The 56,573-nt window shown below is 57.1% G+C and overlaps 1 protein-coding gene across 10 annotated transcripts; it reads right to left on the reverse strand.

The window, feature by feature from the left end:
- Positions 1-3,336: 3,336 nt before the first annotated feature.
- Positions 3,337-40,265, reverse strand: ADGRB2 (adhesion G protein-coupled receptor B2). Of its 10 annotated transcripts, XM_009203653.3 has the most exons (31): positions 40,091-40,265; positions 32,222-33,038; positions 20,911-20,994; positions 20,456-20,620; positions 19,108-19,272; positions 18,341-18,505; positions 18,090-18,257; positions 17,914-18,015; positions 17,661-17,767; positions 16,634-16,828; positions 16,397-16,465; positions 16,213-16,321; positions 15,592-15,919; positions 15,117-15,222; positions 14,872-14,915; positions 14,485-14,611; positions 13,909-14,012; positions 13,687-13,789; positions 12,841-12,991; positions 12,589-12,658; positions 12,095-12,161; positions 11,848-11,933; positions 11,450-11,548; positions 9,236-9,407; positions 8,780-8,875; positions 8,380-8,419; positions 7,067-7,686; positions 4,824-4,859; positions 4,410-4,508; positions 4,253-4,309; positions 3,337-3,828 (listed from the first exon to the last, which is right to left on the reverse strand). In XM_009203653.3, the coding sequence occupies exons 2-31, from the start codon at positions 33,021-33,023 to the stop codon at positions 3,643-3,645; spliced, it is 4,722 nt and encodes a 1,573-aa protein (XP_009201917.1). In that variant the 5' UTR covers positions 33,024-33,038; positions 40,091-40,265; the 3' UTR covers positions 3,337-3,642. The 10 variants fall into 10 exon arrangements, with proteins under 10 accessions (XP_009201917.1, XP_017814648.1, XP_009201951.1 ...); XM_009203687.3 differs by lacking the exon at positions 20,456-20,620 and having other exon boundaries at positions 3,340-3,828; XM_017959161.2 differs by lacking the exon at positions 11,450-11,548 and having other exon boundaries at positions 3,340-3,828.
- Between the last annotated feature and the right edge of the window lie 16,308 nt (positions 40,266-56,573).

Below are 56,573 nucleotides of genomic sequence, written 5' to 3' on the forward strand. Positions count from 1 at the left end.
TGTCGTTTACATTGTATTTTTATTGGACATCTCGCAGGGTATTTTCTCACGAAGGTAGGGACGGTCTGCTCACCCTTGACCCTGCCAGTCAGGAAAGCAAGGAAAGGCTGCAGCTGAGCTTGTGTGGGCCTCTCAGTCTTGTCTCCTCATCCTTTGGGAGAAGACACGTCCCTTTCAGCACCCTGGACAGCATCCAGGGCTGGCTTCCCACTTGGGGTTGAGGAAGGAATAACTGTGGGAGGAGTAGATTAACACCTACAAAATGCTTCCCATGAATCATCTTAAGTCATGCTCCGGATATCCAGTGAGGAAGACTGGGTAGGGATTGTCATTATCCCAATTTTGCAGATGAGGAAATCAATGCTCAGGAAGATTTGTGTATTCCACCCTTCACCCACTAAAGATCCACTGATGCCTGCTTCATGTGGGCCTCTGAGTGCATAAACTGCAGTAAGGTCAACACAGATGACAGCAGTTCTGTGTGATCAGTGCAGCAGTGACAGTGCTGCCAAGGCCTGTGGGGGCCTAGAGAGTGCTGATTGCTGGGCCAGGCAGTTCACGGACAGCATCACACAGCGGGCTACTTGGGCTGGGTCTGGAAGGCTGAAGGAGAGTTTTCCCTCTGTGAGAAGGAGGGATTTTCAGGCAGAAGGAATGGTACATGCATAGGCATGGAGGTCAGAGAGATGGGCCAGAGGAGGGAGGCAAGGGCCACATTGCCAAGGGCCTTGAACTCTAGGCTAATTCCAGGATCCACAGAAGGCGTCTGAGCAGTGGCCTGGCCAGATCTGCATTTTGGAAAGATCACTTGGGCCACGTGGATGAAGGGCTGGAGACTGGAGGCAGAGAAAATGAGGGCAATGATGTGAGAAATTTGAGTCCAGAAAAGAAATGACAGGTTGTTAGATATTAGCTCAAATGGAAGGGATATTGGACCAACTCATTTTGCAGATAGGGAAACCCAAGTCAGACAGGATCCAGTGACCTGTCCAAGGTCACACAGCAAGTCAGTGCCTGGGGGAGCAGGGACTGAGGGCTAGGAAGGGACAAAGCCCCCAACCCAGGAATGCTAAGTGGCTGGTCCCAAAACCAGCAGAGGCCTCTGCTGGCAGCTGTGGTTTGTGTTGGAGCAGAATCAACAAGGTAAATACTAAACTTCCTCTTCAACCAGATGCAAAGCAGGAATGGACAGGAGGGCAGGGATGTGCACATTGCACCTCAGCCCCAGAGGGCCCCAGAGGTGGTGACCAGCGGAGCCCAAGACCACGAAGGAGGGAGGTGAGAGCACAGGACAAGGCACTAAGAGGGCCTTTAGGTGATGGTCAAAGGAAGGAATGGCCCAGGATGTGGAGCAGGGTCTGCTGGTACACGGTCCGGGATGGGGGCTTTGTTTGTGCAAACCCCCTTCTACAAACAGGCCCCCCCTTTCTCCCCCCTCTCCCTCTCCCCCAAGGTTCCTGATGGGACCGCCAATCACAGTGCCCCAGCCTCCTGCCTGGGGCCAGCCCGAGCTCTTCCTTCCTTGAGGGTTTTCTAATTGGGATTCAAGAGAGAAAGTTCCTTCCCCTCTAGGGGCAATGCTGAGTGATGGAACTGGGAGGAGGAAGCCTGGCGGGCCCTGGGGGAAGAGGCTTTAAGGAATGAAGCTGACACACATTCCAGAGAATGCCAGGAAAGGATGAAACATGCGGTGGCTCTCCTGATCCCAGGTCCTATCACCAAGGCCGGCCGCACTTGCCCACTGCTGTCCTTGCCACAGCATGCTCCTGCATGAACAAAGCTCCCAGGTGCCTACGCTGGCTGGTATCAGATTCTGCCACTCCCAGCCACAAGTCCCAGTCACAAGCTGTGGGAACTTGGGAAAGTCATGTCCCCTCTCTGAGCCTCGATTTACTCCTCTCTAAAATGGGGCAGTCACAATACCTACCTTGAAGAATCAAATGAGGTAGTGCTTGAGTGAGCTCTGTGTACACTTAAGTGCTGGGGCTGCCCGAAGGGAGGGAGGCAGAGGAGTGACTCGCAGGAGCTCCGAGGGTCTAGGAGCACAGTCCTGAGTGGACTCTGCCTGCACAGCTCCTCTGACCAGGTCTCACAGCAGGCAGGATTGGAATGAGACTGAGAGCAAGCCTGTGCCATCAAGGCCTGCAAAACTCTGAAGAGGCCTCCACCCCTCCTCCAGCCCCCCTGGGCAGGCCAGTATCTGTGATACCCCCTACCCCAGCAGCCAGTCACTTCTGTCACTCCCACCCAGGCTGCCGCAGCACCTAGCCCTCCCTCAGCTCTCCAGGGACCTGTGTCTGTGTCTCTGAGTCCGTGGGAAGGGGCCCAGAGGCGCCCATGTTGCTAAATGACCAGGCGAGCAAGGACCTTTGACTCTGTTAACTGTGCCTCCGCTCCATCTGCTGCCTGACTCGAGAAGATGTTCCCACATGTCATCCTGTGCCCCCTCTTTCCGGGGGCCTGAGAACTGAGCAAGGATCTGCTCACTCAGGCATGTAACGAATGCAACTCAGCACAAGCCTCCTGCCCCCGGCACCAAGCCAGCCTGGCTCCCGCACCCCACCCCACCCTAGCCCTGGCCTGGCCCAACACCTGCAGCTCCACCACAACCCAGCGCCTGAGGCCCCCCTTGCAGCCATGGTCAAGTTCCAGGAAGCTGAACTGAAGCCCCACCTCCACCAAGCATGGGTTTGAAGTCCCAGCTCTGCCTGACTGTGGCCTTGAGCAGGGCACTTCCCATCTCTGGCCTCATTTTCCTATCCACAAAATGGGCCAACAACAGGGTTGTTATGAGGGGCCAGGGGACGTGTGTGAAGCTCCTAGCTTAGAGCACTGCATGAGACTGGTGCCATGTGGTAACAGCTAATCCTTCAAGAGCTTATCCTGTCCCAGGTATTTGCTGAGCACGTTATACATAGGAATTTGTTTCATCCCCGTAACAACCCTGTGAGGTGGGCATTGTTACCATCCCCACTTCACAGATGTGGAACCGAGGTCACTAAGCTCTGTCTTGGCTCTAGCCCAGGCAGTCTGGCCTCTGAGCCCCAGTGAATGGCAGCCATGACCATCACAGCCACCAGGGAAGGCCAGCCATAAGAGGTCCTCTCCCACACTCCCAATCTGCTTTCCCCAACCCAGATCGGGGAAAGGATGAGTCACCCAGAGAGTCAGGGACAAAGATGGGGTCAGAGCCTAGGCCGCGCCCTCCCAGGCAGGGCTGGCCCAACCTCATCACATAATCTGATGAGATCAAGTGAGTTCAACCCAGGAGACAGGAACAAAGTCAGGGTCCCAGAGCTGGGCCTTTACCTGAGGGAAGCAAACAGCTCAGCAGCAAAATCCACAGAGTGAAGTTTATTCCCAACAAAGTTCCCCTCCCCCCTCCCCAGCCCGGGACAGGGACGGACAGGCTGGGCTGAAGATGGGGTTCCAGTGGCTGAGGGGCCTCTGAGAAACAAGGAAGGGCCCTGGGCCCCTAGGCCAAGCCGTGTCTGGCTCCCCAAGCCTGGCTGAGTCCACGGCGCCTCCCTGCCCAGCCCTCGGGAGAGGGGAGAGGGTGCTGGCTCCTGGGTAGTTCCAAAGTGGAGTGTGAAAATAGAGAGATATATATATTTATATGCAGTGGGCAGTCCAGCGTGGCACTCACACCTCTGTCTGGAAGTCACCATCCGGTGGTTCTGTGGGCTCCCAGGCTGCTGTCCGATGCAGAGTCAGCCGTTCTCGGGGCTTGGGGGGCAGCGAGCCCAGTGTCATAGATTTGAAGGTGCTCCAGCTCTGATGGCGCCGATGTTGGGACAAGCTGGGGCGCTCCCCGGGGCTGGGCTTATCCTGTGGAGGGAGCGGGAGGGGCCGTGGAGATGGTCCAGTATCCTCACCCATTGTACAGAAGAACAAACTGAGGAGGCCCAGAGAGGGCTGGTAATGCCCAAAATTATGGAGCAATCAGGTGTCAAAGCAGAGTTCAAATACAGACCTGCCTGGTTCCAGGGTGGGGCTCCTGACCCCTGCCTGTTCTCAGTGGCCCCCGGGACATGTCTCCTGCTGACCACTCTCCCTCCCAATCCTGGAGGACCTCCACCCCTGTTCGCCATCTGCGGCACCTTCCCCACCCCCAGACGGCCCCAGACTGTTGCCCATGCCATGGGGGAGGCCCTTGGTGAGACAGGCTGGGGTTGCCTGGGAGGGGCAGGAGGGCAGGGAGGGCACGGGTCCCTCAGGCCCACCTCACCACACCCAGCCCGGGGGGACTCACGGTGCACACGCTCCGCTCGGCCGCCCCACCCGAGGACACACTCCACCGCTTCTCCCTCTGCAACGGGGGCCACCGGTCAGGCTCCAACCCCAGGGGCTGCTGCACCAGGTCAGGCCCTGAGCTTCGGGGCAGGGGCAGCCATGGGAGGAGCCCTCACCTTGGCCGTGGACTGGCTGCGGTAGCGGTCAAAAGTGTGGAACTTCTGGTTGAGCTCGTGGTAGAGTTCTGAATGCCGTTTCCGGGTGTGCATCACCTTCTAGGGGCCACAGGGCATCAGAGGGTTGCTCCCTGAGGCAGAACCATGATCCCCCCTACCCAGGGCACTCAGCACCCCGGGCCCCCCACATCCCTCCCTGCTGCCAGCCCCTCTGGGACAAGCCCTGGTTCTCTTCACGTCGGTGCTATGGGCTTGGGCAGGGAGGGAATCATGGGAAGATCCCACAGAACCCACAGGCTTGGGCTCCTGGGGTCAGGCTCTGCAACAGAGCTTGGACTACTTTTAGGAGTGGGCCCTCCAGGGACAGACACCGCAGCCAGATGTCCCACCGCCCAGCACACACACGGCCCTTACCTCAAAGTCCAGGTCTGAATACCGTAATTTCTTTCGCTGGGAAGGAGCAACAAGGAGGCGGTGGAGGAGAAGAAAGCTTTTTACCACATGCAGGGGCTTTAGAGACAGGAAGCCTGGCACCCCAGGGGTCTGCCCGCTGCAACTCCCCCAGCCCAGGCCCAGAAGTTAGGGACCCTCATGGGGCAGCTTTTTAGGCCTCACTGAACATACACAGACACACATACACGGGTCAAATGGCATGGTGCGAACTTCCAACATGGCAGGCTGCGATGCCCACATGGAATCAGAGCCGATGCTCATTCTCTGTGCCCTAGAGCCCACCCTGCATCCTTCCCCATCTTGCCCCATTCTCTCTGCCAGCCATAGCTACCCCTCCCCTTGGAATCTTCCACTTGTCCTGCAAACACAGGGATTCAGGCTTTCAGAAACCTTCCTTTGACCTCACACTGCCCCTTTTCCTGCCAAACCAGGCACTGCCTCCCTGGCCTCTCTGCTCCCTCATGCCTCTCCTGGCTCTCCTTGCCCCAGACCACTTTCAAGGCCCCAGTAAGCTGTACCGCACCCAGTGCTACTCAAGAAAGAGGCCTGAGAGTCTTAAAATGTTGGCACAGGAAGACCCATGAAGCCAAGGCCAACTTTCCCAGGTTACAGATGGGGAAACTGAGACCCAGGGAGGTGAAGGGAATCACTCCCAGGCCTTCGAAGGTGGTACTAGGACCACCATCTGGATCTCCCAGGCCTGTGGACGTGCTGACCACCATGGGCCCATGGCACCCACTCTCCTGGTGTTCCTCTTCTCTCCCTACCTGCTTTCTCCCCGCTGCTCACCCTGGCTTCTCTAATACTAGGCACTCACGCTCTGCCCTGGCACCTTATCTTGCCTTTACCACACATCATCCTGTGTATCCTCCTCATCCTGGCCGCATCTCTCTTTCTGGGGGCAACAGGGCACCTCTCCCTGTCTGACGCCCCACACGCACTGCACGTGCAGCTCACACCAATGGAATGCACTTGTAATTCCCTGCCCAAACCTGCTCCTCCGCGCATCACAGTTGCCCACGCCAGAATTCTGGATGTCATCCTTGACCCCTCAAAGTGCTGCTGCATTTACTGCTGCCTCCCACACAAGGAGCCTGACGTCCGCCCTCATCAGTGGCCAGCAGGCAGGTGTCCACAGAACAAAACCCGCCATGACGCCAAGCGCGCCCTTCTCCGACGCTGGTGTTGTGTTTTGTCTTTGTTACGCCTTCCTGTTTTTGCCATCTGTGGCAGGAGCAGGCACCAAATGTTCCAGAAACATTTGGGGAGAAAAACCAAACTTGCGAGCCCCCTAGCTACTAACTTAATTTTCACTGTGTGGAGGATGGGGAGTGGGTTTCTGAGGCCGAGCAGGAACAGTCAATTGTGGCTAAGCCATGACTCTGGCCTCTTTCCTTAACCACACCCACTTCATGACTCCAATAAAGTTGTAGAATGTTCTAGAGTTCCACAGCAGGTCACTACTGTCTGTTCCCAGGGATCCTCTGCAGGGAGCAGACCTGAGGAGGCCAGCGGAAGGTGGAGCATTCACAGAACACACACAGGCAGGGACCCAGAGGGGTTTGCTTTTCCCAGGAAGAGATGGTCAGTTATCACAGGCCTGTGGGCGGCGCCTGCAGCTGATTTCAGGGACGCTAACAGCAGCAATCCCCAATTATCTAGCACTTTCTACTTGCTCCACACGAAGATAAATGCTTTGCATCACTCAATCCTCAAAACTACTCTACGAAGAGACTGCTACATTATCCCCACTTTGCACACAAGAAAACTAAGGCTCACTGATCTCACTGCCAATCACAGAGTCCAGACTGGAACTCAGACCTGCGTGATGCAGAAGCCCAGGCCCACACCCTATGATGTGGCTTCCCCAACAGCATAGCACACTGCCTGAGCCACAGTCTCCTGAAACGAGGACTCATCCCAACCAGTCACCCCAAAGTAGGCCGTAAAGCAAGTACGAACGAGTCGAGAAGCGCACTTCCAGTGCATGAAGTCCCAGCGTGTCTGAGGGATTCACAGACCCCACAGAGCTGCCATGAGCAGAAACAGAGGGAGAAATGCTCCGTGTACCCACCCCCAGTGACTTTTACAAAAGGCTGCTCTGGGGAGGTTGAGGCTGTCCCTTCCTGGCTGCAGCCTGTGATTGACACACAGTCTCTGACACAGAGTCTCAGACACACACCCCATTCCCTACAGCCCCTCACCTCCAGGGAGCCCATCTTCATGGTAGAGCCAGGCACGGTGCGAGGCATGGTCCGGCTGCGCTCCCCTGGCTCGGGCACTTGGCGGGCGCTGGGTGTCGGTGGTGGCGGTTGGAAGGTCATTCCATAGGGATTCTGGAGAGACCCATAGGCAGGGCCCAGCCCCAGGCCCGAGTGGTCCACGGACAGGAAGCTGGGGTAGCCTTCAGTGTGGGCCACTGTCTTGGCAGCCCGCCGGGGGGTCCCCTCTGGCCGAGCCCTGGGGGCATCCTCGCCGCCTCCACCCCCACCGCCAGGCTGCAGGCTCAAAGTCCGCCGAGGCAGCACCATGTAGTCCCCCTCAGAGCCCGGCTCAGTGGGCCGCAGCCATGTGAGGTCCAGCTGCCGCAGGCCGCCCTCCCCACACATGTACACAGGGTTGGCCTCCTGCGGGGGCGGCGGCTCCCCCAGCCCTGGTGAGGCTGCCATGGGCACCAGGATATTCCCAGGCAGTGGTGAGAAGCTGAGGCTGCCCTCAGGGCCCACGAGGCAGGACTTGGGCTCCTCATCCTCATCCAGGGACAGGCGGGATAGTGTGCCCGTGATGGTGGACGGGTTGCAAGTGTTGACCTCCTTGAACAGAACTGGGGGCAGGAGTGGGAGGGAGGGGGTGAGTCCTGAGGAGAAGGAACCTCCAGATGTCCTTGCCCAGGCTGGGGAGGTACCAAGCCTCTGCGCTTGGACAGGAAAGGAAACTGGGTTCTGGAGAGATGGCTGGGTGGTTGGTAATCTCTCACATACAAGAGGGGTTAAGAAGACAATGGCCCCAAAGTCCCCACAGTGAGACAGGGCAAAAAACAAAGGCAAGGCCCAGCTCCCAATGTCCTGGTGCAGGTCCCGACTTTGACCCCATAGCCCCAGGGCTGTCAAAGGGCTTTGTCTTCCCACCTCCCTGTGCAGCAGTTCCCCAGGAGACAGAAATGGAAAGCGATTCTGGTAAGAATCTGGAAATCATATAATAACGTAACACTCTGTACCGGGGTCCTGCTAAGGACTCGATGTTCCGTGATTCAGGCATGCCCCTGAGCCTCCAACCTGCCCTGGGAGGACAGTATTCTCTCCTTTACAGGTGTGTTCACTGAGGCTGAGAGATGCAGGTGGTTTGCCCAGGGTCATACAGAAAGGGACATTCGCAGCCTTGTATCCAACTCAGGGCTGTCTAACTTCGAAGCTGGACTCCAGCAGCCAGAACTCCATCAGGGCCTCCCATGATGGGGCTCGGGGCCTCCCATTCTCCAACCCCAGGGCCATTCTCAGCTCTGTCACGGCACACTCACCTGTTTGACAAGCCAGATCCACATCCTTTTCAAAGTCTGACTATAGGCGGAAAGGGAGGGGCAGGTGGGCAGAGGGAGGATTAATGTAACAGGGTGGGAGGAGGCTCAGGCTCTCCCCAGCCAGCTTTGCCCAGTCTGCCTGCCTGAGGGTTGCCCATGGCCCAGTCCACAGCCCAGCAGAGCCCAGGCATGGTCTACCCCAGCCCTACCTGATGGCTGGGAAAACTGAATGGGGGAAGGATTTCCCAATGCCACCCATGCATTAGTGGCTGAGCCTGAATCAAACCCAATCCCTATCCCAACCCTGCCATGGATGGGGAAGGTAAATGGTCTAGGGCAGGAAGACTGGGGTGTGGGGTGCCCAGAATCTGCCCAGGCCCTGCCCAGGCCCCTAACTCACCAGGATCTGCAGCTGCCCGTTCTTACATGAGTCAGGGGAGTCTTCACTCTCATCAGCCCGGCACACCCCCATCTGGCACTTCACCACATCCTGGACCTGGGGACAGAGGGCGCCTGCTAGGCCTGCGGCCACTGCAGGGCCCCCGACCACAGCTGGCTGTGCTTCCCACCCCAGATGCCCAGGCAAGTGTGGAAAGCAGGCAACACATCCAGCCTTGGGGAAGGTGATGACACCTGGGTGGGGTGCAAGGGGAGGAGGAGACCCAGGATGCCAAGGATAAGCATAGGGGACAGTTGTGGGTACCCCGGGCTATCAGCTTCCACACTAAGGGCTGCCCAGATGGGGCCTGGAACACCCTGGTCAGAGCCTTGACCCTCCCGGTCTGCACAGTGGGGAAGAAGCCAGGGGCCTGGCAGGTGTGGTGGGTACACAGGGGCGGGAGAGGCCCAGCCCCACCTCTCGGCGCAGGAAGCAGTGCACAGCAGTGATGACAAAGCCCTGCGCAGAGTTGAAGACAGCAAAGAGGGCCTGGAAGAGGACGGAACGGCGGTCTGTCATAGCCAGGACGGCAGACATCCAGGTGAGCGCCAGCAGGGGCAGCACCACGCAGGAGCTCCAGAGTGAGGCCCTGAGGGGACAGTGGCAGAGCCCATCAGAGTGATACTCCAGGGGACAGGATGGCTTGAGCCTAGGCCTCCACTCAGCTGGAGCCCTTCAGCTGCCCAAGACTGGGAGGGCCCCAAACCCCAGGGCCTCAGTAATGTCCCCAAGCAGAGAGGGGCTGAGGAGCCGGAGCCAGAGAAACAGAACAGAGACCGAAAGCAGCGAACTACAGGGTCAGAGCAGGGACCAGGAAGGTGGGGAGGGACACACAGACACAGTGGGACCGAGCCACAGACAGTGGAAAGGGACGGGGAGAAAGAAGAGGAGGTAGACAGAAGCAGATGCTGTTTCAGCCCCAACTTGCACAGAATCACCTGAGAAGCTTTTTTAAAATGCAAAGGGCCTGGATGGCATCCCCAGAGCCTAAATGGGTAGGCTAGGGAGGAGGACTGGAAGAGGGACAAAAAGACAATAACCAGTGAGAGAACGCATGCGACAGAGACACCCAGACAGAAAGATTAAAGAGGCAGAGCACGCCGGGGACATCCAGAGCATGAATCCTCAGGGAGAAGACCGGGGGCCAGGACCAGTGAAGCAGAACTCCCCACACACACAGAGAAGGTGCCAGGCTCCCAGGGACTGCTCAGAGCCTTGGGCAGAAGGATCAGAGCTGGGGCTGAAAGCTGGGGTTGGGGCCTCCCTGCCAGGGGAAGGCAGAAAAAAAGCAGATGGGGCCTGGCGTCCGAGCCATTCCCACCCCTCCCTAACCTGCTACAGCACATGAGGGACAGCGGGGCCACCATACCCTCCCGGGCCAGGTGCCACACTCAGCCCACTCTCCTTTGCAAACACCCCCAGTGGGAGAGTCAGGCACAGCTCTGGGCAAGGCAGAGGGTGGCACCATTCCACAGAGACAGCCGGGGGAGGCCAAGGCAGAGAGATGGGCAGGGGGCCAAGACTTGCCCTAGGAAGAGCAGTTCAGGGCTGTTCAGCCTGGCAGGGGGCGGGCACAATGGGCTCTGAAGCCCCTGGAGGTGGAGCCAAGACCAAGAGAGGGTCTAATCACAGTAATAAGAGCTACGCTGATTAACCACCAATTCTCTACCAGGCCCTACACTGAACACTTTACATATATTACTTCAAATCGTGATCAAAATAACTCCAATTAACAGGCATGGGATTATTATCCCAATTTATAGATGAGGAAACTGGAGTGTGCCCAGCTGGGCAGGGAGAAGCACAGTTGGGATACAAACACAGCTTGACCGACTCCAAAGCCCAAGCATTGAAACAGCTAGTGCAGACAGGGTGAGGGAGGCAGACGGCAGCCCAAGACAGAGGGAGCTTCGCAGTGACGGTGCCAGCCGCCTCCAGAGGCTCTGAGCTCCCTGACCCTGCAGGTGTGCAAGATAAAGCTGGACCTCACTAAGCAGGGAGGCTCGGATGGATTTCAGGCCCTGGGTGGGAGGCTGGGCCTACGGTCTTTGTGGATTCGTCTCACCCTCGCATAACTGGGATTTTAAGATTCTCAGATGCTAGGGCGGGGGTCTCAGTGAATTAATTCTCTACCTCCATGATTCTCTGTCTCCAATTGAGGGTGAGATTCAATGCCTCTGAAATGCTAAGTCTCAGATTCTATGACAGATGATAAGACTCAATGATTCACTCATTCTAACATGCTTAGCTTCTGATTGTCTTATTCTAAGATTCTATCATTCTAATTCTAAGGTTCTATAGCTCAAAAATTCTAAGGCTTAAGATTGTCTGAGTCTCTGTAGGTTGGGGGTGTGGGGCTGTGCAGGATAGAACATTAGCTGGGAGTGAGGGCAGGGGTGGGATCCAAGGGTGGGCGAAGGAACTGGGCACCTGTGGGAAGCACAGACATCCACTCCTCATCGCCTTGGCCACCTCTTGCCGAGCCCTTGAGAGTGTGTGGCGGCTGGCAGGAAAGGGTAAGCTTTCCAGGGCACTGGGCTGATATCCCTCCTCCTCCCCCCACCATGGGCACTGCCCCCCCAATTCCTTTGCCCCACCCACCCCCACCGCCCCCCAGGGGGCACGACTAACATGGCGTTCCTGGCCGAGGCTGAGCTGAGCAGGGGGCTGGGGACCGCTCCACACGCTGAGCAGGGGAGGAGCAGGCTGGCCCAGGGGCACCGCTCCGACCTCGGGGGCGGCACAGACATGGGAGAAGGAGGGGAAACACATGGGAAGCCGGGAGATGGGGCAGAGTGAGCCCCGAGTGGGGTGGGAGGGGAGGGCAGACGAGAGAGAAAGAGCTGGGTTAGGGTGGGTGAGGGGCTGCGGCTGAGCACTCCAGGTGCCCACCTTGCCTGCAACCTTGATGCAACCAAGGTTGGGGAGCCCCGGTCGCATCATCGAGCCCTGAGTCTCCAAGAGCACCCATGTCCCTCCCTCCCTGCACCATTTCCAGAAAGGCCAAGTCTCAGAGGCCCTCCCCTTACCCGGCCCTCTGCTTCTTGGATTTGTCGGAGATGCCATCACGTGCCATGAGCTTGTTGAAGACGATGATTCCGATGAGCATGTTCACCTGGGGGCCCAGTGGAGTGGAGTGGGGGAGACAGGATCACCAGGTGCCCTCCTGGCAGGGAAATTCCCACATGGGAGCTGGAGTGCAGGGAGGAGGTAGAGGGAGAAACAGGATGACCCTCTGGGGCCACGCCCCTTCCAGGATGCTGAACGGGCACGTACCAGGACAATGACGGCTGCAGGGCCCACAAAGGCGTAGAGCAGGCCGCCCTCCAGGGAGAGCCAGCAGCTGGGGTGGGGGAGAAGAAGGGTGTCAGACACCCGGCAGCCTCCCTCCCCACCCTCAAACACCACCCCTCAGTCCTCCCAGGCTGCCATGCCCGCATGGCTAGTGCAGTCTGAGCCCCACACAGTGAGAGTGATCCACTGGCTCCTGCTGAGCCTCGGTTTCCCCTCCAACAAAGGTCCAGAACATTAGGCTCATCCCCCAGGGCTCCCATGGGGATGACACAAGGCTGACTCCTGAGCTAAACAGTCCCTTAGGGATTACCCAGTCCCAGCACATTCCCTCAGTCAGGGAAACTGAGGCTCAGAAATGGGGAGGAACTTGCCCAAAGACCCACAACAGGCATGGGCCAGGATTTCAGCTGGCCGCCCAGTCCAGTTCCCTAACAGATCCACTAACCCCTACCACCCACCACGGGAGGCCCACGTACTAGCTGGATGTACCGTATCCTTTGGTTCGGGTAAAGCCAACAGACACGGCCACCACCAGGGCAGGCAGACCTGGGGGAGTGGGGGCGCCAGAGTGAGACGGCTGCTGGTCTTCAGGGACCCCTTGTTCTCCCAGACTCCCAGCCCAGCTGACCCCTGTGCCCAGAGAGCTGGGCCAGGGCCAAAGCTGAACCTCTCTGGCTGCCCCTGCCCACCAAGGCCCAGCAGCAGAGTCCAGCACTGGCCCTGCTCACCCCAGCCCAGGCAGAGGAAGCGCTTGCGAACGAGGCGGGTGCGCATCCGCCCAATGACAGCCAGGTAGGACTGCCAGGCCTCGGTAAGCACCCAGCAAAAGGAGGAGAGAAAGAAGAAGTGCAGGAAGGCAGCCGTCATGGTGCACACGCCCTGCAGGGAGAGGGAATGGGAGGGAGTGGCCCTGAGCAGCCGCCAGGGCAGGAGGCGCCGGGCTTCCCACGCCCGCTGCTGGGCGCTGCCACAGCCGCCCACCTGAGCCCCACCCCCCACAGAGCCCTGCCAGGCTCCCCCGCCTTCCTGCACCCACACACAGCACGACACGGGCCTGGTGACACACACACAGCACTCGGCATCTAGGGAGGCGGGTGGGCAGGCCGCCCACGCACAGACGCGGCTGGCAGGGAGGGGGACAGACATGAGCACCTGCCACATCACAGCCGGGCAGGCCCCGTGCCTGGCGCTGTGCAGAGAAGGCCAAGGGGGCATAGGGAACAGTCTGCACAGGTCATCCACAGGTAGGTGGCAAAGGAGGCCTCACTCGGGCTCCCACACGCTCACAGACACGAGGAGGCCCAATGCCACCTGCCCAAAACACACCCGGCGCTCAGCTCACACACACATTTGCTGATGTTCACAGACGTTCCTCACTTGAGTACACACCCCCTCTCCAACGTCTTCACATGCGGTCTCACACACTATTTCATACACACTCTAATCTCAGCATGGGGCACGCACACGCCACCACTGATGGACATACAAGCAAACACACACACTGCGCTCTCCACCCTCACCCCTCCACCCTCCACCCTGCTCACACCCTGGCAGCCCTGGAAGCCTGCACCTGCCTTGCTCAGCACCCGGGACTGGCCCACGAGGATCAGGATGTTGGATGCCAAGATGGAGAGGCAAAAGTTCAGCAAGATGATGGAGCGCTCAGATTTTATGAACCTGCCGGGGCACAGCAGGCAGAGACAGAGGCGCTGGCTGCCCTACCCGACCTGGTGTGGCTGGCCACCTCCTGCGCCCCTCCCCCCTCACCAGCCACCAGAGCCAGGTGTCAGACCTACCTCCAAAAGGCGGCATAGATGGCGAGCAGAGTGAGCAGTGCCATGCACGACACCGCACAGCCGATCACCAGGGGGACCGAGGGGGAGCCCGCCAGCTCCAGGGTCTGGAGAAGATGGGCAGACGGTCAGATGGGCAGACGGTCAGATGGGTAGATGGTCAGATGGGTTGCTGGGAGAGGGGAGCTGCAGGGGTGCCCCGTTCCTTCATCTACCACAGACTGGCATACCCATAGGCAGAAGGGCAACACCTTCTAGATGTTGTACTCATGCATGCACAGAACAGACCCAGGTATCCATGTGGACACATATTTACGCTCAGTCACCTGCACTCTTCCACACACCCAGACACACACATGTGCACACACACACACAACTGGCCACTGCTGCATACCCCCAGGCAAATATCATTGCTGTCAGCACAATCCCAGGGACACAGACTTCCACGTGCAATCCCACAAGTGCACCTGCAGATGCACATTCAGGATCACCCAGGTGCCTGCCAACACCATCACTGATGGCTGCTGGAAGCCCAGGGCCTCCTCCCTTGTCCAGCCCAGGCACCTCTGTTCCACTCACCAGGTCCTTGGGCGGCTGGGCCAGCACAGCAAAGGTGGACAGGTGCTGGCACTGGCAGCGGGTGTGAGCTGCCTGGGTCTCCAGGGTCTGGCAATTTTCAGTGTCCCAGTCTCCTGAGCTGGCATCTCTTGGGTAGGGGAGAGATTCAGTGAGCCCCAGGCCAGCTACATGGCCTTGCCCCCAGTCCTGGCCACTGCCCAAGGACAGGCTAAATCCACACTAAGGCCACATCCACGAGGCAACAGCAGGGAGGCCCAGGATATGTTCTTGACCCCTTAGGCTAGGATGGCACCAAAAATCCCTCTTGCCTTTCAGGCAGGAGACCCCTTTCTGACAAGGGGCCCTAGGGCTGCTCCCTTCCTCACCCAGAGGAGCCACCCAACTCACGCTCTGGAGTAGTCCCAGCTGGCGCAATGGGGATCCGTGGTGCCCTAGGGAGCAGAAGACATGAGTGCAGTCTAAAGAGGGAAGCTCACCACACCCCACCACTGCCCATGCCATGGGGGCCACAGCACCTCCTACACAGGTCCAAGGTTCAGCCCACCATCAGGGACAGAGTGCGTCCCACCAGGCAGGCCTCTGGCCACCCAGGTTGGGGTGCACCCAGGGTTTCTGCGTGGATCTCCACTCACATTGATGATGTAGGAGAGCTCCACAGTGATGAGGGGCTCGGCTGGAGGCTGGGTAGGGGGGCGCACAGTCACTGTCATCACCCGCGATGTGACGGCCAGTGGGGGCCTGGGGGACAGGTACTGAAGTCAGCTCCTGCCAGCGGGTGCCAGCCCCCATCAGAAACCCTGAAGCCGCTTTGGATTGGGGGGGCAGAGGTTTCCAGGGAGCCAAGACCTAGGGGAAGGCCTAGCTCAGTGGGGTCCAGGACCTCGGGTGAGGTCTAGAGCTCTGTCCATCACGCCCTGGGTGGCAGCCCAGCCTCTGGGAGCAGCATGGATATATTTGAGAAGCACGTATCCAGAGCCAGGCAAGGGGTTCCTGAAGGCGGAGGAGGCTGCCGTGGATCTCTGCAGCCAGCACTGGCTCAGTCCTCCTTCCCTTACCTGGGCCTTCCTGGACCCTCAGCAGCCCCATCCACCCATCCCCAGGACTCACCTGGGGGGCGGCAGGATGAGGCCAAGGGTGCGGTAGAGCACAGCACCAATCACAAAGTAGGAGGACTCATCGGGGTCTGCTGGGAGGAGGCGCTGGTGGGAGTGGCCCGGGCCAGGGGGCACCGTTCCTGGGCCCCTCCCCCTGCCAGGGCTGCCTGCTGCCCCAGATGTGGCTGGCTTCCCTGGGGAGGAGAGGCTGAGCACCTCCTTGGGCAGGAAGAGGCGGTCCTCTGAGTGCCGCACCCAGTCCTTCATGCCCCGGCGGCCCCGCATGGGGAACGTGATGTCGCTGGACACAGCTGAGACGGGCTCTCGCTGAATGCTGATCACTGCAGTGGGAGAAGGGTGGGCAGAGACAGACAGGGGGCAGAGGAAAAGGGTGGCAGACCAGGGGAAGAGATAGATGTAAGGGAAACACGTACCAGGAAAGGAAGATGAGGACACCGAAGTTGGTACAAACACAGAGACAGAGAGATGTACACAGAGAAACAGACCACACAGAGAAGAAGGAGAGGGTGGAACGTGGAGAGAAAGACACAAATATGGGGTTAGGTAGAGGAAAGATGGAACCTCCTGAGTTCTGGCACATTCAGGACCCCCTCCCCTGCCTGCCTCCTTCTACCTAGATTGTCCGTGACAATCAGAGAGCTCTGGAAGGCCTTGAGAGCATCGCCCACCAGGTGAATGAAGTCCTCCACGACACGGAGCAGGTGCACAGAGCCAGGGGACACCTGGGGACAGAGAGTGTGTAAGGGTCCAAGGCAGGGTGGGTCACGGGAGGAGAAGCTGGCAGCTGTGCCCCGCACCTGCTGAGCATCGTCCCACTTCTCCTTGTTTTCCGCATCCACCATGAAGCTCACCACCTGGAAGAAGCGCTGGGGAGAGAGCAATGAGTGGCAGGGGGTCCTAGCCCCAGGGAACAGGGGGTTTCCCCCACTACAGCCAAACTTGCTGCCTCTGCAGCAGACTCTGCCTAGGGGCCTGGCCTCCCCCTTCAGTCTGGGCCTTCTCCACCCTCCGCCCTCCTTCCTCCTAGGCGGTACCTGCACATCATCAGCTGAGGGCACGTAGGTGGCCCTCTTAAAGGTGTCAGTGACATTCCTCAGAATGTCCACAGAGAAGAGCAGGTCCCCACTATAGTAGGTGCGCCGGGCCAGTAGCTCCTGCAGGCTGCGCACCACCTGTGACATGCCCTCGCCCGCCAGCATGCGCTGCCCCTTGGCCAGGTGCTCCCTAAGCTGTAGGTGATGAGGGGGCCACAGTCACTGAAGTGTCAGGAGCTGGAACCAGACCCTGGCCCATCCCACTCCAGTCCACCCACTGCTTGCATCCACGGGGAAAGAAAGGGGGAAAGGGTCAAAGAGGCTCAAAGGGGCGCACAGGGGAGACAGAATCCGAGAAAGAGACTCATAAAGACAGAGAGAATCCCAAAGGGTACTTTAAAAAAGACTGAAATAGAAACACCTAGAGAAAAAAAGGTGTTCAGATGTACATATGAAAGATATAAGCACAGTATGGGAACAGGGTACCTCCCCATCCCAAAGGGGTCATGTGTAATGAGTGTGTATGTGTGGGCGCGTGCGCGCGCACACACACACAGTCTTTCTCTCTTTCTCTCTCTCACTCTCTCTCAACACAAGCTCTAAATGCATTCACACAATTAATACCCAGTTACAGTCAAACGTGTACACATATTTGCTGACACTGCTCTTACCCTATGACTGGCCCTGGGCTGGGCGCTGGGGACACAAAACTAAATTCAATGTTTCCCCTGCCTTCCAGGAGGCCCCAGTCTAGCAGCACACACAGATACTTGGATGAGCACCTAATGACTGAGGAGCTCATTCTGCAGGAGTGCAGAGGTAGGCACCAGGGATAAAAGAAGACACTTGAGAGTCAGGCCTTGAGGTATGAGTAGGAGTTTGCCAGACAAGGAGAGGCACAGCCAGGCAGAAGTGGGCACAGCATATGCCAAGGCACGTGGGAATGAGTGAGAATCACGCTCCCTCCACCCCTTAGCAGAGTCTGAGACAGATTCTGCGGTGCCCCAGCCCAGCAGGGCGCACTCACTGACAGATACAGGTAGCGGTACTCATGGGAGATGCAGCGAGCAAAGCTGGGCAGCCCCCAGTATGCCACGCCTTGGGCACTGAGGAGACAGCGGCGGCTGGCAGACCCTGCAGGGCAATAGGACAGAGGTCTGGGCATGGGCACTGAGCTCTCACCCACACTCCTCCACACCTCAGAGAGGCTGGGGGTGCAGAAGGGGGGCAATGAGAAGGGGGGCAATGAGAATGAACGGGGAAAGCCACCTGCCCCTTACCTGAGGCGTTCGGGGGGCACTTGTTGTAGATGATCTCACCAGCAGCTGCCTTCTTCCACGTCATCAGCATCACGTACTCATCCCTGCACATCTCGTGGAAGGCTGTGGGTGCAGGAGTAAGGCTCAGCTGGGCCCGTACATGGGGCCCCCAGCCCCCAGGGTCATTAGGGCAGTACCTGGACACCTCTTCTCACTACAAGGCTTCACCTCCTCTCCGGTGCCCTCGCAGGGGTAGCCCTGCGTGCCCGTGGCCTGGCACATGCGAAAGCGGCGCTGCCAGCCTGTGTCACACGTCTTAGAGCACAGGCTCCATGCATTCCATGGCCCCCACTTGCTATCAGTGGCTGTGGGAGAGGGGAGGCATGAGTGGGCCCAAGTGCCCCCATGGCCAGAGCTGCCACCTGCCACCCCTGGGCCAAGCACTCACCCGGGCACTCGAGGTTGCTGCACTCCCGGGTGTCAGTGAGGGCACCCGTGCATGTGGCCCAGGCTGGGCCTGCCACACTGCACTTCCGGCTGCGCTGCTGGGTCCCATTGGCACAGGACGTGGAACATGGGCCCCAGGGACCCCATTCTAGCCACTGGCCTTCCACTGCATGGGGAGACACAAGCAGGGGTGGCTGTTGAGCAGGATGTGTGAGGGCTGGTGGTGTGGAGCACCAGAGGGAGACCCAGAGCCTGCTAGGCATTCAGATTTGAGCCAGGCCAGACCCACTGGAGTGGGGAGGGGAGGGGGTTATGAGGGAGGCTGGAGTGAGCAGGTAGTGCCTGGGCCTCATGCTGCCTGCCTGCCACCAGTTCCAGAAATACAGGACATCTCTCCTCTTAGCACCAGGCACAACTCACTTCTGGCTAAGGGAAGGGGCTGCAGGGGTGTCTTCTGATCTTTGCCAGTACTTCAGCCGAACTTTGTGTCCTCTCACAGTCCAGCTGGCCATGCACCAAAATGCAAGGGCAGCCCACGACTTGGAGAAACAGTGGTCCCCTTTTGATGGAGTCACAGGGTACTAACTCAAGTCAGGGCTAGGGGGTCACCTCGCACACAGGCAGGCATACTTCTCCAGTCTCCCCATGCTTGGTCAAAGTTTACGGGGCTCCCAGGGGCAGGTCACTGGACCTGATTGCCTCCCCAGGTCTCCCAACCCCCCACCGGGCTGGCCAGCGCCCTCATGGAAGCCCACGGGCGCTACTGACCCGGGCAGGCAGCCATACTGCAGAGCTTAGTCTGCAGCTCGGGACCCTCGCAGGCCTTGCCGCCGTGCTGGGGGGGCACGCAGGTCCGCATCCGGCTCCGGGACCCCCGCCCGCAGCTGCGGGAGCACAGGCTCCAGGACCCCCACTCCTCCCACACGCCGTGCACTGCAAGGAAGCACGTGGCCGGTGGCTGGGCGGCACCATGGCCCCGCCCACCACCAGAGCCTGCCCATCCGCCCACCAATCAGGAGCTCCGCAGCTCTGCGGCTGCTCCTCATTGGCTCTGCCCCGGGTTCTGTTGACAGGGGGATCTCCCAGGGCCCCACCAAGGCACGACCCTTCGAAGGGATGTGCAAGACCAAGGCTTCTGGTCCTAATTCACATAGCATAGCCCCTGTGGACGCCTGGACAAGGAGGCCAGGACCAACAGAGGAGGAGAACCAGGGGTCCTCTCCTGAGGGCACAGGAAAATTCAGGAAAGGACCCAGGATCCACGCCATTCCACCCCTCCCCACCCCACCCCTAGACCCAGAGCCTCAATACAACACAGCAGTCCGGGGGCAAGAGAAGTGCCCTTCCCAGCCCCAAGCGCATAGACACACAAATAAACATGAACCTCTACACAGACACCGACACACCGAGCTCACACTCTGGAACACAGCTTTGCCCCAGGGCTTTGCAAACTCCTGCCACACCCCCAGGTACCAAGAGCCCTTCCCAGGTAGGCCCTGCTCTAAATCCACAATACCACTGGCATGGCCTAGGCCCCACTTCACCCCCTCAGGGAGCAAGGAGCAGGACTGGCTGAGGCTGCCCTGCCCTTACTGTCTCAAGCAAGCACATGCATTTCCTTAACAACTACACACTCAACTGAGGGAGGCTTGGGGGAGGCTCCCTGGAGAGGGGGAGTCCAAAGGAGGGAGGGGAAGGTCAGGGAAGTGGTATTTGTCTTAGATCTTGAAGGACAGGCTGAATTTGAATAGCCAAGGTGGGGGAGGAAGGATAGGACAAGAATCAGCAAATGCAGGGAGGTGGGAAAGTGCGCAAGCTACCGATATGGCCAGAGCGGAGTGGGTAAAAACATGAGCCTTGGTTACCAGGATGCAGGCATTGGGGGAATGATGTGCCCAGAACCGGACCCAGTAGCATGGGCCCTGGTCTGATCCATCTGTGCCCCCAGTGCCCTGCGCCAGGCTGGCATGGTGCACAGTTGGGCATGGTGTGGGGAGCAGCCACATTTATTGAATGAAAGGAGGAGGCAACCAACCATTTTGGAGATTAATCTGCCCGAGTCCCAAGCAGGACCTAACCCTGCAGGCAGATGGGGTGGGGAGGAGGATGGGCCTACCTGGGCAGGTGGCTGAATTGTTGCAGGGCCGGGTCTCCCGCAGGGGCCCGCTGCACAGGGTCCCATAGGGGGAGGACACGCAGGAGCGGGTCCGCACCTGCAGACCCTGCCCACACGTCAGGGAACACACGCTCCACGGGGACCACTCCTCAGCCGCCGGGTCGCCTACGAGAGAGGGACAGCGTCGGCGGCAGGGGGCACCTCCCAAGCACTCAGTCTCATAGGGATAGGGGGAGCGGCAGTAAGGTGGGGGCAGGCATCAGAGGGATCCTCCTACCCTGACCCCAAGTAACAGACTCTTCAGGAGGCCACCCAGCCCTTCCCACAAGCTTCATGTGGCACAGATGCGACTGAACTCTAGGACAGAGACAGACAGGCACACACCAAGCACACACGCCACCAGACACACACAGTCGGGCCCCCGCCGCAGAGGAAGGGAGGCGGGCCCGAGTTACCTGTCTGTGCCATGTATAGCCCAGGCTCATCTGCAGACCTCGGCCACTGGGTTTTCACTTTCGGTTCCTCTTCCGGCTCCTCACCTGGAACACGGAGGTGGTGGCAGGGGCTCAGCAAAGGCCAGCTAGGTCCTGCCACAGTGGCACAGTGAAGGCAGCCTTGCCTGCCCTCCACCTGAGGGCCTGGAACCAACTGCATGATGCTCTCTCAGGATCACATCCTGCCCTCTGTCCCACCACTATTGTTTCAGACAAGGAAACTTAGGTTCAGAAGGCTACACAGGACTAGCCCCTGGCCTCACAGTCATCTTTTCCACCTCTTGCCTCAGCCAGATGTGGGGGAGATTTAAGGGGCACGGCCACCCACATGAAAAAGCTCTGGGAACGCTTCTGTGCCAAGTGCGGCCCATACCCCTCTCCTTTAGTCCTCTCACTGGAAAGAAGAACCATCATCTCTGTTTACAGATAAGGAAACTGAGGGCTAGAAAGGGGAAGTGCCTTGTCCACGAGCACACAGCTGCATTTGCTCCTCCACTGGACTGACTTCTAGGGACTGAAGAAACATCCAAGCTGAGCTGCGGCAACCCTGACCCCGAGCCTATCTCTGAGATACAGTTCATGCTCCTCAAGCAGCACTGGACTATGACCTGGAGGCACAGGTCAGAATGCCACCCCATGAGACCCAAGGGGCCTAGGGCAGGTGCCCACATGCAATAGACCTTTCTCCTGCCGGCCCTGAGGCCAGGAGAGCAGCAGGTGCTTGCGGAGGCCAGGCTACCTTCACCCTGGCCTCACCAGGCTCTCAGCTGTCCTGATTTATGTGTCTGGTCTAGGCCTTGGAAGCACTACTAGCCCTGGTGGCTTCCATTCTCCAAAGCCTGGCCCTCCTGCACAGACATGAGCTCACCAGGGCCCTCTCTCACAATGGGGTGTCAGGGAGGGGCAGACATGGGCGCAGAAGGGAAAGGCCCAGCAGCCTCTGCATGAGCAGGTGGGACTGGAAGAGCCTTTGAGGATGGGCTCACCCCATGCTGTCCCCAGAGTATTAGGTGCTCCTCTCCCCCACCTCCAGGCTCCTTCCTAATCCTAAAAGCCGGCAGCACGTGACAGGCGCTCTGAGTGTGAAGAGAGCCACCAGGGCTGCCTCTTCCTGCCCCCTGCTGCCCAGCCCAGGCACAGCAGCTGAGAGGAAGCTCTTTCTCACCAAGCATGAGGAGCTGCCACCCTGAGCAAACCCGCTGCCTGGGGGCTCGGAACTGCCATCCAGCTCAGCCTCTGGTCTCATCCACTCTGGGGCCTTTCCCTCCACGTCAGTCACCAGCCCCAGGGCCTGAGCCACACGGTCCCTGAAATTTCTCCATCTCTGAAACCTGCACTCCCAGAAGAGCTTTGGAGTGAGTTAACCCTGGATCCCAAATGGGGTGTTGACACTGACCAGCTGCGTGGCCTCAGGCAGGTCTCTTCACCTCTCTGACCCTGCTTTATCCTCCGGAGAACAACATTCATTATACTCTGTCCCCAGGACTCGTGAGGACCCCCTGCCAGGAGGGCCCTGAACCCCTCAGCCCCCTGCTTGGCACACGGCAAGAACTCAGAAGACAGTCGCTCTCGTTTATTTTTATCATCTCCCTTCTCTTCACAGCCTCCACCCCTTCCAGCCCCTCGTGTGCTACCCGAGCCTACTCCCTCTGAATAGCATCTGCAGTTCCACTTGGCCCCTGCCTCTCTTGGGACCACAGAGGAGGTGGCAGGGCCAGGCGTGCCAGCTCCTCGATCCCCTCCCCCAGCCTTCCGTCATGCCCGCTCAGCCGTCCCCAGCCCTGGAGCCTTGTGACAAGCTACCCTCTCCACGCCCACCCCCAGGCTGCTGAAGAAATCTACGCTGTGCCAACTGGCACCGTGACAGCTTCAGGGGCTCCACATCCGCTGGGCACCCGGGGCTTCTCAGTGGCCCTTCTTGGCTCCATTCCCTCCTCATTCCCCACCGCGGCCATACTGCACCTTGTCCTCTCTCCTCAAGCCCATCTCTGCCCACTCTCTCAGCGATGACCTCGACATCGGGAGCCCCCAACTTCTTGCCCAGCCTCTCCAACTACCAACTTCCCTGCAGCCCTTCTCCCCACAAAGGCCAGCTCTGTGGCCTGGGCCTGCATCCCCCTCCTCCTGCCTTCAGGAGGGCTCCACCCATTATCCCCTCTCGTCAGCATCCATCAGCATTCTCCCCTTGCAGCAGCCCAGGAACGGATCCAGGCCTCCTCCCTTCTTGGACAGGCCCTGCTCTGACCCTCTGCTTCCCTCCACCATCAGTGACTGGTCCGCAGCCGGCACTCTGGTTTTTCACCTGACACACCACTTCCTGGCTCAAATGTCACCTCCCCTGTTAATCCACTGCAGTCTGGCTTCTGCCCACATCTCTCTGCTGAACGTGCTCTTGATAAAGTCATCAGCGCCCTCCGTGTTGCTAAATCCTGTGGACACTTTGCAGACCTGGTCTTGCTTCACCCCTCAGCAGCATTTGGTCCTGTTGACTCGTCCTGCCTTGAAGCACTCTCCTGGTTTCCCACCTCTCTAGCTACTCTGTCCCCATCTCCTTGAGTGGTCTATTTTCCTGCTGTTTCCCATATCAGGAGTCCATGCTTTGTCCTGTTTTCACTGCAAGCGCTCCCCGCAGGCTTAATTAACCCCCTCTGAACCAATGCTCCCAAATCATCATCCCCCGGCCCTGCCTTTGCTGTGCTCCACTCCTGGATATCCTCCTGCCTCCTGAGCAGTTCTCCTGACCATCAAATTCAGCATGTCCAAGAGGCCCACCCTCTCCTCTCAAACTTCTACCTGCTTGTTCCCCCACCCTCTTTGCCTAGAAAACTCCTACTTGACCTTCAAAACCCACCTCAAATGACTTCTCATCTATGGAGACTTCCATATTGTCAACTCCCGAGGCAGAGTCGGCCACCCGCTCTTCTGTGTGCCCTCTCATCACAGATGGGTCCATCTTTTGACTGTCAGAAATATCCCCCAATCTCTACCATAAGCCCGCTGAGGGAAGGCTGAGTCCTCTCCTCCACCCCCAGGGAATGCCAGCACAAAACTCAGCCCAGCGAAATACCAAGAAATAAGCACCAATGAATACATTGTTCCCAGTTTCCCCCACAGTGGGGCTCACGGGGAATGGTCATTTGTAATCCTGACTCCCCATGCAAAGTATGAGCTCCTTCCCATAGCACCAGCATTCAGATTTGATATGCCAGCCTGCATCAAAGGGACCACTAAGACAGGCTCAAAGACACGGCTTCTGGCCCCAATTTATTCACAAACACTTTGGAGGTGCAAATCCAGCTGAGAGTCCTCCCATCCAGCTCCTGTGTGGGCTTCCTGCCCATCTACCAGTCTGGCATCCAGTGCCCACCAAATGTGGACACGTGAGAGACCAGCCTGACCTGCTTGTCGGGGACTCACACCGCTTCCTGTGGTCCCTGCTCCTCTTCTGACCGCTCACGGACCATCTGCTGGCCAGCCCCACAATGTCACAGGAGGGGCAGGGTGAGCAGGGAGCAGGTGGCGGTCAGTGGTTTCCAGAATCCACCCTATTTGAGAATCAGAACATGTCCGAGGTTCAGCTTTTGGATCCCTTTTCTGGCCTCCTGAGCTGGGCCAGAGAGGGGAAGGTACAAGCCCAGGGCCACACAACCAGGCCCTACACTGCCCGCCCCTCCATTCCCACCCATCCCACTCAGAGGAGAGGACAGGCCAGCAATTTATCCCCACACAGGGGAGGCTGGTTCTCCCTGGACGGGGAAGAAGACAGGTAAGAGCAGAGGTATCATTTACTGAAACACACGCTTAGGCAGCACACACTGTGTGCAGGCCCCAGCCAGCCCTGAGGCCAGAACAGGGCAAGCCACGAGGAAGCTGAGCCAGGCAGGGTCCGAGAGGACAGGAGGGGCCCCCAGAAGGGACGTGAGTACCCCGAGAACTCCCGAGTGTTCCACCCAGTGAGCTCAGCGGCTTGTGGGCCAGGTGCCCCAAGGCCTGCAGTCCTGCAATCTATCAGCTTTCCCATCGGGTTGCCAGTCATGGGCACAGATGTGCTGCCTGGGACAGGCTTCCTCACTCGACCACCTGATGACCTCATAACTGTTCTGTTCTGAATAAGGAAACGTTTACTAAACAACTCCTACACGCCAGTCACTATGCACTCGGCATCACCCCATTTCATCCTCATCAGGGCTGGTTTCCCCCATTTTACTAAAGAGAAAGAAGGCTCCAAGGTCTCACATTGGAGAGAGCCTGAGGTGGGATTCAAACCCAGGCCTGCCTGACTCCAGAGGCTGTGCTTTTTCCACTGTGCTGCACTGGCTCTGACAAAATGCCACTCAACTTGGACCTCCTTGGAGACACCTTCCCTAATTTGCATGGGACCCCAAGTCACTCCCTGCCTCCGTCTAAGCCCCTAGTCCTCGCCCCTCTTATCCTGTTTTCATGCTACTGTCTAATTGCTCCTTTGCACACCTGCTCCCCTTTCCCCTGACGTGAGCCTGATTCTCCTCTGTGTAACCTCCAAAGTGAGCCTTGGGGATCCCAGCCTCAACCACAGCACTCCCAGCTGAGGAAATCTTCAGTGGCTCCTCCACTGCTACAGCCAGTGTGAAACTCTGAGCCTGGCATGCTCTGGCCCCTGCTGACCTGTCCAATCCTGGTTCCCTCACCCCACTGGGCAGCCAAACACACTGCAAACCCGTATGGACCTGTGGGAAGGGCACAGATTCTGGAGCCAGACACATGTGGGTTTGATTGACAGCTCTGCCACCGTCTTGCTGTGTACCCTTGGGAAAGGCACCTCACCTCTCTGAGCTTCAGATTCTTCAACTGAAGGTAAGGAGGACGCTTCCTACCACATAGCTTCATTGTGAGAATTCAGTGAAACCAGAGATGTGGACTGCCTGGAGCACAATCCACTCTCAATGAAAAGGAGATGTCAGCTGAATGCGGTGGCTCACCCCTGCAGTCTCAGCACTTTGGGAGGCCGAGGAGAGTGGATTGTTTGAGCCCAGGAATTCAAGATTACCCTTGGAAACATGGTGAAACCTCATCTTTACAAAGAAATACAAAAAAATTAGCTGGGCTTGGTGGCATGTGCCTGTAGTCCCAGCTAGTTGGGAAGCTGAGGTGGGAGGATTGTTTGAGGCCATGAGTTCGAGGCTGCAGTAAGCCATGATTGTGCCACTGCACTCCAGTCTGGAAGACAGAGGAGGCCCTGTCTCAGAAAAAGAAAGAAAGAAAAAGAACAAAAAAGAAAAAGAAAAGGAGATATCACCCCTTTTCATTATCCCTAGAATGTACAAATGCTTTCCTCCCTCCACACATCTACTAACACTATTCCCTGCCCTTGAAATACCCTTCCCTCTATTGTAATCTGCCAAAATCAATCTACATGTCAGTTGCCACCTCCTCCAGGAAGCCTTCCTAGACTGACAATAGCGGGGTTTGGATATGTTGGTCCCCTTTTCTATGGCCTAGTCCCCAGGTCACCTTCTTCTATAGCTGTGAGGATCCTGGGCTCATCCCTTCTGTGGTCCCTGAGGAGGGGTCTCAGTCTCCCATGCCACTCTCTTGCCCAGAGGGCCTAGCTTCTGGGAAGACAGCCATTCAGCAAACATGGGCCAGATATTGCTGGGAGTTCCTCCACCCCAACCACACAGAGGACCCTCTTGCCTCACCCCTGGTGCCAGCAGGCGGGGTGAGCACAGGCTCTTTGCCACTTGCACAGGACTGCAGATACCTACTATGCTGTGCTTCACAGACCCCGTCCCCCAAACTCCACACAGTCCTGTGCCCTCAGCCTACTATGGTATGAATGTGTTAAAAATAACCACAATAATCATCACTTCCACGGGGAGAGAGCGCTGTGATTTACAAAGCAATCGTCCCTTCCCGGGGCTCCCTGCTTCCTCCCTGAGGCTGGCCCCAGAGCCCTGACCAGGAGCTGACTGATCCCCCTGACATATGCTCTGTCATGTCCCTCCATGGCACCCCATCCCCAGCAGTGCTTCTTGTACCCCACAGTGTATCAGAATCACAGGGCGCAGTGGGGGAAAGAGATGGCTTTTGAAAGGCACAGGCGCCACCCCTGCAGTCCAGTGAAACTGGGTACCCCTATGAGATCATGTACCTAGCCAGAATGCCAGACCCCTGCCTCCAATAATTCTTCCTCCCCAGGCTGCTGACCTATCTACTCAGCCTCCCATCAGAGATAGCTGGGTCCCTGCCACCTCCCCCATGTGGCCAGAAGCTCCTCGAGAGCAGGGATCGTGTCTGACTCAGCCTGCTTCCCCCGCGACGCCCAGTTTCTTGCTGCCATAAAGCCCTTGGCCAAGAGGATGAGGCCCCAGTGTCCTGGGATGGCAGTCAATGTCCTGGCCCCATCTCCCTCCATTAGGGCTACCATCCAGCACCTCCAGTCTCTTTATAGCTCCTACCCCCAGCGTGGTTCACACCTCCACGCCCTTGCACAGGCTGTTTCCTCTACCTCAAAAGCCCTTCCTCCTGAGAGCTTCCCCAAAGCATGGGGCGGAAGATGACTTGGGGTGGCTCACAAATGTGCCATTAAATAACACTGGATCCTAGGCTGAGGCTATCAGGCTCTCCCAGGTCTCTTCATCAGTTTGTATGGGATAGTCTGGTTTGTGCCTGTTGTCCTGATGTAATTGATGGTACCCACCTCTTCCCCTTCATAACCTCAGATGTGCCATAGTTTAGATGATAAATTACATGGTCACTTTAATCCTTCCAACTGCATGAGAAATAAAGCCTGTGCAGTCCCAGACTTTAACACATCCCCAATGTGTGCTAATTCCTCTCTCTAACAAACGGAGAGGTAGGAAAAGCATCTAGCTAGAAGTTAATAATGGCGCTTTGTTTTCACTGTGGTTGTTTCTTTGGATATCTTCTATTTCAGATAAATGATACTCTTTCCATTTAAGATATGAAACTTATTTTTAATATATTAAATTTTAAAAATGATACGATTGAAAGAGAAATTTCACAGGCTAGTGAATTCCTATTCATTCCTTAAAACCCAACTCCAAATCACCTTTACACTACCGTCCTCCCCTCTCTTCCTCTTCCTCTTCCTTTGACATCTGGCAGGGTCACAATCGTACCTATTACACTAAATTATGATGACCCAGCTACTACTTTGTTAGGCATCTACCACGTGCCAGGCACTGAGCACTTACTCTCATCCTCTCACTGAACCCACCCCACAGCTCTGTGGAATAGCTGTCACTACCCTTGCTTTACAAGTGATGAAATAGGGGTGAAGGAACTTATCAACAGTCACTCAGCTAGTCAGTGGTATGGTCCGGAACTGAACCCAGACTGGGCAACTTCAGTCTGTGGCCTTGACCACCACTGTCCTAGTTAGTGCTCTCTCTCCCCCACCAGCGGGCAGACAGGCAGACAGTGTGCCCAGCTCACCTCCTATCTCATTCAGAGCCAGCCCTAGGCCTGGCACAAACTCCACTCTGATAAAGACATGAAGATGTGTGTGAGGCATTGGCTGGAACTCAGTCCCTGCTGAGATGTCTGGGGACGTCTGGGCCCCACTCCCCAGCCTACGATAGAGAACACAGAGCTCCCCCAGCACAGATCTGGGCTGGAAGGACCTTCCAGGAAACACCACCACCGTGTGTGCTGGGTCTCCCCGCCCCCACTCTGCCTCCTCACTGCCTGAGCCTCCAACAGGCAGGGAAGGTCCCCACTTCCTGCTGCCAGACCAGGATGGCCAAAAGAGAGCAGCAGGGTCTGAGCGCTGGGAAGGAAATGCCAGTCTCAGGACAGGGCTGGGCAAATCAGAAGCAGCTTCCTAGAGGGGACAGGGCTTGAGCAGTGCTTAGAAGGAGGCGGGAGTTCTGGAAAACCAAGGGCAAAGACCATTCCAGGGGAGGAGTCTCGGTTGAAAGCGTCAGGGAAAATTTGAAAGAAGGCTGAAAAGCAGGTGTTAGCTAAGTCCCTGGTGGGCCTTGAACACCAGGCTGAGGAGTTTGGGTAACACTGGGGATTCGCTGGGGACTGGATCAGGGAGTGACACACAGATAACTGGGGGTTCTGAGGCCCCAAGATGGGCAGCACCTCGACCAAGTCACAGAGCAGCAGTGGCAGGGTGGGGGTTTGAGCCCACTCTTGCCTCCCAGGAGACCCCAGGTTCACCTGGTGGCCACACCCCAAGAATGGAGCCTGGTGATGGGGAGGGCAAGCCTGCAGCAAGCAGCCAGGGGCAGGCCAATGCCCACAGGGGAGGTAGGGATTGTGGCCAAGGAGAGAGGCGTGCATGAGGTGGGGTTCTTTCTCCCAAGTGTCACTGGGCACAGCCATTCCCACTGCCCAATGCCTCCTCAGGATTAGAGGGTCAGTGGGCAGGAACTGCAGGCTGGCACCAGCCCTCAGGAGCTGAGCTCTGCAGCTAGCACTACCTCTGCAGCCCACCTTCCAGCCCTGGCCTCAGCCAGCCTCCGTGTCAGTCCTCCACCAAGCTCCTTCCTGCCTGCCTTTCTTTTCTTCCTTTCCCCCCACTTAACAGATTGCGGCAGCAAGATGGCACAAATTTATGGCTCAACTCACCAAAAATAACAAGAGATCTATCAAAGGCAGTTTGCGTGAAATTAACAGGCGCCTGTACCCTCTTGTCAAACTCACTCGGCTCTGAGGCATCCCAGGCACTCCGCCCAGTCACTGCCCACCAGCCCCCAGCCCAGTGCTCTTCCGGTACCAGCCCAAGCCCACCCTGCTAGGCCTTGCTGTGGATCCCCCTCAGCGGTGTCCCAGAGTGGATGAACACAGCTTCCCTGCCCTGGTGCCTGGGAGAGGGGCCAGGACAAGGGTCTCACCCTTCCTGTTCACTACCATCCCCACGAATCTTGCTCTCAGTCTGGCAGCTGCAGGTGCCAGTCCATTCTCCTGCAGCCCAGTGGGGAGGAGACAAGGGAAGGAATGGAGGGGACCAAAGGCTTGGCAAAGGTGGCGCTGCCACAAGGCACAGACGGTGCCATGGACTCTCAGACATGCCCTGACATGTGGAATAAACAGTCATGTGCCCGCTGTGTCTCGCACCAGAAAGGTTGGGCAGGAGGGAGGAGATGGCAGAATAGAAGAACTTCCTGCCTGCCAAGGGAGGGGAAGGGGCTGTGCCAGCCCAGCTCTGGGCACCAGTGTGCCATGTGAGCCCCCTTATGACAGCTGATGCCACACCATCCCATGCCAACTCCCTACAGGGGCCCTCCCTGAAAAGCAACCCCAAGGAAACATGCCAAGTAGGACAAGGGGCAAGAGCAGAGGTCAGGCTTGGGAACAGCTGGGAGCCCTAGCTCAGGGCTCCCTGCTCAAAGAGACACCTGGCCTCATGCCCAGGAATAATCAGGCATCCAATCTCCACCCATCTCTAGCCCCAGAGGCTTCTGCAGAGGTTCTGATGATGGTGCCTTTCCCATCGCCGGCCCTCTCTGATCCCCAAAGACACCCCAGCTACCAACCAATTCCTGCTTCCGGCTTCAACCAAGCCCAGCTGGCTGCTCCTGGCTCTGTGCTCCACATGGCAGCCTGCCCAGATGGTGCCCGCCCATGAGGGCAGAGCCTTGCTCCGTCCACTGCAGATCACTGGGCCGATGGACCGCAGGGAAAGCCAGACAAAAGAACCCGCCTGCAGCTAAGCACGATGGGGGAGACCCCCACAGAGTGACAGGCAGTGGTGGCCATGCAGGAAGAGCCATAAACCTCCTGATATACGCCTGGCGTTCTCCGCCGATGTTCAACAAAGAAGCGAAATTCAATTTCTTCCTACAGGCACTAAATCCCAGGCCAGCCTCCAGGGCCTGTAACCTGCCCGCGGCCTGGCTGTCACTCGGACGGCTTCATTGACCGCCGTTAGAGGCCAAGCTAGCCTGGGAGACAGGCCACAGCAAGGACACTGGGCACTTGCCGTGGATGGGCACGATGCCAGATGTCTCATTGGAGAGGCCAAGAAGGCCCCCATCCAAAGTACTGGGTCAGGCTACTTTCAAGATAACTACCCCCTCTAGTTAATTCAGGGATACCTCCCCATTCTACAAAGAAATCATTGCCCACCATAAATAAAGGGATCAACTCAAGGTAACAGTCAAAGGTAGAGGCCAACTCCAGGGCTCTAGCCAGCAAAGCAGGGCTGGGGACAGGCTGCACTCCTCCAGTGCTCCTAGCAGCCCTCACACGATACTCCGTCTCCTTGTAAACACTCTCCCAGTGAAATCCAGATGCCCTTTCCATCCTCTATCCCTGCATCCTTGATCCTCATGATAGGCCAGCACCTGTTATACCAAATGGGGAAACTGAGGCCCAGAGAGAGGAGAGGCCTCCCTGTCGGTACCAGAGCTGCAGAACAGACCCCAGACCTGCCTCCTTCCCATCCCCATGTCATCAGTCCCTGTTCCCTTCAGGTCTCCTGGTCAGTCCCCGGCCCAGCACTGTTCAGCGGGCACACAGGATCCAGCTGAGGCCCTCAGGCCCTTGAAGCTGCAGGAAGCAGGGTCTGCAGAAGGCAGCCGTGGCTGAGGGAGTTGGGGTGGGAGTGGGAGCAGGCAGGACTCAAGGGCTCGCAGAGCTTTTGCCCAGTCAGCAGGAAGCTCTAGCAGCTGGCGGCCTCAGTCCCAGAAGACATGGGCCCTGAGGGGGGAGACAAGGGACACTGGGAGCTGAGCCAGCCCAACCCTCCAAGGCAGCCTGGAAGCTCAGGCCTCTTCACCTAGGCACACTCTTCCTTGCCTCTCTCTGCCCTGACCCTGGGGCAACTGCCAAAACTCACTGACCTGTGTGGACAGGAATGCATCCCTGTTCCCTGCCTACTGCAGCCTCCAGGCAAACTTGTCAACTTGCAGCACCAGGGCCTGCCACGATCACTCCCAGCCTTGGGCCTTTGTGCACGCTTCTTCCTCTGCTTACAATGCCCTCATCTCACTTCTGCTTGTCCTTCAGGTCTCTGTTCCTGCATTACTTCCTTCAGGGAGCCTCTCCTGCCTGCCCAGTTAGGAGGTCCCTCCCTGGGTTTATATATCACCCTGCATTATCTGATCTGTGCCCCCATTCTTCTAGCCAGTCTGCAAACTCTTCAAGAGTGAGGTCTTACTGCCATGCATTTTGGTGACTGCAACATTTGGTCAAGGCTCAGCAGAAGGGTGACATCAGTGAACAGCTACATGCATGGCCAAGGATCTGCCAGGATGGACACCAAGGACACTGTCAGCCCCTGCAGACCCCGCCCCACCCAGGCCCTGCTCAGACTCACCGTATCTCATCTCGGTTGTGAATAGATCATTGCTGCTCCCCGAGTGCAAATCGGCCTCAGCAGGTGGGGCTGGGCCCCCGGGCACCAGGGCATTGGACAGGGTGTGGGCAGCAGGAGGGCCTGGAGATGTGGTGGTGGCGGAGCCGGCCCCCGCCTCTCCAGGGCAGCTGCAGCCTGGCTGAGCAAAGCCGCAGGCCCTGCCGGCAGCGCGGCCACACTCCTCACTCCAGCGGCAGAGCACACCACAGGTGAACTGGCTGGAGTTGTTGTTGTTGATGAGCAAGACCTCGACAAAGCGGAAGGCTAGGGCAGCAGGCGCCAGCAGGCGCGGGGCCTCGGAGGGCTCAGCCGACAGGCACAGCTGCACAAAGTTCTTGTCGAAGTGCAGGAACGTAAAGGGGCCCGAGCCGCTGCACAGCTCCAACCCCGCTGCCGCCTCCGCCTCCTCCTCCTCTGGCCGCCCCACCTCTGACGCCGCCTGGGGCACTGCCTCCTCCGGGCTAGGCCGCAGGCAGGTAAAGTTGACCAGGTAGTGGTCCAGGGGCAGCAGGCGGGGGGCAAAGTGTGCGCACACCTGCTCCTGGCGGTTGAAGCGCAGGTAGAGGGAGTACTTGGTGGGGTCAGGGTTCTCCAGGGTCCAGGAGCAGCCCGAGGCGATGGTAGGAAAGAGGTCCTGCAGCGAGAAGGCCCCGTAGAGCACACCCGAGGCCAGGGCAGAGCAGGCACTGGGGGCGGGGTCGAAGGCGGCGGCCAGGCGCAGGGACAGAATCACAGACAGTAAGAGGGGACAGGCTGGGGTCATCCTATGTCCCTTGCCCTGTGGAGAGAGACAGTGGTCAGTGGGCCCCCAGCACAGCCAGCATGGGCTCTGAACCCCCTATGGTGAGCTGTGGAGTGGGCCTCATAGTTCAGACCATGGTCTTTGGAGGAGTGTCACCCAGGTCCACCTGTGTGAACTTAGACAAGGGACTTGACCTCTCTGAGCCTCAGTTTCCTTACCTGTAAAATGGACCAATGATAGTACCTATCTCACAGGTTTCCTACAAGGGTAAAATGAGATAAGTAAGGGAAAGGACTTGGGAGAGTGCCTGGAATCTTGTGAACCCTGAAGAAATAGTAGCTGTTGTTGCCATTGTTCTGTTTCCTCAGAGTCAGCCCATCAACTACAAGCATATTTGCCTGACATTCAGATCCAAGCCCCAGCCCCACCATCCAACCTGTATTCTCCATAACTGTTGCTCTCAGTCCCAGTGTGTCATGATCAGCTGTGAGGCATGTCACACGTAACCTGTGGTAATTGTCAAAGCGGTGATGTTTGACTACGATTTGCTTTTTTATAAATTAGAGCAATTTGAGGTTATTCCTGGAACAATGTCATTCTCACTTGCTTTACTGAGAGGGAGAGAAAGGGGCGGAGTTACAGCCAGTGTGCCAGGAACTGCGCACAACCTGAGCCATGCCCACAGGAGCGCACTGTCAGTGTGGATGTCATGTGTATCACTGCCGTGGATTTCCTGGTTGGAACAAGGGGGAGAGGCACCAAGCAAGGGGACTTTGGGCTTGAGCCCCAACCCAGCCAGCCGCCTGCTGGCTGGGTGACCCTCATGAATCTCAGTTTTCTCGTCCGTAAAATGGGAGCAGAAATTCCCCCTCTTACTTCCCTCTTTCCCTCCAGCTCCATGGGATTATCTTCCAAGGTCTGGTTCAGGGCCTGCTACCCCCTGCCCTGTGAAGCCACCAGCCAGTCACGACCTCTCTCCTATACTATTTCCCTAAGACTAGCTCATTCAGCTCATGGGTCTTCCAGTTCCTAAGAGTGGGGACCCGAACTTGTTGATTTCTACCTTCCCTTAAAGTGCTGCACCAAGCTGAGCTCCCAACAGGTGTGAATGTACTCCAGGTGTGGGTGGGCACCTAGGACCCAAGCCCTACCCCTACAGACACACAGAGCAGTCAGGCTAGAGTGGGTAACGGCTGAGGATGGGGAGAGTTGCAGGTGCCCTCCCACCCATCAGGCCAGGGCTGTGTCACTGCCCACAGCCTGCCCAGCCTCTATCCAACTGCCCAGAAAATGGAACCTAGTGCGTGGTCTGAATCAGCCCCACTTCCAATCCTACCCCCCAAGTAATCCACACGGCCTCCCTCCTCCATGCCACAGGATCACTCACAGCACTGCACAGGCCCCTAGAGCCCAGCTGGTCCACATCAGAGGAGAAAAGATGGGGCTAGGAAAAGGGAGACAACCCGCTCCAGATCACACAAAGGTGGCCAGAGGGGACTCAAGCCCAGGATCTGAGGCCCAGCCCAGGCCCTTCTTATTCCACCAGTAGCCTCTGCTCCTTCCCTGTGCTTGCTGCTCAGGCTTCAGGCCAGATGGAGCAGCTATTAGCTCTGGGGACTGAATCAGAAATACAAGACAATTCACAGGTACGGCTAGATTTTCCCAAGACACAGTTGCTCCCAGGGAACAGACTTCCCCTTGGGTCTTTAGGAGTATCAACACTGGGCAGAGGGGGGACAGGATTTAGAACCCTAACTTTCCAGTCCCTGTGCAGCAGCCATGGAGCTCCCCACTGCCTCAGATGCCACATCCCCTCGTGCTATACCTCCAAGCCAGGCCCAAGCAAGCATCTGCCCCTCCCAGTCATACAGGGACTGGTGGAGTAGCTCCAGGAAGACCTACTCACTGCAAAGGAGCCACCCCACCCTCCTCCCAAGACCCGCATGGAGTTATTCGGCAGAAGCCAGACAGGCTGTGCCTCTGCCCCCACCCACCCACCCTCCTCCTCAGAGCTGAAAAAGGGATGAGACCTCTGGTCTTTCCCACCCTACATCATGCCTGTCCCAAACTGCTCAGCCCGCCCCACCTGCTGCAGCACTAGCAAAGCCAGCGGCTGATGATGAGTGACATCCAATCCCCCTGCTGCCCCCAATTATTTTTAAGCAGGCTGCAAAATTCAGGCCATGGCTGCTGCTCAGTGGAGGGGAGGTGGGGGCTCATTATAACCACCTCCCCTCCCCCACTTACAGCAGCTCAGGGAACCTCCCCTCACACACACACCAACACATGTGGGTTTGAACACCCTTGTGCCCTGAGGACACACCAAAGCATGAGTGCACAGACGTTCACAGGAGTTCTGCATACGAACGGATACATATGCACACGGACATGCAGACAGACAGGTGAAACCCACAGATTCATGCTGTCATGTGCACTCAGGAGTGAACACGCACACACAGGGGTGTAGAGGCTCACACGTGTACACATGCACAGAGGTGCACACGCATTCTCAAGTGAGAACATACATGAGTATCTGGCCCTCTGAGGCTCGGCATATGACAGCTAAGTGTCAGGCAGGATCCTCTGCGGGGCCTTCCTTTGCGTGTCTGAAGCTGGGGCTCCCTCCCCTACCCCGCTCCTGGGCTGCTGCTCCCTACTCCACAGCCCCGCCCCATCAAGAAGCACAAGGTCCACATCCTTCACAGCCACAGGCTGGCTTCTCCAGAACGGAGCCACTTTTAACCCAACCCAAACCCCCCCCCCCCTCAGTCTCCTTCAGACACCTTCACGCTCATTCTGGGATTTCATCCTGGACATGCGCGACCCTCACTGTGTCGGCTGCGGCATAAGACCTTTTGGGGCACCTTTTTATATCACTTCCCATCATTCAAAATAAGGCAAAGACCCAATTCCAAGCTGGGTCACAGACAGCCACTGGTTCATTAAAGACCCTCCCGCCTGTGTGTAGCCAGGCCTGTCCTCCTGGGAGCACTGACAACCCAGAGGCCTCTCCCTGAGCCACCCTGGGAAGGGGACCTAGAAGGATGATCCTTGTCTCCACAGGCAGCCCAAGTGGCTCTTAGTCATGATTAACCTCCCTGAGCCTCAGTTTCCCTCTCTGTGCAATGCAGACCGTGAGCCTTGCCCTCAGGATGGCAGACACCTCATCAGCCTCCCAACAAGTTCCCAACACAGAGCCTGGCCCACAGCCCTGTCTCCTCTCCGTCTATTCAGGACCTCATAAACGCTATCCTCTTGCCTGCTGAGTACAGGGCACTGCCTCTGGGAAGGCTCTTTGGGTTGAACCCTAAGTGGCTTGGCTACCTCCAAACCCAGGAAGACCACAGACCAATCCCTGCACAAGAGTTAGAGAGGAGAGGTACTAAGGTCAGCTCTGAGGAAGAACTTCCTGGGCCAGAGGTGGCTGATAGGAGGATCAAAAGGCCTCCTCCCTGAGAGATGGGTGAGGAGCTGACTGGAGTAGTCTCCCCCTCACTTTTAACTCTACCCAAGACCCCTCCTCTAGGGGGCTGGGGGCTGCCTTCACCACATGCCCCTGACCCCAGCAAGCCCAAGAATCCCACTCTGCCCAAACGCACTCAATCCCCTTTCTTTCAACCCCTCAGGGCTCCCCAGCTTCCCTTCTGCACCAATAAAGGAATTCAAGGCTTTCGGCAGCTGAAAGGGCCAAGGCAAGACTATGGGGTAAGGGGCAGAGCAGCAAGAGAGGGGTGTCTCAGGGCCAGGGCCGGTCGGGGATTCCCGGGATGACTCCCATTTGACGCTGGGTGGCGGGGGAGGGGCGAGCCGGGGGAGGGGGCGCGGTGATGCGCACATCCGTCGCGTTTATCCACCTGGCAGCTCCAATTCGCCTGCCCGTCACTCACCCTCCGCCTCCCGGGCGCTTGCCGCTTGCCCTGCCCAGGCCGCCACGCAGGCGGGGACCCCCACTCGATGCCTTCGGGTCCTCTGCCAGTGCTCGGACCCGAGGACAGGGTCCTCAGGAGCTGCTCTCCCAGAGCTCTGTCGCCCCGGGGGGCGCACACCCTCCATCCTGCCTCCGGAGCTGGGGGACTGGGCCGAGGGGAGGGCGCGACCCCCTCTGTGCAGCCCTGCCGCTCCAACTGCCAGAGAGGGTCGCTCTCTTGGGGGAGGGGGTTCCTCCTTAAGCAGGAAAACGCGGGCAGAACCGGGAGGGGGACAAGGGGCAGCCCTCAGCCCCTGGGGGCGGTGCCGAGCGGGCGGCGGGGGAGGGGGCGGTGACTCAGCCGCCCTCCGCCCGCCTCCCCGGAACTTTGCAGCAGCTGGAGCCGCCGTTGCTACAGGAACCGAATGCTTTTGTTCCCCAATGTCAGGGCTGCCGGGGCAGGCGGGTGACGAGGAGGCTGCCACTCCCCAGTGGGACCCAGGTCCGGCCACACTGCCCAGAGGACTTCCAGCCATCACAGGTTCGAGTCCCCTTCCTCCGCGCCACCTTCTCTTCCCCCAAGCCACTCAGGCCAAAGCCAGGTTTCTTCAAACTCCTCAGGCCCTCAGGCCCGGTGGCCCTGCTAACTCTGACCGGAGGCGAAGGGCCCTGGGAAATTCCTGACGGTGTCTGACCTCCTGGGGGAGGGTAGAGACTCTTCTATGGCTGAGTGATTTCCCACCTGGCTACCCCTAACAGGCTGCCTGCCTTCTGGGACTCTGACTGGGGTTTCTTCTCTTACTTCTCCCACCTCTGCAGCCTCTACACTTGAACCAAGACCCCAGAGACCTTGGCCTGGCTTTCACTAATATCCCTCTGGCCACAGCTGATTCCAGAGAAATATAGTGGGAAGTTGCAGGACCAAGGAGGAGATGAGGGAAACTGACAGTCACTGGCTCCCCCTGCACCCATACTTTGTGGGGGAAGAGGGGACTGGGGGCTAAAGGTGTTTCTGTCTTTATTATACTGGGGGTTGGAGTGAAGGCACTGGAATCTATTTTTCATTTTTCTCTTTTGGGATTAGGAGTGGAGTGGAGAGGGGCCTGACCTTGGCCTTGAACAGAAACAGCCCCACACCCCTATCATTATTGAACATTGCTAGGTGCCAGACACTCTATACAAACAACCTAACTTCATTCTCCCAACAGCTATATGAGGCAGTGATCAATGACCCATTTTATAGAGGGTCAACTGAGGCTCAGAAAGATTAAGTAGCTTGCCCATGTCACACAGCTTTTGAACATAGGTTGTCTGACTGAAAGCTGAGTTCCTAACTACTTACTCAGCTTCATTACCTGGGGGTGGGGAGGGAGGGAGGGATGGGGGCAGAGACCAGATGGAACCTCACTTTGTGTTACAGAAATGCAGACCACGCACGCACACCCCAGACTAGACATGTCCTTTTGAAGAGTGATACAGAAAGGGGGCAGAAGAGAGAGCGGAAGGAGGAGAGAGGGAAGAAGAGGGGAAGATCTCTTGTCTCAATCTTGGTCCAGATAAGACCCTCCCTAACCTCCCCAGTACCATCACCAGGACATATCCTGCACAGAGTCCACACTGCCCCTCACCCCAGTAGCAGTGCAGAGGATACTCCCCAGGTGCTTGCTCTGTCCCAGGGTCAGGTGGATTCCCCCACAACCGACTCCATGCACAAGCCAGGCACAGCCCAACTTTGCCCGCAGCCCTTACCTCATGGGAAATGCCATGGGGTAGAGGCTCCCTGGCAACACCTGACCAAGCACAAACAAGCCCAACCAGGCGTCCTGGAGCCCGCGGCCAATCCTGCTGGTCTGTGCGTGAAGGCTCAAAGGACTCTTGACTTGCTGCTGGGGTGAGCCCTCCACTCCACTCCACCCCAACCCATCCCACCCCCCAGAACATATGGCCTGACAACCAGCAGTGTTTGGGCATGGCTAGCACAAGGAGGCACCTGGCCTGGCCCACCAATCTCCTCTCCCCAGGGACTTCCCAGCGTCAGTCCTGCAGCCACCGCTGATGCTCTGGCTGCGGAAACCCGGGGTTGCCCACGGGAGAAGGGGTGGCGGGTCCCAGGCTTCGGGCAGGGGGCGCCAGAGGACGCCCAGGGGCCCGGCCGGCAGCTGGCGAGGCGGGCAGGCAGGCGGCATCTCTCGGCCCGGGCGCCCCTCCCCCCCGCGGACAACAGACCCGTCGCCCGCTCTGCGCGGGCCGTGGCGCGGAGGACTTCCCCCGGCTGTGCCCTCAGACCGAGCTGACTGCGGGAGTGGCCGCCAACTTCACAGCTTACAACCCCCTCCGGATCATGCCAGCCCTGGGGCTGCGGGAGGGTGCGTCTGGTGCCCAGCTCTATGACCAGGGTTGGGAGGATAGGGATGGGGGATGGACAGATAGACTCCGGCCAAAGATGGACACAGGAGTCAGGGATGCGGGTCCAGTCGGGATCTCAGCTGGAGGGGAGGGGGCGCGGAGCAGACACGGGGGACACGGCCCCAATTTCAAGCTGGGGGGAGGGGACTTGCAGCAAGATTGGCGAGGGAAGGCGGGACTCTGGGCAGATATGGGGGAGGGGGCACTAGGGGCAGAAATAGAGAAGAAGCATGGTCAGGGTACGGGCGCGGGGGAGGGTAGAAACTATGGGCAGACATGGATGGGGACAGGAAAGACTCTGGGCAGAGATGAAGTGGAGGAGAGGAGCAGCGTCCGGCATTCAGACTGTGATGGGAGACGGAGGGGGAGACACAGTTGAGCTGCAGGTTAATGTGGGGGGGGCCTCTAATAAAGGTGGGGGGCGCACCGCCCGGATCCAGGCCGAGATAGGGAAAGACTCGAGACAGCAACCACGGTGTCAGAATTCTGGAAGGGGAGACTTTAGCATAGATGGGTAAGAGGGTCGGTCCAGGCTGGGGGAAGGGGGGCCGAGATTAGAGATTCACCACCGATTAAGGGGGCCTCGGCCCCAGGTTTGGTAGTCCCCCAGAAGATGGGGGTGGGCGAACGCTGAACGAACTCAGTTCGGGCTGGGGGAGAATTCAGCAGAGACGGGTTGGGAGAGCGCCCTGAGTCCGGGCCGGTGCGGAAACTCGGGACCGCGCCGGGAGGGCTCGGTGCGAGGCCAGGTCGGGGTCTGGGGCCGAGCACTCACCTGGGCGCCGTCAGCAGCAGGAGCGGGGGCCGGCGCTGGCGGGGGCGGCCACGGGGCGCAAGTTTGCCATCCCTAAGTCGGGGACCGGGCCGGGCGCAGGGCAGGTAGCTGCAGCCGCGCGGAGGGCCGAGGCTCCCGCTCTCCCGGGCAGCGGGTGCAGAAAAGGCTCCGGGGAGCAGCGCGGGGCGGGCGGGGGGGCGCCGGGCCGGGCGCGGGCTGCTGCCGCCGCCGCCGCCGCCTCCTTGCCGCGCCGCCCCCGCTCCCCGCCCAGGCACCGCCCGCGCCGCTCGCCCTTATCCTGGCCCCAGGGCGGCCGCGGCCCGAGCTCAGGCCGGTGCCGCATCCTCCTCGATCTCTGACGCCGCGCCGCCGCTGCCGCCAGACCCGGTTCCTCCGGCCGCTCCGGCCGCTGCCTGGCGCGCGCCGGGCCGAGTGACGGCCGGGCGGGACTGCCAGCGCCTGCGCATGAGCCGAGGCCAGGAGGGCGCGCGCCGGGCCAGGCCGCGAGGCCGCGGGAGAAGGGGCGGGGGGCGGGGGCGACGCGCGCCGCCTCCTGTTAAAGGGGGAACAGCGCCAGCCGAGCCGATCGCGCCCCCCACCTCCCCGCTTTGGGCCCCAGGCGCCGGCGCGGGGGGAGAGCCCTGGGTATTGCCCGCCGCTGCCTCCTGGACCTCAGAATGAGGCGATCCGCGACGCCCCTCCAGCTATACCCATGCCGGAGTCTTGTCGCGCCGCCAGGGTCTCCCGGGCCCTGCGGGCTGAAGCATTTGCTCACCTTCCCATGTGCATTGCATATTGCATGCCCCTGTGCATGCAGGTGCCAGTCATGTGCACTGAACTTTGCATATGCATACAGGTGCCCTAAGTGTGCACTACCATGTTGCCTGGGTAGGTGCATGCAAGTGCTACACACATGCACGGTGTATTAACATGTGCCCAAGTCCTGAATGCATGTTGCTTGTTCCTGTGCGCAGGGATGCTATATGTATGCAAGCTTACAGGTGCCACATGTGTGCTGAGGACTGTGGGTAACTCATATGTAGCAGCCACATATGTATACTGCAATGTGACATGTTTGATGCATACTTAAACTGCAATGTTGCACGTCCTTAGGCACGGGGATGCTACACGTGTGCAGTGTGTTACATGTTTTCCTGAGTCCCTGTCTATTCCCACAAGTGCCTTTCCCTGTGCCAGGGGCGCCCCCATGTTGCATCTGCTTGTGTAGAAGCAGCAGAGACGTACAGACCCACCCCTTCCCCATCTTGGCACTGTGCCCAGAAACAGTTGGGTGGGGCCTGAGCCCTCGTGGTTCAGGCGGTACGCAGGGAGATGCCCATGGCTCAGGGCCCCAGTCAGGGGGTTTGTGGCCTGAGCATGTTGCCATCAGTAAGGTAGGCTGATATACCGCTGCAGCCAACACAAGTAGGTTAATCCCACGACTTTGGTCAGAGGAGAAACCAGCAGGGGGCAGCTTTGCAATAAGGGTGGGATGGTTTCAGCTTTGCAATGAGGATGGGATGGTTTCAGGACCATACTCTTTGAAGGTTCACTGGCCAGGAAGGGCCAAATTTTCAGGGCAAAGAAGTCCTCATTCCAGCAAATAACAACCCCACCTCTCCATGGATGCTCCTTGAGTTGTGTCACCCTGGAGATGGGGCAAGAAGAGAAAAGCCTACCTCTTCCCAGGGGCAGTACCAAGAAGAGGCAGAGAACCACCCTCTTTTCCCTCCTTCTGTCCCTCCCACCTCCAGCAGCCTCAGTGACATTTGTTGTGAGTGATTGTGAGAGATTATCGACTTTAATGGAAGGAGGTAATAAGGGGCGACGAAGGAATATCACCTGTCACCTTAAGAGAATTTATGAGGCCTTATGAGGCAGGGAGGAGAGCTGGGCCGGCACCTTCCCTTTCCCTGCGGATGCCCAAGGAGACCCATGCCTTGGGCCTAGCACTGGCAAGCAAGGCTCCTAGGGTTTGCTGGGCACCCTCAAACACACTCAGACATCTCTGGGTTTCAAGGCTCAGCTGCTACGTGAAAGCCAGGCCAGGCAGGCCTTGCGAGCTGCAAAGTGTGTTGAAAGCCACCCCAGGGCAGTGGGAAATCTGGACCCCCTCCTTACATGGGCATTGGGAGGGGCAATGAGGTAGCTGAGACTGGGGCTTCAAGGAGGTGGGCAAAAGTGGGGAAAATGGTGCAGACATGGATTGCCCACAAGGATGCAAGCACCTTAGAAATCTCCAGGACCCTGTCCAAAGCTCCAGCCCCCTCCTCTCCCACATGGAGCTTGCTTCTCTCTCTATGAATATTCATGACTATTAGCATATTAGAGACCTGGAGCCCAGAGAAACCCAGGCAGGTCTCTTGCAGATGTGATGCAGCTGGATCCCTGAGGACCCCCTCCTTCTTCCCCAGGATGCAGTTGGGTGAGAGGTGATGGGAGGGACTGGCTCCAGATGGACAGCAGCATTTTTTGTCTCTCTCTGTTCCTCGGTAGCCCTCTGACTTCTTGACCCCTTCCATCAGCCACAAAAATGTACGCCCAAGGAAAGATAGGAAGACAGAGTGAGGGACTGACAGAGATGGTGTCCCATACCTGGGGGCTCACTAGGGGCAAGGTGGGGAGGTCAGCAAGGCAAAGGGGGCTGTGGGAGCTGTGTGGGGACAGCAGGACCTCCCCGGGGTTGTACAGGAGTGAGCAAGCGAGACTAGGCTGACCTCTGGAAGGCTCTCCCTGGAGGCACCTCTCCGCATCAGGGTTTCCCCACCTCCTTTCCCATGAGCTCCTGCCCTTCCAGACTCACTCTGGTAATAAGGCCGCCCAGGAGGACTTGGTGTAATTACAAATCGTTTCCATATTCAAATCCAGCTGGTTGAAGAGAAATTACTTCTCTGAAGCGCAGGCGGGGGTGAAGAGAGCAAGTCTTAGCCCCAGGAGGGGCCTCCTGGGAGCCTGGGGCAGAGATTGGGCATGGGAAGGGGCACCGGCCAGAGCTTGAGCACAGAGGGCTTGAGCAGAATAAAGGGACATCCCCCTGAACCCCCTAAGCTGGACCAAGAACAATGACTTCAGCCCTTTAGTCCCATTGGGGCCCCCTCTGGAACCTCTGATGGGATTATGGGGACCCACCCCACAAGGGCAACCGCCTTGCTGTCACCCTGCCATGCTAGGTGACCTTGAGAAAGTCCCTTCAGCTTTCTGGGCCTCTGTTTCCTTATCTGGGAAATGGTATAAATGATCTCAGGCTGGGATCCAGTGAGATAAAAGATGGATTAGCAAGGGTTATGTCCCTGAAGGGGCCTTTGTCAGTAATTATTTTATTACTAATTAATTAATATTTTTGTCAACAATAGCAACCATCAATGGCCCAGTTGGAAGGCAGACAACCCTCAAGGCCTAAGCCGGTGGGGCTGCTCAGGAGAGGATGGTGTGTGGAGGAAGGGAGCTGCCCTGGCCTCACCCGCCTGGCCTCAGCCTTGCCTCCCGCTGGGCCGGCCGCTGCTATGCTTCGTTGCCCTTTAAACAGATGAGAAAATGTTCTTCTTCCCTTCCCAATGATTTATTTGGCCCAGAGCCTAGGCAGGTTTCCTTCCAGCCAGTGGGACCTAGGAGCACCCCTCACTCAGCCCTGTTCACCACTGCCATTCAACTAGGCCACCCAAAGCTGTGGGTGCCAAGGTCTCCTTCCAGTCCCACCCCTACCCCAGACACCTATCAGGTGCTCATAACCTGTCCCTAAAGACACCTATATCCATGTGACAATCTTCTGCCCCAGAGTTCCTATGACCAGCACCTGAGAGCTCTGAATGGCATGCATCCTGGGGGCCATCCTGGAAAAGGTGGACTGGCCCTCTCTGCCTGTGGGAAATACTTCATGTCTAGCTTCCATCCTTCCTGCTGCAGATGCCAAAGGGGTTAGGAGCCTGGGGCAACCCAGGTTGGGTGTTTGTCATTTTATTGCTGTTGCAGATTGGGGAAAGAAGGGAGGATGCCTTGCTCCCTAGCCAAATCTTCCGAAATGCCTGGTTTGTGTGCAGCTCCTCGAGCAGCACCTGCATTCTCTGGCCCCTGGCCCCTAGGGCAGAGGATAGAGCAGCCCTTTAGGGTCTTGGGTGATCTTTACATACATGCCTCATACCAGAGGGTACACACAAGTATATATAGAGCCTGGCGCCTTTATTCATTTATTCAACAAATATTTATTGAGTCTACTATGTTCTAGGCACTGGGATCCCAGCCATCAGCAAGTCTTGTTGCTTCTACCTCCCAAAATATCCCAAATCTATCCACTCTTTACATCCCCACTGCCAACAGGGGAGTCCACGCCACCATCATCCAATGCCTAGATTCTCCCTTACTTAATTTCTGGGCTTCCACTCCTACCTCCCCCACCCCAGTCCATTCTCCTGGAACCCATTGAGCCATCTCTTTAAAAGTGTAAATCAGGGCACCTCTTAAGCCTGCTAGTAGCTTCCCACTGCACTTGACAATGTGGCCTTCCAGACCCTGCATAGCTTGGCCCTTAGCAGCCTCTCAGACCCATCTCCAGTCCCCTCCCCCCACCCCACACTATGCTGCAGCCACACAGTTCTCCTTGCTGCTCTTAGAAAACTCCAGACCCTTCCCCCAGCAATTTCCATGGCTGACCCCTTATCAAGAAGGTCTCACCTTCAACATCACTTCCTCCAGGGAGCCTCCCCTGACCACACCTCTAAAATAGCCCTACCCCACCCCCAGTTGCTTCATCCCATACCCCTGTTACATTTCCTTGGCAATACTCATTGCTCTGAAAATATGTTGTTTATTTACACACATGTCACCTGTTGCCCCCCTGGACTGTGAGTTCTGTGAAGTCAGGGACCTTGTCCATCCCTTCATAGCTGGGGTCTGTGACACCCAGCACCAGGTACAAGGTAAGTAGTCAGCAAATATTTGCTGAGCGAATGAATGGTGAAATGGCAAGCAGACACCTTGCCCTCACAGAGCTTTTGATCTGTGACTCTTGACTGATGTTTGTGCAGTAAAACACTGGTTCACAGTTTCCCATGTGATGAACCAAAAGACTTCAGGCTCTGAGGCCACACAGATCTGGATTCCTACTTCTGTCCCTCACCAGTTGTGTGACCTTGGGCAGATCACTTATAATATCCAAGCCTCAGTTTTCTCTTCTGTAAAATGGAAACAATGATCCCAATTTAGCAGAGCTGATGCGGGTCACGTCAGATGAAAAAGAGGAAGTGTCTCACACAGTGCTATGCCCAGATGTCATCTGCATGTAGACGCTATCTGCATGAATGTGGGCCCCTTTCAGACTTACTAGGGCTATGGGCTGTTCCAGATTCTGGGGACACGGAGATCACTCAGAATTGGGGCCCTGACCTTAACACCTTTCCAGCAACCCCCACATCCCCCAAAGGAAGAGAGGTGTACCAGGAGGAGCTTTTATCTGCTGAGATCATTGCAGATAAGGAGGCAGGAGCCAAGGTTTTGCCAGTGTGATGGGGACAGTGTGGCAGGGGGGATCCCTGCAGAGAAACTGAATCTGGATCCACTTCTCTGCAGCATCTCCTCTCCTTATTTGGAAGTTCCTCTTCCTTTTCAGCCTTCCATGTGTGTGTAAACACACACACACACACACACACACACCCCTGCATGTACAGATAAAGCCATATCTACACACTGACACAGTTGCTGGCCCATCAACATATACACTGGACTGGGATTCACAAGTATATAAATAACCACGTACACACAACTCTAGGACACAAGCCCCCTCTATTTTTCTGGTCCAGTGGGGATCCGTCTGGCTTATTTATTAGTCCCATCACCTCTGGCTCTAGACTGAGGTCAGACACAGTCCCTTACAGGAGGGAGCCCAGGCACTCCCCCTTGGTAAATTCTTCTGAGGTCTAATCCCACACTCCCCTGCTGTAGGCCTTAAGGTCAATGAGCCCTGGCAGCCATTCCAGACAGCCAGGGATGACAGCACCATACCCTGTACCCACACCCTGAGGCTGGTGGATATGCAGGGGGCAGAGGCGCCTGAGGAGCTGCTCCCAGCTTCCTGCCATGGGCAGGGGTGAGGAGCATCCCTCAGGGAGGGGCTGGGACACGCTCAGCAGGCATGGGGCACGCTGGCAGTGGGGCAAGGCCAGTGTGTTCCACTGCCTGGGATGCCCCAGGTCCTCTCTCCTGGGCTCTGTGCCACCTGGATCCTGCTGAACTGGGCTTGTGCCAAGCAGGACACATGGGCTTAGCAGGCAGGGGTGCAGGGACCTAGAGGTTTGGAGGCACTGGCTCATCCAGCCAAGCCCCTCTGTAGGCAGACACTGTGCCAGCTGCTCTTCACCTATTGTTCAAATGAGCCCTCAGAACAACCCTTGCAATCAGTCTGGTCACCCGCATTTCACAGATGAGGAAGCTGCTTTACAGAGAGGCTGAGACAAGAGCCAGGCCTCTACCCCATTCAGGGTTTGCTAGAGGCCCTGCTTCAGTTCTGCCTCATCCTGCCTCGGCCTGGTCCTCCCTGCCACCTCCCAGAGGACACACCAGGCACCAACTTTTGAAAAAAATTATTTCGGGATTAGAGTTGATCTTCTAAAGAAGACCAGCTCCCTCGGGGTGAGAGATTTGGTTGGTGGGGGTCTGACTCCCAGAGCTTGACACCTGCTAGAAGAGGCTGAGGCTGGACACCTAGGTTTTGGGGGAGGCAACCAGAGTTGCTGAGGGTGCTGAGAAGGACGGAATGCAGGACCAGTGACACCTATATGCCTCTCTGGCTGGCACAACCACACTCCTTACTGACAGGAGCACACGATGACACACCCCAGGAGGACATCTGTCCCTCTTGCTGGAGAGGAAAGTACACCAACTCATGCTGGCAATAAAGCAATCACTGCAGGGTTTCGGGGCTTGCTTCTGGCTCACCACCAACTCTGGCGCAACTCTCACCTCAGAGGGTCCCAGGCTTGGGGGTGAAGCCTGTGGATGGGGCGGGGGTAGGGGTGTCAGGCTCCGGAGCCTTGTAGTTGGAGGGGAGGGCCCTGGAGCACCTCGCCAAGTGAGTGTTCTGTGTGTCAGAGTGGGAGTGAGTGGGGCTGAGCTCCGGTACACGTGTGGGTGGTTGTGTGCGTCAATGTGTAGGGGGAGAGTCTGTGTGTGTATATGGCGTGCCTGTGTGCAGGTTTCGTGTTTGTCTGCCTAGGCTTTGTACGTCAGAAGCCTGGACCTGGCTCTGGGATCTCTGCTGCATGTGCGTGTGTGTGCCTTTGTTTGCAGGGTGTGCGGTGTGTTCGTGCATTTCTTTCTCTGTGTGTGTGGCGTAGAATGCATACACACCTACGATGCTGGGGTTTGGCATCCACTCAGTGTCTGGACGAATGTGAGGTGTATTGACAGGGCAGCGTTTGCGTGTTATTGGAGTTTGTGTGCAACCAGAGTGCGATGTTTCCTTGTGTTCGGTGTGTGCTTGAACGTGTGTGTGTGGAAAGTGTTTGCAGGCCTGTGTGTGTCTGTGCCTTTGGTGAGTCAGGGTGCCTGGCATTTGCAGGCCCAAATGTGACTGCGTCTGCATGTCAGTGGTATGTGTCTATGCCAGCCTGCCGTGCGTGTCTCTGTGTGTGCCTGGCGGTGCTGGCAGGCCCTCAACTTCCAGTGAGGTCTGTGTGTTACTGTTGGGTGTGTGTCTCTGGGTGTCCTATATCTGTGTCTGGATGAGGGGTTTGGATCCACTGTGGTGCATGTCTGCAGATCTGTACCTGTGGCCCTGGGATTCTTGTCTTTGGAGACTTTGGCAACTAATCCTTCCCTGGAAGCCCGCCACCCCCTCCTATTCCCAGGCTGAATCCTCCATCGGGCCCTCCCTTACAACCAGCTTGGCTAGCTTGGAGCCTGACTTTCCACTGGAGGTCCCCCTCCGGAGGGAACCCTGAGGCTGCACAGCCACCGGGTCAAGGTCACATATTGGGGGACAGAGGCTCCCACTCTTATGGTACCCTTACCTCTTACCCTCACAAAGGGCCCCACCGCCGGAAGCCGCCCGCCCTCCCACACCTTGTGCGGGTCTCCCCTGAAATGAATTTTAATTTCCGCTCAAGGCAGGCCACGTCGTGAGTCCCGAGCCCGTGGCGGTGGCGGCGCGGGTGTGGGGCCGCCTGGGCGGGAGCGGCGGAAGAGAGCGCGAATTTGAATTTCAAAGGCAGCCGGGGCCCAAGTGCGTGCGTCTGCGTTGCCCGATTGTGTGTGCGGCGCTTTTGTGTGTCCGCGAATGCGCGCCTGCGTGTGTGGCGTGTGTCTGGGTGTTTTGTGACTGTCCTCCGTGAGGCCGTGTGTGAGCTCTTGCGTGGGCTGTGTGGCAGGGAGCGCGGTGTCCGTGGGCCGCCTGTCGGTGTGTCTGTGCGTGCTTGTGTGCTAGTCTTTGCCTCTGCGAGTGGGTATTTTTAGGACCGAGTCTGTCTATATGAGCCTGTGTCTGTGTGTGTGCGCTCCCGGCCCTGCGCGTGTCTGTGAGCGTCTGCCGGGGCGCGAGTGTGCTCGGACCACCGCGGAGGTGTGCGGGTGTGTCCGTGTGTCTGTGCACGTGCAGGCGAGCGTTCCCATCTGTGTGTGTGCATCTGAGTCTGGGCTATGTATGATTCAGGGACGAGTCTATGAACCTGCCTGTGCCTTTGTGTGTCTGTGTTCCAGCCGATGCGTGTGTGTGCTTGGGTGGGTGTCTGTGTCGTGGCGTGTCCCTGCAAGCGTTTGCGCCTGCAGGTGCTAGAGTGTGTAGCTGTAGGAATGAGTGTGTGTGAGTGTGCGGAAGGGGCACTGCGCGAGGGGGTGCAGATGCGGAAGGCTAAGCGAGCCCACGCCCCCCACGGACAGTGCCGCCCCCAGCCCCCCACCCCCGCCTGAGGCTATGTGCCCCTGTGTGCCTGTGCCAGCGGGGGCCCTCTCTGGGCGCCGGGAGGGAGCTGAGCGAATGGCCCTCTCCTCCCAGAGACCCCGGGCCCGCCGCCAGCCCTGGGCACACCCGCCCCTTCCTCCAGAGGTCCCGCTCGCTGACCCACGGGCACTCAATGGGCACTCGGGAGGCAATGGCCGAAGAGGATGGGCCGTTAGCGGGAGGGACCGAGCGGCTCTGGCTTCACACTCTCGCTCTGCTGAGGGCTTGGGGGCAGTTCATCAGTCTTCGGCAATGGGCCTGCTCACTGTGAGATCTTGGCTGTCTTGTGGCTGAGCTGGAGACTCAAGCTAGAGTGCAGGAGGGACAACCCGGGTCCGAGGCAGCGCCATCCCTGAGCAGATGCATGCACACACTGCCATAATTCAGACACACCACATTGCCCGGCACAAATGACCCAGCACAGGAGTCTGGGTTGGCCCCTGACACCGGGCTCATGGACAAGCCCACCAGTGCACACCCAGGAGTGCACACACCCACACACCCCCTGACCCAGAGACTCAGCAAGTCTATGCACACCCCACACTCGAACAACTCCACCTCTCCCTGGGTCTTGGACCCTGTGGGGTGAAGAAGGCCAAGACTCAGAAGTCCCAGAGAATAAGGGCAGCCTTGAGTCACTCAGTGTGGCCTCTACTCTGATGGGCTTTGGAGAACCCAAGGTGGTTCTCCCTACATCCTACCTCCCTGAAGCTCTCAGTCAAGGGTTAGCAGGAAAAAGCAGACCCCAAATCCAGTCATTTCCATCAGGTGCCACACCACAGCCAGAAGCAGGCAAGGGTCAGGGGCTGCCTCTTCACAGAGATGCTCTCCCCCCAACCCCCGCCACAGAGAACTGGCTGGGCACAGGGAGGTGATGTCAGGATGTCCAAAGGACAGTAAAGGAGGAACTACAGATGGAATGATGGTTTCACGGCCTCCTTCCCTGCCAGATTGGGAGCATTTTGAGAAGGGGTGTGGGCTGACTCCTCCCAGTAATGCTCAGCTATGGGCCTGGCACCAAGGGTCTGCTCCATTTAAAACACTTATTGACGGAATGAAGGAAAGAAGTAAATGAGTCAGAGAATGCAGGACCACTTAAGAAGGGAGGGAGCACTGTACAGAAGAGGCAGAAATAGTATACCCAGGCTGTGTGCATGGCTGTGTGTGTGTGTGTGTGGTGCTTATGCTTGGGGGAAGATGTGCGAAATGAAGGTTAGGCTGGAAATACATCACTGAGGGCCTTCTAAGCAAAACCAGAGGTAGATTTTATTCTGAAAGCAAAAGAGATCTATGATCTATGAAGGGTTTTGGATGGGAATGAATCACAGTCAAGTTTGTTTAAGAAACAACAGGGGCAAATGGAAGGTAGATTTGAGGAGTCAAGATTGAAAAAGGGGACTGGATGGAGGCTCATTCATTCATTCATTCAAGCAATATTTATTGGGAGCTTACTAAAAGTATCCAGCACTGAATGAGTAGAACAGATACAATCAGTCGAACAGTTCCAAGATGCCAAGGAACTTCTAGAACCTGACCACATAACTGCTGTGTTTATGTGAAGTTCACCTTCTAGTGGGGAAAGGGAGGCAGACACAGACACCTAAATGTATGGAATGCGTATGTGGACAAGTGCAAAGAGGGAAAATAGTGTCCAGCAAGGGTGCAGAAGTGGTGGATGAGAATGGGGGCTGTTTTAGGAAAGGTGGTCAAGGAACATGTCTCTGAGAAGGTGACACCTGAGCAGAGCCCTGAGGGATGTGAGGGATATTTGGAGGAAGAGCTGTTCAAACAGGGGAAATTGCAAGTGCAAAGGCCCTGAGGGGGAGTGTGCCATTTACTCAGATGGGGAAAGACTTGTGGGAAGTCGATGATTTCTATTTTAGACATGCTGCATTGAGGTGCCTTCAGGACATCCAGAGACAGTGTCCAGGAAACAGGAGAGATCTGAGTAAAGATAGGGATTAAAGAGGCCGGGTGCAGCGGCTCACACCTGTAATCCCAGCATTCTGGGAGGCCAATGGGGGAGGATCACTTGAGCCTAGGAGTTTGAGACCCGCCTGGGCAACAGAGCGAGACCCTTTTTCTCTGCAAAAAAATAAGATTAGCCAGGTATGATGGTGCACCCTTGTAGTCCCAACTACTCAGGAGGCTGAGACAAGAGGATTGCTTGAGCCCAGGAGTTCAAGGCTACAGTGAGCCATGATCACTGCCTGGACAGAGTAAGATTGGGCAGAGCAAGACCCCAACTCTAAAATATAAATGATAGGGAGTAAAGAGAATTGAACCCTGGAAACTGACACAGAGGATAACTGCAGGGAGGGGAAGAGGGAGCAACCTGAGGTGTGAGAGTCAGTTGTGGGCAGACTGGATGCTAGGGATGGGAAGTGGGGAATGGAGAACATGTGACTAATGTGGTATCCCCAGAATGGTCCTGAGAACAGCTGCTCCTCTTCCCAATCCTACCCAGCTGCCTGGGAGAGAGCTGGGGCTATTTCATCACATTTCAGACGGGTTCAGTGGTATGCTGGCACAATTTAACAACTGGCTTGGGGGCAGGGAAGTGTAGCCCTGATTTGCAGCATTTGCCAATTTCCATGGTGTAAATCCTCCCATGATGGCCAATTTACATTACCAATGTGAAGTTAACTGACTGGCAAAATTCCCAAGAATTTAACAGTCAGCTCTCACAAGCTGGTATGGGCTGGCTCTAGCACCTTCTCCAGACCCTTTCCAGAGAGATGGGGAGAGGCAGAAAGCCTAGGGTGGTGGTGGGGGATTTGCCTTTCAGTTGGAGGAAAGCATTCTGGCCTCCCCATCTTCCCCCTCGACACCCAAGTCATTCCCCAGAAAGAAGCTCTGGAAACCTCTTCTTTGTTCCCGCTGCTCCTCCAGTTCTAACTAACAATTTGGTATCCTGCCTAGGCCCTCTTTCCATTGCATTTCCTACTTCAAAGATGGACTGGGCTGGGTGTGGTGGTGCATGCCTATAATCCCAGCACTTTGGGAGGCTGAGGCAGGCGGATCACTTGAGCCCAGGAGTTTGAGACCAGCTTGGGCAACATGGCGAGACCCCGTCTGTAATAAAAATACAAAAATTAGCCAGGCATGGTGATGCATGCCAATAGTCCCACCTACTTGGGAGGCTGAGGCAGGAGGATCACTTGAGCCTGGGGAAGTCAAAGCTGCAGTGAGCCAAGATCACTGCACTGCACTGCACTCCAGCCTGGGCAACAAGAGTGAGAACCCGTCTCAAAGAAAAAAAAAAAAGGTGGGCTGATACCACACCCCCACCCACTCTCCACTCTCCCTGGTTCCCTTCTTTAGAAGCAGATGCCAGAGAGCCGTGGGCCATGTCACCTTCACCCACAGCCAGAGCACCGCTCTGGTCAGTGTAAACAGATGGCCTGGATGTTTGGCCCAGCTCTGCCACCAGCTCCCAGGAGGTTCCTCGCCCTATCTGTTATCAGTTTCCCCATCTGTAAGGTGTTGGCAAGTGCTAGCCTCTCCAAAGGCCCTTTGACTGTGACATTCTGCAATTTCTGTCACTCCCTGTCTCAGCCCTGATGGCAGCTCGGGGCCTTCTCTCTCAAACAACCATTTCCCGAGCCTCCTAGACCCTCCCTGCTCCAGCGGCCCCCCACTGCCTCTGACTCCCCAGGCTCCCGAATAAGGGGCCCAACTAATTACATTAGGATTTCATGCTAATTAGCAAACAATTACACGGGCAAATTGGTGCCTAATTTGGAGCAATAACGACAGCTCCATTGGCCGAGGAACATAGCTGCAGACAAGACTGTCCCCCTGGCCTGGTCCTGTCAGGGCCACTGGAGGATGGGAGCCAACTTTCTGCTCTAATCTGAGCCAAGGCCTGCAGTTCTCCTTGTAGAATCTTTAGGTAACTGTTTATGCTCATTACATTGTCAGCCCAGGCCTGTGCTAAGTGAAGAGGGTAGAGGAAAGGGAGGGAAGGTGAAAGTGTGGGTGGAGGGGCACTAAGGCCTGCAAGGCTCGCTTCAGTGAGAAGGTGGGGAAGGTTTTGGGGAGGCAGGGAAGACGGATGACAGCATAGGGAAGGGGAACAATAATTAATGTGAACAATGGCTTGGATGCTAGAATGAGCCATAGGAACTCATGGAGAGTTCCCATGGAGAAACCACATGGGCCAGAGCACAGGAAGGTAGGGGAGCTGAGGTCACAGAGGTATATAGGGCCAGGCTGGGACTGTCATTCCAGGAAATTTAAATATTCTCCTGGAGGCCTTGGGAGCTAACGCGGCTTCAGGGTAGAAGGAGTAGACTGTGCTGGGACTCATCTTAAACTCAGGATCTTGGATCACCAGCAGTCATCCATCCCACCTCTAGCCTGTCATGGGGTCCCGTTTGGTTTGCCCTCTTAACATCTCTAGAACCCATCATCTTTGTTCAGGACCACAGATACCATAGCAGTAGCTGCCAGTCCTGTCCCCCCACCATCCCTGTCCACGTTTTCTCCACGTGACCACTCTATGGCACAAAACTGCCCCCTAATCACCCCTGCTTAAACCCTCAATGTCTCCCCAGTGCTCTCAGAATAAAGTTCCCACCCACTGTAGACCTCCCAGCTTTCTCTCCCTTCCTACCTCTGCATCCACCCTATCCCCTGGGAGCTAGACGCCATTTACAGATCATGCCAGGCTCCTTCACACCTCCAGTCCTTTGGCTGTGCTGTTCCCTCTGCCCAGATTGCTTTCCCAGCACCCCTTTTTTGTTACCAAATGCACCCTCCTAGGCCCCCTCTTCTGCCTCCCAGATTTCCCCAGGAAGTATCGATTCTTCTCTACCCCGGGCTCTGTTTGTAAACTCCTTCTTCTGTGGCACAGGTCACTCCGTATCAGAGCTCTTTGTGCCAGGGTCTGCCTGTTCCACCCGACTTGGAGCTGATTAGAATCAGGGCCTGGGCCCAGTGCACTGGCTCACGCCTGTAATCCCAGCACTTTGGGAGGCTGAGGCAGGCGGAACACCTGAGGTCAGGAGTTTGAGACCAGCCTGACCAACATAGCAAAACCCTGTCTCTACTAAAAATACAAAAATTAAATGGGCATGGTGGTGCATGCCTTAATCTCAGCTACTTGGGAGGCTGAGGCAGGAGAATCACTTGAACCCGGGAGGCAGAGGTTGTGGTGAGCTGAGATCGTGCCATTGCACTCCAGCCTGGGCAACAAGAGCGAAACTCCATCTCAAAAAAAAAAGAAGAGAAGAAAAGAAGAAAAGAAGAAAGAAGGGCAGCCTGGCGCTGATTTACTTGATGTCTCCTTCACCTAGCACTGAAAGTGAATGGAGAGAGAAGACAAAGGGACACGATAGAAACATTTGCCCCTGAGCAGAGTGCAGAAACTGAGGCAGAGACCCAGAAAAATATTTATGAACGTGGTGAATGCTTCTCTCAGAAAGGAAAGCTGGGTCAGCTTCCAGCCTCTGCCCATTGGAGCCAAGCCCCGCCTCCATCTCCTTTAAGGTTTTCTCCTGAAGCACCCCACCTCCACCAGCCCCCACCCTGGTGTTTTCACCTCTGCTTTCAGTAAGTGAGATAAAGAAAGCCCCCATAGCCAAGAATTCCCAAAAAGCAAAGGCAGCTCTCATGGGGGCAGTGGCAGAGCAGACTGAACTGCAGCATGAAGGGCTGTGGGCAGGCTCAAGGAAGAACCTCCTGACCATCAGAGCTCAGGTGATCCCTAAAGTGATCCCTAAAGGAATGACCAATGGGGAAGAGGCGGGCGCTTGACCTATCCAAGGGATGTCGGGAAGAAGAAGCCGGGGATGGAACACAGATCTTTCTAGAGGCAGGGGGATGACCTGGCTGACTTGCCTGAGAGCTTGGTTCTCATTTGGGGGGCTGCTACTCTATCTCAAGGCCCATCGCTCACATTAATTACCGAGAAAAAGCTGACTTCTCCTCATTTCCAGATCTCAAACGACAGTATCATTAGGCTAGTAATGTGCGGAGAAATTGTGCGTGTCTGTCTTGGAATATGTCCTGAGCCAGAATGGATGAGGGCGCCCCCAGCAGGGGTTTGTCTCCAAGACACTCTCCATGGCTGAGGGACAGTCTCCAGAAGAGATGCTGTGCCACCAAGGCAGAGATACTCTGCCGCTCTGTTCAGTTGGTACTAATGATGGTGATTAAATCATAGCAGGCAATGGTGTGGGCAATAGCCCACAACACAAAAACCCTGCCACACATGAACAGAGCCACTGCTGACTTACCACAAGGACAGGAACTCCCTGGTCTGGGCTGAACTTGAATTTGAAACCTGCTCTGCTGTGCCCTGGTCCTTCCCAGTCTTGCCTGGACACTTTTCTCTGAGCTCCTATCCACCTGGGAATCAAGAGGCATCTGGGCGCCATCTTGCCTCAGGGAAGGAGGAGTTGGCTGGTCCTGAACATTTTCTCTTCCCTCAGCAAAGTCAGCTCCCTGGATGTGAGCGGAACACTGCCTCCTAGCCCTGAAAAACTCCTCTGCTCACAGCTCTTCACACGCCTCTCCACACTCTTCTCTTCGTGTCTAGTGCTCTTTATTTTTTTTTTTTTTTTTGAGGCAGAGTCTCGCTCTGTCGCCCAGGCTGGAGTGCAGTGGTGTGATCTCGGCTCACTACAACCTCCGCCTCCCGGGTTCACGCCATTCTCCTGCCTCAGCCTCCTGAGTAGCTGGGACTATAGGCACCCGCCACCACGCCCGGCTAATTTTTTGTATTTTTAGTAGAGACGGGGTTTCACCATGTTAGCCAGGATGGTCTTGATCTCCTGACCTCGTGATCCGCCCGCCTCGGCCTCCCTAAGTGCTGGGATTATAGGCGTGAGCCACCGCGCCTGGCTGTCTAGTACTCTTTCAAACCCACTTGACACACGAGGAAACTGAGGCCCAGAGAAGCAAGGCGATTTGCCCAAGTTCAAGCCTCAGAGCTAGGCTTGACCCCCAGGTCTGCCAGAGGCCAAAGCTCAGATTGAAGCCAGAGGCCTCAATTCAATCCACACAGTACTCTAGGCGTATGATGTCCTCCGTCCCAGCTCCCGCCCTCAGAGCTGAGGTTGGTGAGGGAGAGGCAGGATGTGAAAATATAATTATAGCTCAGTGTGATGCATGCATGACACAAAAGAGGAGATCCAAAAGGTTTATCCTCCCCAGTAATCAAAGAAATGCAAATTAAAACAACAGTGTAATGCAGTTTTACCTGTTGAAATTAAGACAGGTTTTTGTTTTGTTTTGTTTTGTTTTTTAAAGATAGCACCAGTGTTGGTGAAAAGTACAATCTGGGGCGCTGTCAGACTCCGTTGATGAAAGGGTAAGTTAGAACAACTTTTCTAGAAGGCCACTGGGCAGGAGTGTCAGGAGCTTTAAAAACAGATAGACCCTTTGGCCCCATTAATCTACTTGGAGGAACTCAATCCAAAAAATAACCACAGCTGTTAAAAAGAACCAGGGACAAAGATGCTTATTACTGTTATTTACAACTATAAAAAATCACAACCAACATAAATGTCTAGCAATAGAGGGTTGGTTAAATAAATTATCATATATCCA

The sequence above is a fragment of the Papio anubis genome, chromosome 1 (genome assembly GCF_008728515.1).
Source record: "Papio anubis isolate 15944 chromosome 1, Panubis1.0, whole genome shotgun sequence".
NCBI lineage: Eukaryota > Metazoa > Chordata > Mammalia > Primates > Cercopithecidae > Papio > Papio anubis.

Bases quoted from the DNA above. Each gene is read 5' to 3' on its own strand.
- ADGRB2 (XM_009203653.3), bottom strand. From the start codon at position 33,023: ATGACCCCAGCCTGTCCCCTCTTACTGTCTGTGATTCTGTCCCTGCGC. The intron at 20,995-32,221 runs GTGAGTCTGAGC...TCCGTGTTCCAG, and splicing joins CACAACCGAGATGAGATACG to GTGAGGAGCCGGAAGAGGAA. The intron at 11,934-12,094 runs GTACGTGCCCGT...CTGGGCCCCCAG, and splicing joins CTGCAGCCGTCATTGTCCTG to GTGAACATGCTCATCGGAAT.